Source organism: Malania oleifera, chromosome 10, assembly GCF_029873635.1.
Source record: "Malania oleifera isolate guangnan ecotype guangnan chromosome 10, ASM2987363v1, whole genome shotgun sequence".
Taxonomy (NCBI): Eukaryota; Viridiplantae; Streptophyta; class Magnoliopsida; order Santalales; family Ximeniaceae; genus Malania; species Malania oleifera.
The window spans coordinates 29484102-29547592 of record NC_080426.1 but is presented as its reverse complement, the minus strand read 5'-3'; the positions used below and the strand labels follow the sequence as shown (position 1 = coordinate 29547592).

Here is a 63491-nt window from a genome sequence, read left to right as displayed (position 1 = left end):
TCCCTGAATAGTCATGGGAAAGTCCCTGAGTATTCTCCTACGTCTCACCATTGATCCAGTCGGCGTAGCTACAGCCAACCCAACATCCAATAACTGTGCCTCACACCCCGTTAACTTAGCACACACTAATGAAATAAAAGAATGGGTGGCACCTGTATCAAATAAAACAACAGCTTTATATAAAAAAACAGTAAAGGTACCTGTAACTACGTCTTCAGCTACCTCGGTGTCACCTGGCGTCAACGCATAAAATCTCACCGGTGCAGTGTTCCTCTACTAGCCTCCATGGGGTGCCTGATAACCATCCTGAAACAGTCTAGGAGCTGGTGCCTGGACGGGCAATCCCTGACACGACCAAAACCTGTGCCTGAGTCTCCCACAACGATAACAGACATCCTCTCCCATTCTACATTCACCTGGATGTCTCCGACCACATCTAGGACAGGTAGGAATAGCTCTTCCATCCTGAGAACCACCACTCCCCATCATCCGTCCCTAACTACCTCCATATCGATCTCCTCTCCATGGCCCTTGGCTAGAACTCTCTTGAAAATCCTAAGGCGCGAGCCTTTTCCTCTGGCTCTGAGCTATGACACCTCTCTGCATACTACTCTCGATAATAGCAGCTCTATCCACTACCTCCGCAAATGTTTGAGCCCGAAAAATTATGCCTTAGACCTTCTTCAAATTTTCTTGCTTTCTTTTCCTCATCTAGTGCCAAGTGTGGGGCGAAATGGGACAACTCAATAAATCGTGCAGATATTACGACACTGTCATCTGCCCCTACGCTAAATGCAGGAATTCTACTGCCTTCGCACTCTGAACGATAGCAAGGAAATATCGCTCGAAAACAGCTCCTTAATCCGACTCCACGTCACTAGCACTGGATCAGGTCTCTATTCCTCAATCAATCGCGCTGACCTCCACCGGTGCTTCGCCTCTCCCGTCAGTTTAAATGATGCAAATAACATCTTCTGCTTGTCTGTACATGCTAGCACTGCCAAAATCTCCTCAACATCCTGAACCTAGTTTTCAGCTACAATCGGGTCAGGTCCTCCAGCAAAAGAGGGAGGCTTCGTCTACGTAAACTGTTCGATTGTGCAGCCACGCTCTCCCCACTCCTAGCTACCTCAACCATCACCTGCTGGGTGACACTGCACAACACTGCATCTGTATCTCCACCTCCTATACTAGAGGGTCCTGGTCTATCACCTCCAGCATTCGTACCACTGCTCCCTGGATCCATCTGGTAAATACAAAAAATACTATTTCAGGATCTTATTTCTCATATAGATCTAATTTATTTCATTCAACTAAAACCTTAGATTCTCTATTAACTATCACCCTTGTTCCTGACCCAAAATCCAATCTTGCAACCTAAACACACGACTCATTGATAGTTTACTATGACTTCTCTGAAATCGTCACCCCAGGAAAAACACAGAAACCACTATGAAAATCCTGTATCCAGACTATAGAACAAAACCTCAAATCCTTCTCCTATATTCTGGTATTGTTTCCGCTGCATTCTAGAGTCTACAAAACCTAACAACCTAGGCTCTGATACCAAACTGTAACAACCTGCTATCATTATTTATTTTATTATTATCATTTTTTTCATATAGAAAATCTATCTGTAATACCACTGAAAACATCTCAGGCCGAAAGGAACCATGGAAACTTTGAACATCATACATTCCTAAACAACGGTACACAAGAAACTATATACATCGATATACAATACTAGAAAACTATAAATCCCAACATACATATAGTCACTTTGTTTATTTCCCGGTAGTCGATGCACAACCTCATCGAGCCATCCTTCTTCCTCACAAATAAAACCGGTGCTCCCCAGGGCGACACACTGGGTCGAATGAACCCCTTATCTAACAGTTCATGCAACTGCTTTTTCAATTCTTTCAGCTCTACCGGTGCCATTCTACATGGCGCCTTCGAAATCAGCGCTGTCCTCAGAACCAGATCAATAACAAACTCTACCTCACGATTAAGAGGTAGTCCCAGAAAATCCTCGGAGAATACATCAGGAAAATCCCTCACCATTGGGATATCCTTCATCCTCAGCTCCCTTCCTGATACTGCCTTCACATAGGCTAAATATCCCTAACAACCTTCTGATAACAATACATGTGCCTGAATAGCAGATAGTAACTGAGGTGGGGTGCACACACGTGATCCCACGGATCTGTACTCCTATCCTTCTAAAGGTCTGAATACTACCACTCTCTGAAGGCAATCAATGCTGGCATAGTGGGCAGCTAGCCAATCCATACCCAAGATTACCTCAAATCCATGCATGTCTAAAACCACCAGATTATCCAACAAAGACCTCCCCTGAATATCCATTGGACAGTCCCTGTGTACCTTTCTACATACCCCTATAGCCCCAGTTGGCGTAGTAATAGACAAACTAATTTCTAACTATTGAGGCTCAAATCCACACAATTTAACATAATCCTAGGAAATAAATGAATGCGTCGCTCTAGAATCAAACAAAACGGTAGCTTTAAATGACAGTATTGAAATAATACCCGTCACCACATCTCTTACTGCCTCAGCATCTCCCGGCGTCAGTATATAAACTCACGCCGGCGCAGCATTCCTTTGTTGTCCACCTCTAGGTGCCTGGTAGCCTCCTCTGTATGGTCGAGGAGCAGCCGCTACCGCTGGTGGTTCCTGGTAGTTTCTCGCGATATGCCCAAGCTGGTGGCACTGATAGCAAACCACCTCTCTTACTCGGCACTCTCCTGGGTGCCTCCTCAAACATCTGGGACATGGAGGGGGCATCTGTCTGCCATGTACTGCTCGCTCTCCTCCTCCGTGTCGTTGTCGTCCTCCGGTATCAAATCTCCTCCACGGCCCTCGACTGGGCTCTGCTTGAAAATCAAAAGGCGAGGGCCTCTTCCTCTAGCTCTGGGCTGCTGCGCCTCTCTGTATGTTGCTCTCAATCACCGCAGCTTGGTCTACTATCTCCGAGAAGGTCTGAGCTTGGAAACCTACCACCTACTCATACAGGTTCTGCCTCAAGCCCTCCTCAAACTTCCTCGCCTTCCTCTCCTCATTTGGCACCATATATGGGGCGAAGTGGGACAGCTGAACAAACCTTGTTGCGTACTACTGCACCGTCATAGACCCCTGTATCAGATACATAAACTCCGACTCCTTTGCACTCCTGACTGTAGCGAGAAAGTACTGCTCGAAGAAAATCTCCCTGAAGCGACTCCACGTCATCTCTACAGGGTCAGGCCTCTGCTCCTCCAGTACTCTCACTGACCTCCACCAGTGCTTTGCCTCCCCGGTCAATTAAAGGTAGTAAATAATACTTTCTACTTGTCTGTACATGATAGGACTGCCAGTATGTCCTCTATGTCCTGAACCCAGTTCTCTGCTACTAGTGGGTCTACTCCTCCAACAAAAGATGGGGGTCGCATATGTGTGAACTGCTCGATCGTGCAATTTCGCTCCCCCGAGCTTCTGGCCATCTCAGCCATCACTTGTTGAGTGACGCTACGTAACACTGCGTCAGGGTCTGCACCACCCATACTGGAAGGTTCTGCTCCATCACCTCCCGCATTCGTGTTACTGTTCCCCGGATCCATCCTACAAAGGAAATAGCTAATCTCAGCATACAATCACTATCACACAACCCATACACTACAATAACTCATAAATTATTCTTCTATCCACACCTTAATCCCCATTTAAGATTCAGTCCTACCACTTAGAAACAAGACCCAGCGGTAGTATCCATGATTTTCCTGAAATCGTCACCCTAGGAAAAACACAGAAACAACTCCGGTACTCCTGTCTCTAGGCTGCAAGATAGAATCCTAAATTCTCACCTCATCCTCTAACAACCACTAACTCACATTTCAATCTACCCATCTCCTATTTCCCTCAAAATCCACTCCTATACTTTGGTATTGTATTTAGTTGTCTACTAAAGTCTACAGAACCTAGCAACCTAGACTCTGATACCAAACTGTGACGCCCCGATTTTCATACAATTTTTTTTAAATAATAAATAAATAATCGGCCACGTCAACAATCCTACTATCATTCATACGACCCGACCCGCATTGGGTACCAGGTAAAAAATATTTTATTAAACAACCTAATAGCGAAAGACAATATATACACATTAGTCAGAACACAATACCCAGAGTATCAACGTACATAAATACACAACACTATCTCATACCCAAAAATAATACAACCCTAGGAAACCACACCTCCTTAGTCAAAACTTACCCTGTATCTCAGGGTCCCAGCTCCCTATGATCACGAAGCTCTACCACCTGGCCTATCTCTGTTTCCTGAAAAATTTAGATAATTTGGGTAAAACACATCTCAGTAAGAAGAAATGGATTATTTACAGTGTGTGACCAAATGAGTACAATTATAATACACTTTACTTTTCAAATCACCATTTTATTTGAGAAAATACACTAATATTCACATACACATAATCATATAGATATACAACACAAGCTTTTATAAGCTTTAAAATCATTTATCAAATTCAATGATTTCCAACACATACTTACACGCGAAGTTCCTGAGAATAGGGAAGATTACCTGCCCATACAGGTAGCTTTCCTCTGCCCTAGCACGTTATGCAGCCGGGTATGGCCACATCTGATACCCATCAGGGCACTCACCTTACTCAGTAAGCCCTCAGACGGAGAGTTTCACTTCGCTTTAATTATTTATGTTATTAACTCACACTGTTCCATTTCTCAATTTTATCATTCTTTATTTCTCAATTTCCATTCTTTCTTTCATTTCTCATTTTAGCTAATTTTATCATTCTTTCACTTTTCATTTCCACTTTACTTTCCGGCTCATGAGTATCCTCGGTATCAAATACCAACATCGCGTCTGTAACTCATGGCCACCCTGAGGATCTTTCTATACACGCCATGCTTCCCCCCTTGGTCAAGGTTGTGTGGCACGAAGGCTGGATCTAACCGCGGTTGGCCGACCCGGTTAGATCACATATCACGTCTGTAGTACGACTGGCCGGCCTAATACCCTGATCTGGACTCAGGGGGCCCAACAACCCTACACAATGGCACAGTCGACTGTCACGCCACACGCTCTAAGAGTCCGTATGGTTGCACTAACATCACTCGCAACGGTACCGTGCTGAATATTATAACCATCCAACAGGGTTTACTACCATATACCCGCAATTATTATGCGATATTGGCATTTCATCAATTATATTCCAGTATATCACAATTCAGTTCAATATAAATATTCTCATCATTTTCTATGTACATTTCATCATCTCATAATATCATATATCATATTTCTTGTATTTTTCACATTTTCCAAAAATACTCATTTCTCATGTAAATAATTTCCACTCACAAATAAATACCACATTTCATTATTTTCCAATATCAATAATTCACAAAATCTCATTTTTCAGGCAAAACATTTCTACTCATATAATAATACCATATTACATTATTTTTCACTAATCACATAAGTAATTCTCATCTCAATATTTTCTTAGAAATTACTTATCATTATATTTTACACTCCAAAATACCACAATTTAACATCACTCAAATGCCACACAGTTTATCTGATATTTATATCATAATAATTTTCAGACAAAATATCATATGCTCATTTTCATATATTAATTCAAATAATAATTCTAAAAACACTGGTATAATTTATTCCTCTTACCTAGCTTACTGAGAGTCTCGCTAGAATCCAAAATTTCATGCCCTTAGCGCCCGAAATTAACTCATGCAATTTGCATTTTTCCCAAATTAATTAATCTATTTCTCCAAAATAATACCCATCTAGCCTTTCTTAGGCCCCATATACCTCGAATTAATATTTAAACTATTATTTAAAAAGCCCACTTAATTTTCTAAATTTTGCTGCGGGTCCTAAAATTACACCCACGGCGCTCACTCGAACCCTAAATTCCAGAAATCCTACTTCAACCCAAAATGCTCAATATTTTAGCATTTCTAAATTAATGTTAATTAATTAAAAATAAGCCCCTTAATAACCCTAGCATCCCAAATTTGGGGTTTTGGCCCGACACCCCCACGAGAATTTCGTCCCACTAGACTTGTAGAGAATCATCCCTAGATTCTCGTGGTGGTGTCCGTTCGTCAATTGGGCTTATATTTTGTAAGAAATTAAAGAAAAAGGAGGAAATGACTTACTCTAGGGAATATGCTTACGCTGATCCTACCACCGATCCGCTCTGGTAGAAATGACGGCAGCGGCGAATGGAGTCCAGTGGTATCTTCGGATTTTCGATCAGGCAAAAATCCTCCACGTAATCGAGGAGAGAGGGAGAGAGAATGTGAGGAGAGAGAGAGAGTTCGGAGAGTTGCAGAGAAGAAAAGAAAAGAAAAGAAAAGAAGAAGAAGAAGACGCAGAAGAATAATAATAATAATAATAATAATAATAATAATAATAATAATAATAATAATAATAATATATATATGTATATATAAGTTTGAATCTCCTGAAGCTTCAACAAGCTTCAGGAGGATAAATATAATAATAATAATAATAATAATAATAATAATAATATTTAATTAATATTAATAATAATATTTTTTAATAAAAAAATTAATTTTAATTAATTAAATTTTTTTTCCTTTTTTTTTAAATTCAATTAATTAATTAATTAATTAATATATTTTTTTAATTTATTTTTTTAATTTTAATTTATTTTTTTAATTTTAATTTTAATTTTAATTTTTTATTTTTGGAATCATTCTATTAATCTTTTATATCTCTTTTTGGGATTTTTACAATTTTTCCGTGTACTACATTTCTTAAAATTATGGTAAAACCAAATATTGACTAAAAGGTCTTACGTTGAATTTGGGATGAAATCCAAGGCAGCCTCACCAATGATCCACACTGGCAGACTTGTAGAGAACTTTTCCAGGAGTGTCGTGGTGGCCTCAGATCATCGAACCGATAAGAATCCAGCTCGAAAACTTAGAAAGAAGGTGAGAGAGACGAATAGGAGAGAGAGAGAGGATTTTGTGCGTGATTTTCTAGCTGAAAAATGAAGTTTATGCTATTTATACACTGACCTTCGTCGACAATGTCAAGAAGGATATTCGTCGACGAATGCTTATTCTCGTCGACGAAATTCAGAGCTGAAATATATCATTTCGGTGTCTTCTTGTCAATGAGACACGTCCCTGTCGACAATCCCCTCATGTGTGCTCGTCAACGAATCCCCTGTGTTCGTCGACGAGACTCTGTTTAATTTTTCCAGTTTTTAATTCCTTTTTCTCTCATTCTCTTATTATTAAATTATGAAAATTATCCGGATCTCTATAATTCGAGTCTTTACAATATATATATATTGATAACTCAGGAACTCCAATCACTATCGCACCATATTGGACATTAAAGTGAGGTACCAAATCTAGACGAGGTGAAAGTCACCCGCTCATTGACGCACCCTTGGTAATTCTGTTTAAAATTTTAATGGAATTGATACAAAAATATCAAGAAATCCAAAATTCATGTTTAGGTATCAACAAAAGTGAGAAATAAAATAAAAAATATATCAAACTCAGGAATAAAGACATTAATATTTTTTAAATTTCAATTATATAAAAAATAAAAATTTAATTTTAAACATATTTAACTATAAAAAGAAAAGACCCTGAAAAAATCTCCTCCCTATTTTCCTCTTCTTTCGTAAATCCTTGAAGCGGACCCTAAACGACGCCGTCGCCCTGCACCCTGAACCGGAGAGGAACGCTTCTCTTTTCTTCCCTTGGTCCGGCAATCCGGTGGTGGTTACTCTGCGTGCGGCGGCACCCCCTTCTCTCTCTCTCTCTCGACCGAAGCAGATTCTCCTCTCTATAAATATATAATCTCAGCGATGGCTCTTCTTCAACTCTCTTGTGCTCCTTCACCTCCTTCTCTTCTTCCTTGGCCTCTCAAAAGCCCGTCACGCAGTTCCCTCTTATTCACACTCCCTGCCCCTATCCGTCTTTTCCGTTCTCGCTTATCCTCTCGCCGTCCGTTTCTCGCTGCTGCGAAAGCTGCAGTCTCCGCTGTCGATTCTCCGGAGACTGCCGGTGGAGTGGATGGCCATGGCGGGGACTCTTCGAAGAAGTTACTGCTTGAAGTTAAAGGTCTCACGGCTGTGATTGCAGAGTCCAGAAAGCAGATTCTCAACGGCGTAGACCTCGTCGTCTACGAAGGAGAGGTTAGTATCCTTATCTTCTTCTCCTTCTTAATCCTGAAAGTTCATTTTATTGCTTTAATTCTGCTTAAAACATTGGCGTTTCGTTTCAGTTGATTTTGATTACATCTATGGCAATGTTCAATTGAGATAAGATTGACTTCAGAACGGCGAATAGAACATTTGATTATCTAATGATTAAAAATTATGAATTACAAATGAAATTATTGGGTATCATTGAGTTTCATCTGCCGAAAGTACCTTCACGAGCATACTATGATATTAATTTGTGCAGAGTTTTTAAATACATCCATGCTTTTCGTGGAAAACTATATAATAGTGGTGCTGGTGATTAAGAAGGGTAAAAGTAGACCTAAAATAACTTAAACCAAAATGGTGTGAATGGATTTGACCTAAACAATAGGATGGCTATAAGTTTGGATAATTAAGAATCAAATATCCAAGCCTTAACCTAATGAGTCTAAAAAGAAAGAAAGAAATGGCAAAGAACGAAAAAAATTTCAAAAAAGTAAAGGTTGCGCAAATGAGAATGTGAGATGAATGAGCAGCACAACTCTTAAAGATAAACTAAGGAATGAAAACATCCATTACAAGATAGTTGTACCATAGGTAAAGATAAGAATAGGGGAAGGGTGGCAAAAATAGTTTGTGCATTTGCAACGTAAACCTAGTAACACTCTAGGGAGGAGGGGTGGCTTTGTTGTTGTTGGAGGCAGTCGCAGGGTAAGAGTAAACCTATAATAACTTAGACAGAGATGGTAAGTGTTTGACCTGTACATATTTCCTCAGATGTTGGGGAGTGCCTATGAATAACTTTAGGTAATCATATTCTATCCAAAGATTTAGAATTAGAGATTTATTCTTGTTCAGAAAATTTGAATATCTTATGGGATTTTTAGTTAGTAAATTAGGGTTGTTTTGAATATATATATATATATATATAAATTTTTTTATTTTTACATTTAAGGGTTTGGTTTTAATTTTTAATTTATTTGGGATATTATATAATTTTTTGATTGCTTTATTTATTGGGGTTTTAAATTTTTTTAAATATAATATAGGCTTATAGACGTAAGGGATTATTGTTTCGGATTAATAGAATTTCAGAAGCTCTTATGTGTAACAATCAAGGCTCTTTGGATTGAGAAAAGAATTGATAACCAAAACAATATTGGCTTTGTCTTTAATTGGATAGTCGACATAAGGAGCTATTTTGATTGATATGGGTTTTCTAATCGAAAGCATATCAAATTTGCCAAATCAAGACTCCTTGGATTGAGAAAGCAATATCTGCAAAAGATTGAAAGGGACATGGGTATTTTGGAGAACCACTTGTCATCACATGGTTTGAAATGAAATATATTTTGAAATAGAAACATGTCTCTCATAATTGGAGACAATTAGTAAACAATTGTATAACATAGATTTCATATGGACGAAAGGGCAACTTGGTGCACAAAGCTCCCGCGTATGCGGGGTCTAGGGAAGGGGCGGACCAGAATGGGTTTATAGTACACAACCTTAACTTGCACTTTTTGCAAGAGGCTATTTCCACACCTCGAACACATGACCTCCAGGTCATACGGGGACAATCTTACTGTTGCGCCTAAACTCCCCTTCATATGGACGAGAGTATCAAAATTATCATTGTGTTTGGAAAAGGATTTTGAGACAGGGAATAAAGCGTCCAATTCATTGGCAAAATTCAAATACTCTTGTCATTTGTTTGAGATTTATCACATGGCTTGAAGAATTTCTCAAATTCAAAGTTGTAGGTTGCTATTTCATCCAAGTGTTGATGAGATGACTCAAATTTCTGATGATAAATACTTCACATATAGTGGTTTTGATGCATATTGTTGCGTATTAAAGTATCATGATTGTATTACTGATTTGCATATTCCTAATGAAACACGTTTCAAACTAATGGAAATAAGTCGCGATTCCTCTTATCAAGATGAGCCTGTAGACTTGTCTTAGCGACCCTTGACACTATCTATGCTTCTTTTGAGGTAGTGCTGGACCTTCCACCAGAATTAATTGTTGAGATGCCTATTATAGGGACTAGAATGCTTCTTAATGACTCAAAACCAGAATTTATTACTTTTGACACACTGAATACCATAATTGTTTGTTCTAGAATCTTTTATAGATTCCTTAGTTACTGAGCTTATTGTGAGAATTTCCCATAGATGATTTTGTCCTACATCCATTGAATATGTATCTTCATCTCTTGTTTCTTTCCTCTCCACATATTCCTTAACCAAATTTGATGTGACATTTTTTGTAATTGTTGAATACAAACTAAACACATATTACTCTTCATTAGATTTGAATTAAATTGAGACTTTGTTTGTAGGACGTGTCTCTTTATTGAATGATGTTAGAGCATTATGGCCTTACATTTGAATTCACTAGATGAGCTAGTGATGCTAGTGATTCTCTAGTTCAATCAGTATGGTCAAATGCGAACCATGATACGAATGACGTGGAGCTTTTTAGTGATGAATCTTTGGTCAGAGGACACCACCTGTTTGCCATTTTTTGATCGTGGATTCGATACAATTCACGCTAGTTCTACATTTTGATTGTGTGGTTGAAGTTGTTCTAGACTATCAAGTTGTTGGCAAAATATCAAGTTCAAGTTTTGTCTAACCAAGGGATTTTGATGTAGGGCCACCTATATGGATAATTCTTGTTGATGATATTTTACCCGAAAATTTATAAATTAGAGACTTGCTTTTGTTTGGGAAATTTGATTAACTTAGGGCTTTTTTAGATATTTTAAGTTATTTTGGGGTTCATTTTGATATTTCAACTGTTTTGGGGCTATTATATTTTTTTTCTTGGTTTATCTTTAAGGTTTTTTAGTTGCCTATAAATATAAAATAGGCTTATGGAAGTAAGGGATTATTGATTTTGATTAAATGAATTGCTTGGGTGCTTATGCATCTCTCTTACTTCTAGATCTTCCTTCTCCTTCTCCTTTTTCTTCTTCTTCTCTCATCCTTTTCTTTCTTCTAATTCATTCATCTCTCTTTGTTTTCTCTCTCTATTATCTTTTTTATGTTGATTGTGTTAAATGGCGAAATAAAGAATTCATGTGGCTAACTAAACATACTAGGGCTTAAGGCTTGGTTGCTTGTTTCCTAACATTTTATTTAAATGCGACAAACTTCGAGGGTTAGGGTGTTTCATTACTCAAATTAGATGGTAGGAACTTAATAATTTATTTTAAGCTTATCATTTTTTAACATTTTAGTTCTAATATGGTTCAATTTTTGTTTCTTCTAGGTTCATGCAATCATGGGGAAGAATGGCTCTGGAAAGAGCACATTTTCAAAGGTTGGTGACCACCTGGAACTGTGAGTTTTATTATTAAATCCACAATGATGCACATAGTGCTCTTTCTGAAAAGTAAGTTAATTTTTTCATGCCCTGCTTTGGCATGATGCTTCATACTGTGAATCCACTATTGGTGGAAACTTACATACATGCTCAACTTGGCTTAACAACCTTGGTACCAACTGCTGTTGATTGTCTATAATTGTTTCAATATGATTCTTCATATTTTGGATCCACTATTGGTGCATATGTACAAATTATGGTCAACCTGGCTCAACAGCCTTAATCCAAACTACTTGGGGTTGATTATGTGAATATTTTGTTGACCATTCTGCTCTATTGGGCCATATATGCAACACTACATACATTATTTATTTATTTTATTTTCTATCAATATTTTCAGCCCTTCTTTTGGGGTAGTCACTTCTTCATTCTGCCGCAACAGTCTTGATGTTTTCTAGTTTTCATTTTGCTCATGTAACTTTACACAACAACCTGGACCAATTAGCTGTTTCTGAGCAAGTTATTTCACTAGGAATTTTTCTTATGTTATAGGTTCTTGTTGGCCATCCAGATTATGAGGTTACAGGAGGTAGTGTCATATTTAAAGGGGAGAACTTGCTTAACATGGATCCTGAGGAAAGGTCTCTTGCTGGGCTTTTTATGAGCTTCCAGTCCCCTGTTGAGATCCCGGGTGTGAGTAATGCTGACTTTCTAAATATGGCATATAATGCTCGAAGAAGAAAACTTGGTCTGCCGGAACTTGGACCAATTGAGGTATGCCTCTTTTTTTTTTTTGGGGAGGGGGGGAGGGGATGGAAAAGGAACTTCATTCAATAGAAAAGAGAAAGACAAGTAGAATACAGAACCTCCTAGAAAGGAGAATGGAGAAGGGGAAATTAGGCAGGATAGGTGGTTATTAATAGACTCTTTCTTTTATCTTTAGGAAAAAAAAAATTATTTCTAGATACTTCTGTCAAGTTATTGATTATGTCTTCTTTTTGAATATTCCTGAGCTATATTGAATATTTCTTAAGTTATGCATATTCTTTGGGGGAGCCTTTTAAGGCTGAACCCATTTTGCTTATAGATGTTTGTCATCATCAAAAAGGGGGAGATTGTTGACTTTTTGAGTGCGATCCCTGTTTTGAGTGCGATCCCTGTTACTTATGAATGTGCATGCTTCATAGTGATGCTAAGTAGGAGGAACACAAATTATACGCTATGAATCACCTACATTTTTTTGATTGAATTTATATTTAAATTTTTAGGTATTTGAAAATGATTTCAAACTCAGTTTCATGATCTAAGGGATGCAAAATGAAAGCTTTGGGATATGGCTGTGATCTTTTACTCATTTATATTTTGATTAAAAAGATGATTCTGCATTTAATTTCCTTATTTTTAATTCCAAAATAACACTTATTTAGTTTTTACATCTTATCTTTTTGAAGGGAAAAACAAATTTACACTCTCATGCTCATCTGAATTTTTTTTCACAAAAATATCTGTCAGGCTTCCCATTAGATCATGTTCTGCACTCACTTGTCTCTTTCACCCTAAGCCTTGTTATTCAATTGTGCACTTATCAGTCCCTTTAGCCTCTTTCAAATATTCTTAACCATCCGTTTATCTCATGGCATGGCAGTGCATATGCATTTTTGTCTTGCACATTCCAGAAGCTATTTACCATTGGTTGGACTCCCTTTTATGTTCCAAATTTGCTCCTGTAGTGGGACTGGTCTTGCCATTCTTAATAAAATTAACCCTTTTCCTTCTCCCCATGTTAAAAATAAAAACTGCTAGTTTTATGTGAGTATCTGCATGCTCTTTTCCTTTTAATGAATGTATTGCTGCTACTTTGCTTTCTGTGCAAAGCAGGGGAACGGGATGGGTCCTTGGTGAAGCCAATAATATCATTCTGTGTTTGCAGTTCTTTGGTTACCTAGCTCCTAAGCTTGAGGTTGTGAATATGAAGACAGATTTTTTGAATAGAAATGTTAATGAAGGATTTAGCGGTGGTGAAAAGAAGCGAAATGAGATATTACAGCTTGCGGTATGGATTTCATTTTTATATTTTTTTTACACCATTTAAGATCAGTATTTTTAGTGCCCTGTTGACACTGGAATATTGTTTTTTTGTTGGACTTAGTATGTTGCTGGTATATGCATAATTACATGTCTTGAAGGCATGGTCTTAAATTTCCATGAAATTGTTGAAATTTCCGTCGAAACTTCTGGTTTCCGTGACCCTCGAAATTGAAATGGCAGTTGATTTCGGTCTTGCATAATTTCCGTCAAAATCTCAACGAATTTATCGAAATCTCGAAATTTTAGCAAAACTTCTTGAAATTTGAACTATGCAATGAAGTTTCCTCAAAATACAAATGAGAGATTTAAGAGTGAAGTGAAATTTCTTTCTTAAATTATTTTATTTATTTATTTTAGGATTGTTGTGTTACTTTTAATAGATTTTTTAAGGAATGTTTTGTGTTACTTCTAGAATATTAGGATACTGAACTCCACAAATTGAATTTACACTATTCATTCTTCTATGTATAGTATAGAAACTTGCAGCTATTAGGAATTTTTTGTCTAACTTTCAGAAGGTAAAGTTATTTTTGTCCACAATGATTTACACTATTCATACGTATATGTATAGTATAGATTTGTTGAAATTTTGATGGAAATTTTGCAAAATGGAAATTAATTACCATTTCAATTGCAAAAGTGGAAGTGAATTTTTTTTTTTTTTTTAAATCAGCAAAAGAAAGGTTTCATTAATAGGGGACTAAGGAGGTGCCACTCATGTACAAACAAAAAAAGAGAGAGAACAATATAAATGGATCAACAGTGTCACAGTGTGTATCCAAGAGCTCAAAAATTAAATGTGTGTATCCATAATGTATTGCTGATTAGCATTTCTCTACTCCATGAATCCTGAAAATAGTGAAAAATTTTGAACATTTATGGGAATTTAAGACCATAATAAAAAGATTTTGTTAGAAGATATTTAAACGCTCATTCTTTAATTGGGGATATGGGTTTTGTCTTCTTTGGCCAACCCCACCTAGTGGGACTTTAAGGTTTGGTTTGTTGTTGTTGTTGTTGTTGTTGGTTGTTTTCCTGAGAAGCTGAAAAATGGAGCGGGAGTCTTCTCGCAGACGCTTGTGCAATGTTTTCTCACACATATCTTATTGGTGTTTTGGGATATTTTGGAATGGAGGAAGGAGATGATCATTGAGCTGTTCCCATTACACTAAGTAGGTTTTTTGGCGCGCATACTTGATTTCTTCCTCGGGAAAATTTTGATATTTGTTTCAGTTTGAATTGATTCTGAGGTTTCAAACCGCCTGATGATTGCAAAGTTTGTTTTTGGTGACATATGCATATTTTTGCCACTCCACTGTTAGAACTGATAAAGACAATCTACTAAAAAGGAAAAACGTGCCACTGCTTGTGGAAGTCTTTAAAGAATCTTGTGCATGCTGTCATGTTATGTATCTTTGTTTAAACTTTCTTGCTGCTGCTTCTGTTCATTGCAGGTTCTAGGGGCAGAGTTGGCATTGTTAGATGAAATTGATTCTGGGTTGGATGTTGATGCCCTTCAAGATGTAGCAAAAGCAGTTATTGGGCTATTGACTCCAACAAATTCTGTTCTATTAATTACTCATTATCTTCGACTTTTGGAATTTATAAAGCCCACATATATTCATATCATGGTAAGTTGAATTGAAAAGAAGAAATATATTACAAATTTACAATTGCATGTGTTCATATCTTCTGTGGATAGAAATCATTTTGTTCCATTTGGCATGGCTTTAGGAATGTTTATTAGTTTTGTGCAATTAAGATTTTTTTTTTTTCTAGAATATGAAATCATATGATTTTGCATTTACTATCCTTGTATCTATGGCTTTTAATAGTGGTAGGTTGCGATTCTTGGGAATGGATTTTAGCTAGTGCCTCTAATTGCTGTGAAACCATTCCATTTCCATTGGTGGGATGAAGACTTCTAAATTTCCCCTATTCTTTTCTTGTCAAAGAAAGGATGAATGGTATTGAATTAGTTTTTTTTTTTTCAATTCATCTAAGTAATATTTTATGAGTGAACCCCCTTAGAGCATGTCATTTGTCAATTCTCAAGACCCCCCCCCCCCCTCACCCAAGCATGCCCCCAAGACATTTTGTCTTGAAATCATGTCCATGGTCATTCCCTTGAAATGTAGTAATTTGTGTTGTCATAAACCTGAAATCTCGCCGCCGCCCCCCCACCCCACCCCACCCCACCCCTCAAAAAAAAAAAAAAACCCTATATGCTCATGCATAAAAAAAAGATTGAGGAAGCATTTTGAAAGCATGTGAGTTATTTAGGGTCTGTTTGTTATCGTTGTTGTTTATAGTTTTCTGTTTCTATTTCTCCATAGTGAAAAAATAGATTATAAAAACTTTTTTGTTTCTATTGTTAGTTTTTTGTTTTTGTTGCTAGTTTTCAGTTGTTTGCCAAAAAATTGAAAATTAGATTTTATGGTTTTAAATTGTTTTGACAACCTATTGCCATAAATTTTAATATCCAGAAATAATTTTTTTGGATTAAATTATTCATTTTATACACTTTTGAATTAAAATCAAAATTAAATGATCATATAAATTTAAATATAATTAACAGTAAAATATACATAAATTTTAAAAAATAATAATAAAACCAATTACACAATACTTTGACTATTTTTTAATTGTCATGTCTAATAAAATTTTTATTGTAAAGTAAATTTTGAAAGTAGGACAATTAAGTAAAATAATTATAATAAATAATATTTTTATTATAGTAATTTTTAAATGTGTATTATTTGTAATTTTATTATTTTAATCATATTTTTATAATATTTTGATTTAAAGATGAAAATGAGCATTTTTTTAATTAAGTTTTTAATTTGTATTAGTTTTATAACTGTTAACCAAACAGGTTGTTGGTTTCTAGTTTTTAGCTTCTGTTTTTGGTTTTTGGTTTTCGTTTTTGATTTTCATTCCTCTAATTTTTGACAGTGGTACCAAACAGCCACTTAATTTTCTTGCTTCATTGTCATGCTGATGTATTTTATTCATATTTCATGGTCTTTAGGAGGATGGAAGGATTATAAAGACAGGAGACATATCCATAGCTAAAGCTCTTGAGAAGGAAGGTTATAAAGCAATTTCTACTGCATAATTATGGGATGGAAGGTATTGATTCTCTTTCTCTCTCAGCATGCACACACATCTACATGAGGCACACCTTGTAAGGTTCATATGTTTTTTTTTTGAGTGAAAAAATTACCTTTCTATTCATAACCACTAATTCTATTCTTGCAAATTGCATGATTTCTTGTACCATCATATATCACTTAGAATTTTTATAATAATATTATATTATTCATTTATGATATGTATTAATGTAGTAGTGAATCCCAAACTACAATAAATTTATGATGGTCGGAATAAGCACTTCAGACACAATTGCTTGTTGCATGCATTAAAATTTGAAGATTCCCATACATATCAAGGTCTTAAATTTCGATTTCAACTAAAATTTCAAAGCTCCAAAAATACCGAAATTTTGATGGAAATTTTGATTTCAATTTCAAATTGGAAAAACAATGGAAATTATTAGTAAAACATGGAATTCTTTTATGAAACATTAAAAATGGTTAATAAACATAAAAATGTAAGTTTTAGGACTAATAGATTATAAATTAAATACATCTATATTGTGTATGAGGTGCAATAATGGTCACATAATATGCATATTAAACATATTTGTAATATTATATATGCATTAAGCATATTCGGTTAGTATAAGTGAAATTTATAAATCAGTTAAATATTATTTATTATGCAAATAAAGATAATTTAGACATGATTGATTAAATAAGATGTTGTAAGTTTAATTTTTTTATGTAATTTCAAAAGCCCTAGTAATAATATTTTAATTCTATAAAAATAAAATAAAATTAAGAGAAAAATTTTACTTTGGGTTTAAATTCACATTTGAATTCCAAAGTATGTAGTTAAAAATTTCAACAAGTTTGGCTAAAATTTCAAGATTTTGATATCAGATGATTCTTTTAAATTTTGATGGAAATTAAGACTGCAATCTGCTGCAATTTTGATTTTGAGGGTGATTGAATGCTTTACTTTTATGGAAATTTCAAATTTTTCGTGAAAATTTAAGACAATGTTTGTATGATGTTCTTCCCCCATGTTTGAGTAGGCATGCCTCATTCAGGCTATTATTTGATGCTCCTAGTGCAACTCATAATGGTTCCTTTTGAACTTATCATGCGATGTTCACATCACGTGGCTCGACTTGCAAGTGGCAGTCTAGGAGTCTTTGTATCTTTTCTTTTATTTTGATTTCTTTTTTGGAATGGAAAATGGTGATCTTCAAGAAAGTGACTTCTTCAAGAAGGGTCCAATTAGTAGTTTTGGATGACGAAAGTCACAACAAAGATGAAGCAACAAAATTCATTATCTGCCAGCCCATCATTGGCTATTTTTCAGTTACTTAGGTCCTGCTATTCTTTAGGAGTGGTGGAGATAATGTTAGAGGAACTGTTTTGCTGTCCTCCCATCATTGAGAAGCTCTTCATTCCAAACCTCTAACTAAACTTTTCATCGGATGAATCCAAGGAAGCAAGTTAGGGTACAGGCTTTTGCTTTGGAGGAAAATTCTCTTTTTTGGGAGTGGTTGATGTTGGGTGGCAGAGAGGATATTCTTAACAAAGTCCACCTTTTAGATTCTGTTTATGGTTCTTTTTAGTTTGGGAATTTTTCTGGTTATGTAGCCTTAGGCAACTTTCTTCTTGTGACACTGATTATTACTTTAAATTAGAGACATCATTTATTAGCGTGCCCTTAATAAAGAACCTAGAGTGGTGATTATACTCAAAAAAGGGTTAAAGGATGGAATCAGAAAGCATATTATTTTGCAAATTCGAAAAAGTCCTACCACTCTATTTGAAGCTTACCACATGGCTTTGGAAACTGAGAGATTTCTCTAGCTACCCACCTGTAATTCCACTTCCAATTTTAAAGAGTTTCATCAGTCTAGATCAATTTCTCCATTGTCACGAGGTAGTCCTAGACCCTCCCAAGATGTTCAAGAGAAAACTGAAATTGTTGAGGATAAACAATCAAATATCATAAGCCCATGCAAATTATCGCCTAACTGAATATCATGACTACATAAATGATTTGCATATTATTAGTGCATAATTTGATTATTCTCTGAACATGAGTCGTGAATCTTCTCAAAATAAGGCCTTAGACTTGTCTTTAGTGACCCTAATATTGGTGCCTCTGGGCCAGAGAATCTTGGTTGTTGAGTCTTGCAATGAACTTCAAGAGGAGTTGCCAACTACTAGGAAAGATACGTTATCGATGACCTTGCTCTTCAACTTCAAATTTCCATTTCTAACCCAAATAATGAGGAACAATTGGGTGCTCCAGTATTTGTTGGAAATTCTTTAATTCATGGATTCAGTTGTTGAAGATCCCCTTAAAATTATTTCTCTTCCATCTAGCAAACTTGTGTCTCCATCCCTCACATCTTCTCCCTCCACATCTTCCTTGCCAAGTCTAGTGAAACATTGTCCATCGTCCTAGATTATGGACCGAATACTTATTTGCTTGAGCTGCCAATATATATGGATATTAAATTGATTTCTTGTTTGGAGGATTAACATTTATTTGAAGACATTGCAGCCTTCTATGCTACTTGCAGTTGAAAGATCTTCTAGATACTCTCCAATGGTGATTGACGATGCAATGCAGATCGTGCCTCCTCTTCTTTTGTGTACGTGTTCAACCTTGTTTTTACTTATGGAGTTAAAGCTACTACACCATTTCAGAACTTGAGGATTTTGATGGGGAATCAAACTACCAATGGAGAGCTATAGATGTTATATTGTAGCCAAGATTTTTATTTTGGTTTGTAAAGATTTCTGATTATTTTAGAACTTTGTTAATTTAGGTTTATTTGTTAATTTTAAGTACTTTAAGGTTATTTTGTAATTTCTTTTTTTTTTTTTGGGGGGGGGGGGTATGTTAATTGGTATTTTAGTTAGTAGTGGGCATTAATATTGGGCTTGTAAGTTATTTGGACAGTTGCGTATTTGAATCTGTCGTACAAATACTGGTGTTTTTATTTGGGAGGCATCCCTTGATGCCTTTTTCCTCTTCCCTTCTCTTCTCTTTTCTGTTTCACCTAGTCTCTCTTGTCCTACTCTCTTCCTGTCCTCTCTCAATTCTCTTCCCCTGTTCTGCTTCCTGATCTGAACTCTCTTCTCTATTCTGATCCTCTGTTCTGTCCCTGTCCTCCCTCTCTTTTGTTCTCCTTTCTTCCTTCTTCTTCTCTCTTTTTCTGTAATTCTATTGTTGTCATCATTGGGTCTAGCGGGGAAAATTTTATCAGTACTTTATTTATTTTATGTTTTATTTTTTGATTATATTTAATAATTTTAAAACTTAGTTTATAGTTATACGAATAACTTGGTGGTCTAGGACTCTAAATGTTTTAGATTTTTATTACTTAGCAGATAAAATAATAGAAGTTGTTTAATTTATTGTATTATTTGTATGTCTTATGTGCTTAATAACTTAACTGAGTGTATAATATTTTTTTTATTTAATACTTGATCACACATAAGATTATTGAAAAAGTGAAAAAATATATATAATTTTTCTGTCTGTAGCGGTATAAAGCAAGTGAAAATTTATTGTGAACTAAACAATGTCAGTAAGATTGTGTGTGCTTGAAAAATATTCATGGTTGTTACACCCATTTCCTCTTATGTAACATCCGCTACTCTTGCTTCCCAATACACCTGTTCCCATGATGCTATACTACCTGTTACCACTATTTAAAATGAATGATGAAATAGATAAAACAGATTAAACAATGCAAATGCTGGGGCATCTGAAAGGAACAATCCAGAAAGTGGAGCTGGGCCTCAACCAAGTAGCCACAAGGAAATGAAAGTAAGACTCTAAAACCCACTAAAAAAGCCCAACAAAAAGAGCCACGCACAGTAGCATCCAACCATAAGGATATAAATTAGCCTGCTTCTGAAAATAGTAATGAGCCCAATACCTCTTCACGGGATTTCAACAGTCTGTAGCTGAAGAGGAAGTTCAATTGTTCAAAATGTAGCTGTCAAAAAGAGAGAAATTATTCGCTTCTTTGGCTAGTAACACTCAACTGGAAGTTGAAGTTTTCCTGGGAGCAAAAACAATTGAAGAGGAAAATGGGTGCAAAGGAGAGACGAGAAACAGAGATTCGAGAATTATCAGAAAGATCACAATAAAACATCTAAGAGTTCAAGAAGTTAAAGGTGTTAACAGGGACACCGTATAATGTTATTAAATTCTTTACTGAAATGGCTGAGGTGATGGGCCTTATCATGCTCCACTGGGAGCCATGATAATTCTAGTCTGGAAGGCTGGAGCTGTCAAGGGTTGGGCCATACCTTGACAGTTTGGCAGGTTAAGGCCTTGATTTGGGACAATGAACCACTGAACCAGACATGCTCTTTCTAAAACGAAAATGTGCTGGAGAGAAACGGAACAGGCTGCTAAGAGATAAGGAGATCAAAGTGGGATCTGTGGTGGATTCCAACCATTCTGGAGGGGGTTTATGCCTTGGCTGGAGACTTGTCCTTCAGGTAGATTTATTAATGAAGCAAAGGAATTTAATAGCAGCTCTAGTAATTCAAGGTAGGGAACCGTGGCTGCTAATCTTTGTGTATGGTCCTCCTTCAAAGATCAGGCAGGATTCTTGGAAAATCTAATAACTGTAGTTGATCATTGCCCTAGGTGTATTTTATGTTTTGGCGATTTTTAACTTCATTTTGTCACATTTGGGGAAGGGGGAGAAATGCTGGCACCATTCTTCTTCCAAGAAAAAGCTGCATTTCATTTATGGAGGACCGAGGCATGATTGACCTTGGGTTCAGTAGAAATCCATTTACTTGGCAAAAAAAAAAAGAAGAGGCATGGCGAACATCAAAGAAAGACTAGATAGGGGCGTTACAAATATTGCATGGAGAAGTTACTTTCCAAGAGCCTTGGTAAAACATCTCCCAGAAACTGAGTCAGATCACTACCTGATTTTGCTGGACACTCAGGGGGATCAAATCAATTTTCCTGAACCCTTCAAATAGTAGATGTGGACCAGAGACAGTTCCAGTTATTTGGTCTTTAAAAGAGCTTGGGAAAGACCAGTTAATCAGATCAAATGCTTACATTCTCAACAGGAAAATTAAAAATACCAAAGTTGCTCTAAAAGCCTGGAATGAAGAGAAATTTGGGAACTTCTTTGCAAAGATCAAATTCCTGAAAGAGTGAATTGATGCCATTCAACAGCAAAACCCCTCTAAAGTAAACCTCTATAATTCTATGTGGAAGCTAATTTAATAGAGTTAAGGGAATCTTCTAAGAGAGGAGCTACTGTGGAGGCAAAAATCCAGAATCAAATAGCTTATGGATGGCGGTTCTAATTTTAAATTTTTCACCAATCTACTATCAAAAAGAGGAGGAGGAACTCCATTGTCTCCCTAATGGCTGAAGAAGGGTAGTGGGCTGGTGAAAGAGAAAAGACCAGAGATGAATTCATCAGGTATTTCTCCAAAGGTTTTGCAAGCTCAAATCCCAACATCCATGAAAATCTTGAACATCTTATTGTTCCCTGTATCAATCAATAAGAGAATTCAATGTTATAAACTTATATGCCATTCCCCAGGTGGAAGAAATATGGGATGCACTGGTATCAATGCACCCAATAAAAGCACCTGAAGCCTGATCAAATGCCAACTATCTTCTTTATAACTTATTGGGAAGTTGTGGGAAAAGATGTGATAAATGTGGTTCAAAGCTTTTTCAGGCATGGCTGGATTCTAAAGGAGATGAATTACACCAACTTAGTTCTCATTCCTAAAAACCAAAGGGCAAATTTGGTTACTAACTTTAGACTGATTAGCCATTGTAATGTTGCCTACAAAATCATCTCCAAAATCCTTGCTGCTTGGTAGAAAGGCTTCCTAAAGAATTTGGTTTCCCTGACTCAAGCAGCTTTCATAAAAGGGAAGGCCGTATCTGATAGCTTAATTTTAGTTCGAGAAAATCTGCGCACATTTAAGAAGATGAAAAGAAAAGGTGCCTTCATTGGACTTAAAATTGACTTGAGCAAGGCTCATGATAGAATGGAAGAGCCTCATACACAAGGCCCTCTAAGGTTTTCGGTTCAGCTAGCGGTTTGTGAATTTAATCAAGGAGTGTATTAGCTCGACATCTTACTCATTTCTGATTATTGGAGGACCTCAGGGCTATTTTAGGCTGCAAAGTGGATTGAGACAAGGAGACACCTTATCAGCTTTCCTCTTCATTTTGGGGCTGAAAAACTCTCTCATTTGTTATTTAGAAAAGAAGAATGGAGAGCTATGCAGGGTATTAAAGTTGCTGGACAATGCCCTCTGACGCCTCTTACGCTGATGCTCTTTAGAGATGTATGAGGACTGGTCAGGTCAGACAATTAACAAGGATAAATCAGGTATAATATTTAGCTCCAACAATAATAGAATTTTGGCATCAAATTTAAAATCTAAATTGGGGCTAAATTTTTTGGATACTAAGGCTGAGTATCTGGGATTACCTCTGATTTTGGGATACCCAAAAATAATCAAATTTTAGCAGTATATTTTAGAAGTTAACTGAAAAGTTGAATGGCTGGAGAATGAAAGTGCTCTCCTTTGCAGGTAGGATCTCTCACTTGAAATATGTGGTATTTGCTTTCCCTGCTTATTCAATGACAGTCTCTGTTATTAGGATAGACAACAAACTTACAATAAATTGTTCTACATTTATTTAGGAAACAAATCTGTCAAACCTACCATAAATTGTTGTATAGTTATTTAGGATACAGATCTGTAAATATCTTTCCTGAATTAGGGGTCAATGCTTAATGTTAGGAGATGCTGTAATTAGGATGCTTAATGTTAGGAGATGCTGTAATTAGGAGATATTGTAATTAAGGGATATATTTTAATTAGGGGAAATGACTTCTATATGAGAAAAGGACCACTCGATTGAGGGTCAATGAGCAAATCTGACATGGTATTAGAGCCACTCTCTGATCAACCTTGTCTTTGGTCCAATTTTCGTGGTTCTAGGCTCTGGTTTGCTGGTTTCTTGGGTGCGGGTTCTGGTTTGCTGTTTTTTGTTGAATTTTGAGAGATTCTAGTTATGGCTAACAACTCCAACTCAGAAGTCTTTCAAACTCGGTTTACAAGGAAGAATTATGCTGCCTGGGAGTTTCAGTTTCAACTTTTTGTCATGGGAAAGGAGTTGTGGGGTCATGTTGATGGGAGTGATCCAGCACCTACTGATGCTACAAAGTTGGTTCAATGGGAGGGGAAAGATGCTCGCGTGATGACTTGGATTCTTGGGTCTGTTGATCCACTGCTTATACTCAATTTAAGGCCTTACAAGACGGCTAAATCGATGTGGGAGTACTTGGAAAAGGTCTAACATCAAGATCATTCCACCCGGTGATTTCAGATGGAAACTGATCTAGCTGCCTATTCCCAAGGTACACTCTGTTCAGGAATATTTATGCAGTTTTCATAATCTTTGGGCTGAGTTTTCCGACATTGTGTATGCCAACGTGTCGGCCGAGTCTCTCTATGCTGCTCCAGCAGTCCATGAAGCTAGCAAAAGAGACCAGTTTTTAATGAAGCTAAGGCCAGAATTTGAGTCTATTCGCTCCAGCCTGATGCACAGGGATCCTTCACCATCTCTTGACATGTGTTTGGAGCACTTCTTTGAGAGGAACAACGTCTTCTTACTCAATCTTTGTTTCCGCAAGAGAATGCTGTTGCATACGCTGCTCAAGGCAAGGGGAGGGGTTGAGACATGCGTACAGTTCAGTGCTACTGTTGCAAAGATTATGGGCATATTGCTGCCCATTGTGCTAAAAAGTTCTGCAGCTACTGTAAACAGAAGGGGCACATAACCGACCCGTGAATGCTTATCATGCTACTGCTACTGGCCACACTTCGGATGGGGTAACCAACACTCAAAATCTTGCTCCAGTGTCACCTTCCACTGCTGCTACACCTGCCCTTGCACCAGAAATGGTGCAGAAAATAATTGTATTGGCATTTTCAGCTTTAGGGCTGCCAGTTAAGGGTACTATACCCTCTCAATATTGGCTTGTTGATTCTGCTGCATCCAATCACATGACCAGTTCTCCTGATATGCTTAGCAATGTTCATAAGTACACTGGTTCTTCTAATGTTCAAGTTGCTAATGGCCATCTTTTACCGATTACTGGGGTTGGTGATATTGCACCATCACTTACTAATATTTTTGTATCACCTGGGCTTTCTACGAGTCTTATCTCGGTTGGACAATTAGTGGATGATAATTATAATGTTCAGTTTTCTCGTGATGGTTGTCATGTGCAGGATCCGGTGTCGGGGAGGACAATAGCGGAGGGGCCTAAAGTTGGGAGACTGTTTCCATTATATTTTTCCATTCCTAGTATCATTTCTTTGGCTTGTACTACTGTTTCCAATAATTGTGAAGTATGGCACAAACGTTTATGCCATCCAAACAATGTTGTTTTATCTCATTTGCTGAATTCTGGTTCGTTGGGAAAAAAAGATTCTTCTTTGCCTCATGCTTTGTCTTTTGATTGTTCTACGTGTAGATCGGAAAAAGTAAGATTCTTCCCTTCCCTTCTTCTGGGAGTTGGGCAAAGAATTGCTTTGACCTAGTTCATAGTGATTTATGGGGCATTACTCCTGTCATTCTCATGCTCATTATAAATATTTTGTGACATTCATAGATGACTATAGTTGGTATACTTGGGTATATTTGCGCTATAAGTCTGAAGTTTTTGCTGTTTTCAAATCGTTTCTAGCATATGTTGAGAATCAATTTACCACTAGCATTAAGACTTTACAATCTGATTCTGGTGGAGAATAAATGTCTCATGAATTTCTTGAGTTTCTTTGTCGCAAAGGAATTATTTCTCACTGCTCGTGTCCTTATACGGCTCAACAAAATGGCATGGCTGAGAGCAAAAATCGACATTTGTTAGATGTTGCTAGGACCTTGTTACTTGCATCTTTTGTTCCTCCTAAATTTTGGGTTGAAGTTTTACCTACAGCAGTATATTTGATTAATAAGTTGCCTTCTAAAGTGCTAAATTTTGACTCTCCATACTATCGTCTACATAAACAGCACCCTAGCTTTCTTAACTTACACACTTTTGGCTGTCTGTTTTGTGCATCTACCTCCGCATCAACGTCACAAACTCTCTGCGCAATTTGTGAAATGTGCCTTTATGGGATATAACTTATCTCAAAAAGGATTTGGGTGCTATGATGCTTCTTCCAATAAATTTCATATATCTCGTAATGTTGTTTTCTTTGAGCATCAATGTTTCTTTCCTAGTTCTCCTACATCATCTCCTGCAGTTTCTGTTCTTCCACACTTTGATGATATGCTTCAAGCCTGGTTTTGTGTATGAACGCTGTCGGCCAACTCTACCCCTTCCTGAGTCTGATCTGCCACCTAATCCTGATCCTGTTTTGCATCCTCCTCGACGATCTGGCCATGCTTCTCGTCCACCGGATAGGTATGGTTTCCCTCATACCTGCTTCATGGCTACCTTATCAACTGTGTCGATTCCTAATTCCTACTCACAAGCTGATAAACATAAGTATTGGAGAAAGGCTATGCAGGAAGAACTTCAAGCTCTTTAAGAAAATCGGACTTAGGACATAGTCCCTTGTCCTTCTCATATCAAGCTAATTGGGTGTAAGTGGGTTTTTTCTATGAAACTTTGGCCTGATGGGTCTGTGGACTGTTATAAGGCTCATTTGGTTGCCCTTGGTAACCACCAGGAGTATGGGGTTGACTATGAGAAGACCTTTGCTCCTATCGCTAAAATGACCACTGTGCGTATTATTATTGCCATTGCAGCCTTGTACTACTATTGCCATTGCAGCCTCTCAGGGATGGTCCCTTTGCCAGATGGATGTGAAGAAATCATTTCTTCACGGTGATTTACAGGAAGATGTTTACATGACACCTCCTCTTGGCCTTTGCTTATTGTCAACATCGAATGTGTGTAAGCTGAAGCGCTCTCTGTATGGTTTGAAACAAGCTCCCCAGGCCTGGTTTGACAAGTTTTGGGCTACCTTATTTCGGTTTTCTTTCATCCAAAGCCAGTATGATTCCTTGTTGTTTCTTCGTATGACTTCTGTTGGTGTCGTTCTTCTTTTGGTTTATGTCGACGACATTGTCATCACTGGGATTGATTCTGCTCTCATTGATCAGCTCAAGCAGCATCTTCATGATTCCTTCCATATGAAGGATCTTGGTCCTCTCCGGTATTTCCTCGGTTTGGAAGTTCAGTCTGATTCATCTGGGGTTTTCCTGCATTAGCATAAATACATGGAGGACTTGATTTCTTTGTCTAGTTTGCAGGACTCCTCTTCAGTGGATACCCCTTTGGAAGTGAATGTCAAGTATCGACGTGAGGAGGGGGATCTCCTTCCTAATCCCATGGTGTTTCGATGGTTAGTTTGTAGTCTCAATTATCTCACTATTACATGACTTGACATCTCCTTTGTTGTCTTGCAAGTCAGTCAATTTATGCAGTCTCCTCGTCACCCTCATCTTGCAGTGGTCCACCGAATTATTCGATATATCCGGGGTTCCTCTCATCGTGGCTTGTTCTTCTCTGCTGGTACTCCTCTTCGCCTTGTGGCTTTTAGCGATGCTGACTGGGCAAGATGTCCTGATACTCGCTGGTCTGTCACCGGGTGGTGTATGTTTCTTGGTGATTCCCTTCTCTTTTGGAAGAATAAGAAATAGGATCGTGTTTCCAAATCTTCGATCGAGTCAAAGTACCGTGCCATGTCGGCAGCCTGCTTGGAGATTGTGTGGCTCCGTGGCTTACTTGCTGAAATAGGTTTTCCTCAGTCTACTCCCACTCCTCTTCATACTGATAATATGAGTGCTATTCAGATCACTACAAATCCCATCTATCACAAGCATACCAAACATATCGAGGTGGACTGCCGTTCTATTCGGGAAGCTGTTGATCCTCGGGTTATCTCTCTTCCACATGTCTTAAGCGACCTTCAGATAGTGGACGTCTTCACCAAAGCTATGACACAACCACGTCATCAGTTTCTTGTCGGCAAATTGATGCTTCTTGATCGACTAACATCAATTTGAGGGGGAATGTTAGTAGGATAGACAACAAACTTACCATAAATTGTTCTACATTTATTTATGAAACAAATATGTCAAACCTACCATAAATTGTTGTATAGTTATTTAGGAAACAGATCTGTAAATATCTTTCCTGAATTAGGGGTCAATGCTTAATGTTAGTAGAAGCTGTAATTAGGATGCTTAATGTTAGGAGATGCTGTAATTAGGAGATATTGTAATTAAGGGATATATTGTAATTAGGGAAAATGACTTCTATATAAGAAAAGGACCACTCGATTGAGGGTCAACAAGCAAATCTGACAGTCTCAAGGTTCCTTAAAGAGGCGTGTGCTTATTCATTGACAGTCTCAAGGTTCCCTAAAGAGAGTGTGTTAAAAGGGGGATCTTATGGCTAAAAATTTTTGGTGGGAAAGTGCAAGTCAAGGGAGGAGTAGTATCAAGATGAAATGTTGGAATATGCTCTGCTCCCTTAGCAGGTTAGAGGTTTTGTTATGGGAAGAATGGAGGATAGTAATAATGTGTGCCTCTCTAAGACGAGGTGGAAAATGGCAGTGGGAGGGAACTCTAGATGGACATAAACTCTTAATCAGAAATACTGCAGAAGGACAGACTTTCTAAAAGTTGGAGGAGTACCCTTAGGTTCATACATTTAAAAAACAATTCTTGGAGGAAGATGTAATCAATAAAGGATTCTGCACAGCGGGAGATTGGGAAAGTATTAATATCTGGGCGGATCCTTAGGTTCCCTCGATTCCAGGGTTAAAACCTGGCCAAGACCTGATATAGGCCAATTTCTAGTTTATGTGAAATGTCTCATTGACAGAGAGGAAAGATGTTGGAACCAGGACATAATTGACAGTATTATTGATGAACAGGCAGCTAAAAGAATTAAAGAATCCCTCTTTCTCTTGAATCTGGAAAGGATTAACTTGTTTGGACTCCAAATAGAAGAAGAGCTTTTTCAATCAAACCTGTCTACTGGACCGATCAGGTCCGCAGATTCACAGGAACTTCTCAAAACTCTTTTCCATCAAAAAAGCTCTGGAGCCTTAAAATCCACGAACACTTGAAATGGCGCTTTGGAGAGTGACTTCTGAAGCTTTAACTATGAGGAATAATATCATGAATAGATTCGAAATTGATGATGTCAGTTGTCCCTTGTGTGGAGAATCTCAGGAAACAGCAATCATCTTTCAATGTTGGGTTGGTTTTAATTCTGGTTAATCAAGATGGACCAGATAAATATTGTGTCTGCCTCACAGAGGACGGAATGGGCCCTACAGCCGAGGTCCTTATTTTGAGCAGATCATCCATGCTGCCATCTTTTACCTCTCATTTCAGCTGTTATGAAAAAATTTGGTTAGCCAGAAACAAAGCATTGTTCTCTGAACGACCAGTTGATCTGAACAAGGTTTTATCAGAGCTACAGTCCCAATTTGATGAACTTGGCAGTTTAAACCTATCCCCTCCCACAAAACCAAATCTGTCAAACCAAAGTCTTAGACCCCTCTTCAAAGAGGATTAGTAAAAAATAATTTTTTTTAAAGAAAATAAAAGAAGGTATGTAAGATTGAGAGAGAGAAGTTACAAACTAAGGGGACTAGAAGTCCACTCAAAAAAAAAAAAAAAAAAAGCAAAAACAAAAAGAATAAAAAAAATAAAAAAAAATAAAAATACAAATAAAAGAAAAACAATAAACAAAAAGAACAATTAACCAAGGAAACCCCTTTTCAATCCCATCCCATTGTAATTTACCAAGCGCTTCAGAATATCTAGCTCCCTCTGACCTTTCTTCGCTTTGAACTTACCCGCCAACAAAGCACACTTCCACTTCTCTAGCATCACTCATTTTCAAATCCAATTTATCTAATATCTCTTGGGCTTCTAAATCCTTCCTAGAAATCATGTCCTCTGGTGTAGGTAAAATACCATCATTGCACTGCAATTTATTATTCAGCCCATTATTATCAAAAATATAAATCCCCTCCAATCCTTGTAACAGAGCTGGATGAACATATGATAGGTCCCTAAGATCATCACAGGATTCAGAAACATATCCATATTGTTCCCTAATCTCATCCTACGGCAAACCCCCATTTCACTCTTATGTCATCACTATCATTATCTGAAAAATCTTCCCATTTCTTAGAGGAGGATAGGCGGTCTTGGTCTCTTGATCCTTTGGGGGTTTATTGGTGTAAATCTTTTTGTGATTTTTTGAATAGGTCTAATTTATTTTTTCCTTTCTATTGTTCCATTTGGAAGGCCAAGTTCCCTTTAAGATTAAGGCTTTTATCTGGTTGGTTGCACTTTGATAGAATTAACTTGCTGCACATTAGGAGACCTTTCAAGACTATATCTCCAGACATATGTGTTCTCTGTTTTAATTGTTCAGAATCATCATCGCATTTGTTCATTCACTGTGACCATGTTTGGAATAAGTTATTTAGTATTTTAGGCGAATGTTGGGTGAGTTCTAAGACGGTGGAGGATTTTTTGGCAATGTCTTATGCTGGATTTGGCAGGAAAAAGAAAAGGCCGTGCTTTGGAAATGTGTGTGCATGTGTTTTTTTTGGGCAGTCTATTGGGGGTAGTGGATGGAGCGTAATGTGTGCATTTTTCTAGGGAAGAAGTCGTTTCAGTTGCTGGTTGGGAAAAGATACATTATTTGGCTTCTCTTTGGTTTGTGGAACAAGGGAATTTTAAGGGGTTGAGCTTTTCTGATATTCAATGCCATTGGCATTATGTGTTGGAGTGTTAGTTCGTGCTGGTTTTTTTCTCTTTTGGTCTTTAGTCCTTAAGTTGTTCCTTTGTGTTTTTTTATCTGGATTTTTCAGACTTTGTTAATGATATGTCTTATTCTCCTAGCTGTATATTCTTATTCTATTAATGAATTCTTTTTTTATTATTAAAAAAAATCATTTCCTTTGCTAACTTAATTACTTCCTATGTCCTTCATCTTAGCAAGTGCATCTTCCACTATACTAAATTCACCTGCAGAATATCTCCTTAAAATCTTCAGCCTAACTTCGGTTTTATCTCATTGGAATCCTCACTCTTTGCTTTGTATAATTTCCTCATCTGCACCCATCAAGGCAGCCTTCCGATGAGCGTACACCTTTGGACTCTTTCATTTTTCAGTGTTAAAACCTGAAACATCAGATTTTGTACCCAAACCAACTTCTTTTTTTCTATTACTCCTGGATATACCAGCCTCTAGCCCTTCTGCAAAACCAAAATTAACAGCCGATCTGGTGTTTTTGTTAATATCAACATTTTCTTCCCAGACTGTTTTAAAAACCGAGCTAAAGTCGTCCTGCTTACACACTAAATGTTTATCCACTCTAGGTTTGTCTTGTAAAAATGGAGCGAGGACTTGGACTTTGTTACCAACAGTCTGAATGCCCCTGTCCCCCTTTTCTGGCTTCTGTGAGTTTTGTCCAGGGGTCTAGTAAAAATGAACTTTGATGCAGCCTTCATGAAAAGTCCCTTTGGCGTTTGTTGCTGTTGTAGCCAGAAATGACTCAGGGCAGCTGATTGGAGCTTGGGAAAATTTTTACCCAGCTGTAGACTAAGCAATTGGTGAAGCTATAGCTGCCAGATTTTCCCTCAGCAAGGCAATTTAGGAAGGCTTTATTGAAGTAACGGTTGGCGAGATAACAAAGAATAGCAGTGCTATCAAGTGGAGTTATAGGCAGATCATCAAGGAATAATGAAATCCCTTTCAATGCTTCTCAAGCTGAAGTAGCGGTTGAAGGAGATGCAAAATAAATCATTGGCGAGATAAAATAGACTAGCGGTGCTGTCAGGTGGAGTTATAGGCAGATCATCAAGGAATAATGAAATCCCTTTCAATGCTTCTCAAGAGTTTTTGCTCTCACTCAAGGCAAACAACCTAGCGCACTCTGTTGCTGCCTGGGCAGTATCAAGGCACATCAACAAGAAATTAATGCTTCCCAATTCAAGACTTCCTCCTCAGATTCAGAAGGCCCCCTTTGCAGATCTCCCTGGGCTCTTGTTCTGAGTCCTTTTCTGTCTTTTGGTTTTGTTTTGTTGCAGCAGACTCAGCTTAGAAAAATAAAGAGGAGTTTGATGGAGCCAAGGAGCACCATGACTGGGTAACTTTTTAGATGTTTACATTGTAGCTATAGCTTTAAAAATTAAGATTTTTAGTTTAGTTTGGAAATTTTGGGTTATTTTAGAAATTTAGTTAATTTTATTTTATAGTAGGAGGAATATTGGAGAAAAGGTTAAACTTGATGGTCAAGAAATCAATAACACTAGTAGATTTCAATACCTTGGATCTATTATGCAAGTTGAAGGAGAAATTGAAAAAGATAGATACCATTAAAATTAAAAGAGAAGTTCTATAGGATGAGTGTAAAGCTATGCTATATGGATTAGAATATTGGGCAACTAGGAAACAACATATCCACAAAGTAAAAGTTGCGGAGATGAGAATGTTAAGGTGGATGAGTGGTATAACATTAAAAGATAAATTAAGGAATGAATATATTCACAATAAGTTAGACGTAGCTCCTGTAGAAGATAAGATAAGGGAGGGATAACTTAAATGGTTTGGACATTTGCAACATAGGCCAAATAGTGCACCAGTGAGGACAAGTGAGCTAGTTACTATGAGGGACAGTAGAAGGGGTAAGTATAAACCTAAAATAACTTGGAATGAGATAGTAAAGATTTAATGGCCCTAAATTTGTTGAAGGAAATTGCCAATGTTCGTGTAAACATGTATCCAACCCCACTTAGTGGGGCTTAAGGCTTGGTTTGTTGTTGTTGTTGTTGTAGTAGTAGTTTGTTTTGATTTATTTTTTTATATTTTAAGTATTTTGGGGTTTTTTAGTTATTTGTTTAGTTGTAATGCTGGCTGTGTAAGTACTCTCTTTGTGTATTGTATTACAAATGTATCATATTTTGAATTTGTTGAATGATTGGGTAAAATGGAAGACCTAACATCAATGATGGGTCTCCCCTTCTATTTAGAATGTATGTCAATCACATACCTATGACCATAATACTCTTACTAACTTGCACTTACTAACATCACTCTAGCACGTAGTAATAATACTAAACAGTTTTTTAAAAGACTCAATCGAGGCTCGCCTCAAGGCAAGGCATGCCTAAAATGCCTTGAGACTCAATATAAAATGCCAAATTCCAAAAAGGCTAATGCGTTACGTCTGAGGCTTAAGCATTTTACCAAAGGCTTGCCTTTTGCGCTTTTTTAGTTGAGGCTTACGCATTTTGGATTTGTGATTCTCAAGTTAGAATTGGGTAGAAACTTTTAACATCATGTTTATATAAAAGGGATGTCATAATATGAGTTGATTTCTAAAACTCTTGAACCTCAACCTTTCCAAAATAACTAAGAGTTGTATCTTAGATCATGAAAATAGTTTGAACTTTATAATAGTATAGCTATCTCATCATGATTTACACCTTTTAGGAGTATCAATACCATCACATGAATTGTAAATGCATGAAGTGATGTATTGAAAAATCCGTGGTTCCTAATGGAATGGGTAACAAAGCCACTTTGTCCCCTGTTGCTACTAAGTCCCCACCCCCAAAACTGGTGCTTCTTGTTGCACCAGGAGCCATTGCTCTAGGTGCTAAAGCATAGGTGTTTTGTATCCATTGAGCAAAGACGGGTTGTAATTGTATAACTCATGTACTCAAATTAGCAATTTTTGAATGCCCATAAGTAGTTTGCAAAGTATATATAATTTTTATTTTTCATACTATATTTGTGATTTCTTTATTTTTTATTTATTTTTATAGTACATATAATTTATTTACATATTTTTATCTTAAAAACAAATTCCCAAAAGGCTTATGCCACAACACCTCAAGGCTTATGCCTTGCCTCTAAATGATTAAAACACCTCGCCTTATGCCTTCGCCTTTTAAAACATTGATACTAAATGATCAAAATAACTATTAACACTCTCGCTCAAGCTAGAGTATATATATCATATGCTCGTTACAAATAAATTTCACACGAGCACCTCCAAGGCTTTAGTGAATAAATTAGCAAGTTGAGAATCAAACTTCACATAATTGGTAGTAGTGAGCTCCTGTACATGTGTCTCCTAAACAAAGTGGCAGTCAACTTCAATATGTTTTGTCTGCTTATGGAAGACTAGGTTGGAGGTAATATAAATAATAGCTCGATTATCACACATAAGCTCCATAGGTTGAGAATATGGAAAACCTAATTCTTACAACATGTTCTTCAACTAAACATGTTCCAAGAAACCAAATTACCACCAACAAAAATAAAGTACCAAGTTATGGATCTTTTGTTAGAAAGTGACTTGGACTAATCTACATTTGTATATCCTTGAATATGAGTGTGACCTCAATCCTGATATAAGAGACCTCTCCTTTGTGCACCTTTGAGATATCTCAAGATGTGAATTACTACATGCCAGTGACTTGTTCTTAAAGAATCAAGAAACTAACTTACAACACTTATTGCAAAAGATATGTCTGGTCTAGTGACTGTGAGTCTGTGAGATAATTCAACTTTCTAACAAGTCTCTAATATAGTCCTAGGTTAGGTAACAAATCACCCATATATGTTTGGCACTAACTTGCTGTTTGGATCCATGGGTGTATCAATAGGTTTAGATCCAAATAGCCTGATCTCATCCAAAAGATCAAGAGCATACTTTTTTTATGTGATAAGAAGATTGTTCATGTACGAGATCTCGACACTTCTATATGCAAGAAGTAATTCAACAGTCCCAAATCCTTGGTTTGAAAATTAATTTGTAGGAAAAGCTTTCGATCCTAGATGCCTTGATCATATCTCCAGTAATCACAGTATCTCATCCACATGCACAATAACCAAAATCCTACCAAATGGAGTATAAAGATAAAATAATGAGTGATCTATTGCACATCTCGTAGGCCAAACTCAAGGACTACAATACTGAATCGACCAAGTCATGCTCTGGGAGACTGTTTTAAATCATATAATGATTTTTTGAGCTGACACACTAAGCTTGACTCCCTATGAGAAACAAACCTAGGTAGTTGCTCCATTTAGATCTCCTAAAGATCATTGTGTAGGAAAACATTCTTCGCATCTAATTGATGCACAGGCCAATGAAAAGTAGTGGCTAATGAGATGAACAAATGTACTAAAGCAAGCTTGGCAACTAGAGAGAATGTGTTTGAATAATCCAAACCATACACTTGAGTATATCCCTTAGCAAAAAGGTGGGCCTCAATCGAGCCACAGAATCCCTTGAATTGATCTTCACAATATAAATCCAACGACCACAAACCACAAACTTATCAGGAGGAAAAGGTACCAACTCCCAAGTATCACCATCTTGTAGTGCATGCATCTTTACAATCATTGCATTCCTCCACCCAGAATGAGATGGGGCTTCAGAAACATACTTTGGAAGAGCAATTGAAAACAAGATACTAACAAAATAGTAATATAAGACTGTCCAAAAATCATAACAAACAAATTAGAGAATTGGATGTTGGGTACAAGTGCATTTACCTTTTTGAGCAACAATTGGAGGATCAATATCATGGGAAATAGGATCATTTGGCAAGGGAACTATTGGTGTAGAAGTGGAAACTAGATGAGGCTCTCCTCCTTTGAGTCACTGTTTGTATACCTGCAAATTATGATGATCCAAGCAAAGAGGAGGAGTCAAACTAGATGAAGATGTAGGAGGATTAGGCACAGGTATTAGGTTAGGATCTAGAAGGCAAGGTAGAGGAAGGGCGTACTCAAGATCAACAAAACTCAAGGAATCAAAGCAGTATGGTACAAAATAACAACAACAAACCAAACATTAAGTCTTATAGTTATATGGGACATTTTTTGCCAATTTACATGATCATGGACGATTTCCTCCGACAAATTCAAGGCTATTAAATCCTTACTATCTCATTCCAATTTCCAAGGTATCGAAATCTAGTAGTCTTGACCATCTAGTTTAATCTTTTCTCCAATATTCCTCCTATTATGGCTGAAATTACATTTCATATATTTTGTTTTATTTTTACTTATCCTAAAACCTTTAGATTCTAAAGCTTCTCTCCATAATTCTAACTTACATTCTACTCCACTTCTAGTTTCATCAATCAAGGCAATATCATTTGCAAACAACATACACCAGGGAACCTCATTTTGGATACTCCTAGAGATGAAGATCCATCTCTAGAGCAAAAAGATAAAGACTTAAATCAGGTTCTTGATATACACCTATTGTGATTGGAAATTCCCTAGCCTCTCTGCTTGCATATCCTTAATGACATCAGTATACCTATTACATATGCCTTTTTTTTTAAACCCACCATAGAACTTCCCTAGGTATCCTATCATATGTTTTATTTGAGTCATATATGTAATTCCCTCGTCTTTTTACTGAATTTTTTCATTAATCTTCTTAAAAGATATATTGATTTTGTAGTAGATCTCCCAGACATAAAACCAAATTGATTTTCTAAGACCTTTGTTTCTAACCTTAATCTTTGTTCAACTACTCTTTCCCACAGTTTCGTTGTATGACTCATAAGTTTAATTCCATGATAATTATTACAATTTTGAATATCTCCTTTTTTGTATATTGGTATTAAAGTGTTTTTCCTCCATTCTTCAACTATTTTCTTAGTCTTTATAATTATGTTAAATATATTATTTAATCATATACCTCCATCATCACCTAAGAATTGCAAACATCAATTGGGATGTTATCTAGTCCTATAGCTTTTCCATTTTTCATTTTTTCAATGCAAACTTAACATCATTAAATAGCTTACTAAAGTAAATTCGCTACCTTCTTTTATGTCTTCTTCCTTAACTAAGACAATATCATCCTCATTTTTTATACATATTACATAAGTATTTGCTTTTCCTTTTTCTAGCTCTAGCAAGTTTAAATATGTCTCTTTCCCCTTCTTTCCTATCTAATCTAGCATATATATTATTAAATTATCTATGTTTAGCTTCACTAATGACCTTTTTGGCATCTCTTCTTGCCTCTTTATACGTTTAAAGATTTCTATGTTTCTACATATGTTTTATACTAAATTTTTTGTCTTTACAACTTTTTGGGCATCCTGATCCCACCACCAAACTTTCTCTTGATTCACCTAATATCTCTTTTGCTATATTTTTAATAAATCTAGCTATCCTACTCCAAAGAATGTTTGTGTCTACACCATCCTTCCTTGCTTAATCACCATCTTTGATCATTTCAAATTGTATTATATTTTCTCTCTTTAGGTCCCACCACTTAGTTCACTTGCATTGATTTATATTATCATTTCTCTTCCATTTTTTAATTCATATATCTAACACAAACTCTATGTTGTATAGCTGAACTTTCATCTTGGATAACTTTACAATCCTTACATGATAAACGATCTAGCCTCCTAGTTAAGAAAAGATTTGTTTGAATTTTATTTTGTCTGCTCTTGAAGGTTGTTAAGTGTTCTCACTTTTTCTCTTTTCTTAAAACAAGTATTCATTGAAATAAAGTCATATGACATGACAAAGTCTAAGATCATATCCCTAGATTCATTTTTATCTCCATATCCATGTCCTTTATGTATCTTCTCATAACCTTTATTGTCCTTTCCAATGTGTCCATTCAAATCAGCTCCTATAAATATTTTCTCAATTCTTACACCCCTTATATAATGCCTACCTATATCTTCCAAAAATTGTCTCTTAAGGTTTTCTTCTAAGCTTTTATTTGAGGAGCACAAGTGCTTATTTGAGGAGCATAAATACTAATAACATTGATTATCTATTGGGCGAAGACCATCTTGATTTTTATGATTCTAACTCATATTCTTTTGACATCTACAACAACACTTATCTTTTAAGTCTCTGTCTACAATGATTCCCACCCCATTCTTATGTTTTTTTTTTCTAGTGTACCAAATTTTGAATCCTAAATTTTCAATTTCTCTAGCTTTCTCCCCTACTCACTCAGTTTCTTGAAGGCATATTACATGAATTTTTCTTCTAATCATTATGTTTACTAACTCCATACTTTTACCTGTTACTATCCCTATATTCCAAGTTGCTAATCTAATCATAGTCTCTTGAACTAACTTTTTTACCCACCCATGTCCAAAATAATGCGGGAACCTTTGCATATTTGAGACCATACTTGAGTCGCTTCGGGGTGATGACCTAGCCCACCATTGCCTACTTTTCGCTACACCTGGGGTGGCATAAGTGAAATGCGTCGCTCGTAGGCTGCGCTGCAGTGAATAATTGGTAGGGACTCATATCATAGTGATTTGACAAGTTTTACGCTAGCTGTTAGCTACCTAATGCAACCCTTCTTCTTAATTCAGACTTCGGACCAACTATGTGTGAAACAAATTAGGTCATTGAGTGCATTACAAGTGGAGTTAAGTAGAGTAGTATGGTGTAAACTTTAAAAAGTTGACACCAGCAGAGACAAAGAATCGATGTAAAGTAGGGCTATAACATCGTTATTCCTTTTGAGTGTAGGAATACGCTAGAAAAATACATTTGATAGCACGAGGATCCAACTTATCCATTCCTGGAGTTAATTGATGGACAAAGGACACTAAACCAAATATATGAGAACAAAGGAGCCTTGGGAAGATAATTGAATATGGGATTTTACCACCAAGGACAAAGGATGACATTTTATTGATGAGAGAGCAAGCAATGAACATAACATCATTCAAAAAAATTTTTAGGGACATTCATTTGATACAATAAGGTACAATAGACATCGAGAATATGTTTATTTTTCCATTTTACAACTCCATTTTATTGTGGAATGTGGGCACAAAATGACTAATGAATCATGCTAGAATTAGTCATATAGGTACTAAATTGAGTACTGATCACCACGAGTTATCTTGATTGGCGTATCGTACTGAGTCTTTATTTGAGAACAACGGGCTCAAAAGATATGAAACTATGAAGAATGATCTTTCATTAAATACAACCAAGACATCCTAAATTAGTTATTGAAAAATGTAACAAAGTGCCAAGACCTCAATTTTGACGTGACACGACTAGGACCCCAAACATCATAATGGACTAGCATGACAGGACTAACCGCTCGTTTGTTGACATGGGAAGCAAAGGGAACACGATGATGTTTTCCCAATTGACAAGACTCACACTCAAGACTAGCCATAGAACTCAACGTAGGAAATAGCTTTCCAACTTATCGAGGATAGATGATCAAGGCGACAATGGATTTGAGGTGGTGTTGCAGTGATTGTGCAGGCAGGCAATGGGAAGACACAGCAACTTAAAGTAGTAAAGTCCACGAGCCTCACACCTTAGACCAATTTTCTTTCTCTTTCTTAGGAATGTAAGAAATAGAAGAAAAAGAGATGTGGGGAGTAGGATTTACTATTCCTATTCATATAACTGTAGTAGTGGGCCCATCAGCAAGGGTATTTTGACGTATATTTTTGGGATATTGGAGAACAGAAAAGAAGTTGGTTATACTTTTCACATGGTCAGTAGTAGCAGAGTCAATAATCTGAGAACTAGTGGGAGAGATACTAGATGACATACAGATTGTAGGATTACCCTTCTGAGAACAAGATGCGATGTGATGAGATGCTTGTTGAGATGCCTAATATTGTAGGAACCTTGAATACTCTTCCTCCAAGACAGTTATAGTACATCGTTCACCTGAACAAGGGACTGACGAGAGACACACTTTTGGGATTTGAGGATGTCATCCGAACACACACAACCTTGATACAGCTGCAAATCAGAAACACACAGTGAACAAAATGCTCTTGGAATTCCAAAAGTGAACTTCTGGACCTACTGAAACAACCAAAAATGAGTCAACCATTGATTCAACCATGAACGAGTCACCAACAACCGGAGATAGCACTGTTACAGCCCTAAAAAATTAGCTTATGCAAACTGCCACTGCTACAATGCACCAATCAGTCACTTAAACAATTCCAAAGAACAACTAAGGAATTGCCAAAAGTGATTGAATAAGGTTGAATCTTTGAACAAAAAACATGACCAACATGTTGATATTATGATCTATGAAAGAAATCAAACCATTCTGGAAAAACTCAGAGCCAAAAACTTGCTCAAAGTGCTCTCACGTGCCAGTGCGTGGAGTTGAAGCTGCTGGCTTCCAGCCGGCACTGTTGGGCTCTCCCTTGATATGAAGTTTTTGCAGATCCCAGATCGGCAGGTTCTGTGTCTATGTGCTTATTTTTGCAAAATATTAAGGATTTCTTTGAGTTTCTGACAGGACAGCAGTGTCTGGGATTTCCTGGCAACTGCAGTGTTTTCTGGCAGCTCCTGGGCTTTGCTTCTGGTCTTTGGTGGTGCGAATAATCCCTCTACTGCTGCAGGTTTGATGTTTAGGGTTTGGATTAGGTTTGAGGTTGAGGGTTTGGTGTTGGTATGCACTTAGGGTGTAAGTCGGATCTTGCTTTGGTATCATTTTGAATAATTGGGTAAAAAGGAAGACCTAACATCAATGATAGGTCTTTCCCTCTATTTATAATACATGTCAAGTACATGCCAATGACCATAATACCCTTAGTAACTTACTAACATAACTCTAGCACATACTATTACACTAAATGACCAAATAACTGTTAACAGAATTCAGGACGGTGTCCTCTTAACCTTCTCCACCCCCCCTCCTTGCAGCCCTTGCTCTCTTCTCTTCTCCTCCCTCCTTTTTTCTTTCCTTCTCTTACCTTTTTCTCTGTTCTGCTTCTACTTCCTGTTTTTTGCCTGCAACGCTTTCTCTACTCCTCCCTTATTCTATTCTTCTCTCTATCTCTCCCTCAGTTATTATTTCTTATTCTACTTATTCTATTCTTGCTGTGGTTAATAGATATTCTAAAATGGCCCTGATGGATTTCACATGGTTAAGTTATTTTTTTCCTGTGAGGTTGTTAAGCTTCATGGGTTGCCCACTTCAATAATGTTTATTAGGGCTGCGAAATCCATTGGATTTCTCAGGAAAGCTATTTGGAATCTAGTTGGCACCCTATTTGAAATTTTCAGCTACTTTCCATCCTCATACTGACTTAGATGCAATAGCCAGTAGGAATCCCAAAAAGTGGTAGGTTTATGAGATGGCTCATAGCTGTTAACTAGCATTATGCCCAAGAACTTCAAGAAACTGCATGCCCAAGCCTTTGGTCCTTTTTGTTAAGAGTATAATACAATGCAAAAGGGAGAGGAGAGAGAGAGATAGAGATTGCAAAGAGGGAGAGAGGGCTGCACACATAGTAGTCAGAGGCGTGAGGCGAGTTGAGGCGCAAAGGGTCTTTGAAGCCGAGGCGCGAGGCGAAGGCGCACGCCTCAGGAAGGTGAGGCGCACAATTATTAAAATGGTGTAAAATATCTATTTGGGGTAATTTATATATGAACATATGAATATCTAGTGATATTAGAATTTAAAATGCCAAAACATTCAATAACAAAATTAAAAATTTAATAAAATTGCCAAGACGAAGCCCAAAAGCATCAACAATTCAACATAGTTCAACATCAAAAGAAAAGAGTACAATAAATTTCAAAATATAAAATCTAAAAATCCTCCTTAATCATCACTCATCACTCATCATCAACTAAGTCGACGAAGATATCATCATCTTCCTCTTCATCATCAGAACTGTTTTCTCCAACATCTTTTTCCTCTTCCGTCTCCTCTGCACAATCCATTTGGATTTCATCCTCATCTACAAGTTCCAACGTTGTGGTCCGACCCCTAGCACTGGTTGCACTACTAGATGAAGCCCTTCCTCTTCCTCTTCCTCTAGACGATGATGGCATATTTGTACTTATTCTTGATCTAGTGTGATGTGGGGGGTTATTTAGTCCAGCAGCTCTAGCAACAGAATCCCAAGTCAAATTATCATCTTCAAACACAAGTTCATCATCCTCATCAGAATCACCATCCATCCTACCAATCAACCATTCATTACTATCATCAATGTCCTTTAGGAGGATGGGATCAATGGTGTCACATTTGTCGTATCGACGCCTCAATTTCACAAATACCAAATCATTCAAGCGTTGCTGGGATAGCCTATTTCTCCTTTTGCTATGAAGCTGCAAAAAGTTTAAAGTAATATGGTTAATAATGATTCTAAAAAGCAGTAGATTGGTAGTTCTTGTTCTGTAATAATTAATCCATGATATACTAATGACTTACATGTTGGAATATGCTCCAATTTCTTTCGCAGCCGGTAGCACTACACGTGAGGCTAAGAATTTTCACAGCAAACTTTTGCAAGTTTGGAGTTGTTGATCCATATGCCATCCACCATTGCGCTGTTATGAAATAAATTTTAAATGAATACCTACTAGGTAAATAGCAAAAATAATTTTCAAAAAGAAAAAGGTAGTACAAATGCCACTTTACCCGGTGCTTTTGTCTTCCTTTGTCTCACTGCCAAACTAATTCCAAAGACACCACTAGCGGCATTGTATTTTTCCAACTCATTTGAAACTTTATCTTGCATTTCAATAGTTGGTAGTAACCTTGCAATACATTTGTACAAACTCGTCATAATTTCTTCATCTTGCAAAATGTTGGGGTTTGAATAGAAAAATTATGGATTCAAGTAGTGTGTAGCTGCATGCAACGGTTGATGGAGTTGGCATCCCCACCTCGTATCAATAATTTCAAATGCCTCCTTGAATTTATCCTCTCTCTCACCAAAAGCCTTAGCTATGGCTTCCTTAGCCCTATCCATTGCTTTATAAATGTATCCCATTGCAGGCTTCTTTTCCCCATCAACCAAACGGAGTACACGAACAAGTGGACCTGTTGACTTTAGAGCATAGACGATGGTACTCCAAAAAGTAGGCATCAATACAATAGTAGTTGCTCTTTTGCCAGCCGCCTCCTTTGCCCATTTAGTAGTATTCCAATCTTCAGAAGTAAACATCTTCCTCAAGTTGTTCTTTTGAAGATGGATTGAACGGAGGGTGATGAAGGCAGTTGCAAATCTTGTAACTGCAGGTCTTAGTAACTCCTTTTCTCCAGTGAACTGTCTAATCAAGTTGACAACGCCAACACGGTTATAGATATAGCCATTCAAAAAAATTGCCCTTTTCAAAGTTGCATGAATTGAAGGCATCTTCCCAATATCCTCCAAAATTAAATCAATGCAATGAGCAGCACACGGTGTCCAATATAAATGTGGCCTCTTTGCTTCCAACAATCTCCCTATTCAAAAATCAAGGAATGAAGCCATTAAAATATTAAAATAAACAATATATAGACTATAGAAAGTAGTTCTAAAAATAAGTTCTTACCTGTTGCAACATAGTTTGACGCATTGTCAGTTACCACTTGAATCACAATTGATTCTCCAATTTCCTCTACCATCTCATCAAGTAATCTATACATTCTATCTTCATTCTTGACAATATTAGAAGCATCAATAGACTTGATGAATACTGATCCCCTTGGAGAGTTCACTAAAAAGTTTATTATGTCCTTATTAGCAACCAAATCTCTCCAACCATCAGACATAATTGAGCAGCCATATATTGTCCATTCCTCCGTATGGACCTTCAACAACTCTTACATTCGACTAACTTCCTCCTTTAGGTAAGGAACTCTCACTTCATGATAGCTAAGTAGCTTTATTCTAGGACCATATTGTCCAATCGATTGAAGTGCCACCGCAAAGCTGCTCAGACGCACAACATTAAATGGTATTCCAGCATCATACATCCACCTAGCAAAATCTCCCATTGCCTTTTTTCTTAGTTCTTTCTTGCACGCCTCATTTATTGATGTTTGCTTCATCTTCCCTTCTTTCCTAGCTTGAACCGCTTTCTTTGGATCAGGAGTAAAAAACAAGTCTATAGGCCCCTTCTGTTTTGGTTTCTTCAAGTTGGATTGGTATGATCTTTTACTTCCATCACTAGTAAGCACTCTCTTGCCACGAATGCCAATTTCTTGAACTTTATTTTCTTCATCTTCACCGTAATGATCTATATCATCAAAGTCGGGCAATAATTCATTTTCCTCCTTTTCCATATCTTTCTTCAACATATACTCTTTAATTTCCTCACGTACATGAGCAGGGCACTTAGAGCATTCTTTCACATTTCGAAATCCTCCAACAATGTGTTGTTTTGCCCGAAATATTCCTCCCCTTGTGACTTTATTACAAAAATTGCAAGTCAAATTATTTCTATTTTTCTGATCCTCCAAATGTGCATACTTCTATGCGGGATCTTTCTTTGCCGAGGCCTCACATCCAGAACTAGAATCCATTTAAGATTTTAGACTTGGTATTCCGTATCCTAATTGAAAAAACAATGCATCATATATTTCAGGCAAATTAGGCAATAACTCATTTTGTATTAGTAGCTAATAGCCTAATCTAGACAATAACCCATTTAAAATTTAAGACTTACATAATGCATTTCCAAACAAATTAAAAAACAATTGCTAAATTTCAATAAAAAGAATAAATATTATGTATTAGTTATAATTTATAAACTTACATTAATTAAACTAAATATTATAAATTAAAAAACAGTAGCTAAATTTCTGTAAAAAGAATAAATATTATGTATGAGTTATAATTTATAAACTTACATTAATTAAACTAAATATTATAAATTAAAAAACAGTAGCTAAATTTCTGTAAAAAGAATAAATATTATGTATTAGTTATAATTTATAAACTTACATTGATTAAACTAAATATTATAAATTAAAAAACAGCAGTCAGCAGCATGCAGCAAGCAGGCAGCAGGAAGAAGAAGAAGAAGAAGAAGAAGAGGAGCAGCAGGCAGCAGGACGCAAGCAGTAGCAGCAGCAGAAGAAGAAGAAGAAGAGAAGCAGCAGGCAGCAGGATGCAAGCAGAAGATGAAGAAGAAGAAGAAGAAGAAGACTTACAAAGGTTCGAAGCTTAAAGACGATCTCGCAGGCTCGCAGCTGGTTCGAAATGTTGAAGGCGACGTGACGAACTCACGTCGTGCTCGAAGGCAGTCAGACGAACTCACGACTGCTTCGAAGGCAGGCAGACAAACTCGCGAGGGCTCTGGCTGGTTCGAAACAAAGTCGCGCAGGTCGTGCTTCTTCAAAATGTCAAAGATGTTCTCACGATCCTGGTTCGAAGCTCGAAGATGAAGTCGCGAAGGCTTCTGGCTGGTTCAAAGGCTCGCAAACGAACTCACGAAGGGCTTCGAAGGGTCGAAAGGGGCTAGGGCTCTGTTCGTTTGAGTCGAATGAGGGATACGGGTCTGGCTTGGGCTATTTCTCTCCTTTAAATGGCTTAAAAATTCACAAGGCGCGCCTCACTGCGCCTCGTGCTCCACTGCGCCTCGTCTCGCCTAAGGCCGCCTCTTGCAGGTCACCTCGCCCCACCTGGTATGAGGCGGAAGCCTCTTCGCCTCACTGCGCCTTGCGCCTAGGAGGCGCGCTTTTAACTACTATGGCTGCGCACAGGCAAGCCATAATTCAATACGTAATACAAAACTCAAAATACAAAGAGATTAAGTACACAATGAAAGTAAACCTAAACCTAATATATGTGCATAGACTAAAATACCCCTAGTCAAATATACATATTATCTAACATCCCCCCTCAAAACTCACGATGGCGCACCAAGTAGCATCGAGAGTTTGCCGCGTAGAAACTGGAACCGACTAGTAGTGTGGGACTTTGTGAAGAAGTCAGCCAACTATATGGTAGAGGGAATGAATGGGAGAGAGATGGTACCAAGGCAAAGAGGATGACGTATGAGATGACAATCAATTTCAATATGCTTAGTGCGTTCATGAAAAACAGAGTTATGAGCAATCTGAATAGCACTGGTGTTGTCACAATACATAGGAGTGGGTTCAGCAAGGAAGACACCAATGTCAGCAAGTAACCAATGCAAGCAAACTATTTCAGCAGTAGTTGAAGCCATGGCACGATACTTAGCCTCAGTTGAAGAATAAGAAACTACAAATTGCTTCTTGCTTTTCCAGGAAATGAGAGAGTCACCAAGAAAAACACAGAAACCAGTTTTGGACTTGCGATTTGTTGGATCTCCAGCCCAATCAGCATCAGAATAAGCACGAAGTTCCAAAGTAGATGTAGAAGGAAATAATATACTTTGATACAATGTCTCTCTGATATAACGTAAGATACGGAGAATAGCAGCCCAATGGATCGTAGTGGGAGAGGAGACAAACTGACTCACAATATGAACTGCATATGTAATATCAGGTCGAGTAATGGAGAGATAAACCAAACTGCCAACAATAGTACGGTATAAAGTTCGATCCGCCATTGGAACCCCGTTAGAAGAGGTATAATGAATATTGAGTTCAAGAGGAGTTTCTATAGTTCGAGTATCAGTAAGACGAGCCTTGTGAATGATATCAGCTGCATATTTAGACTGAGAGAGGAGATAACCTTTAGGAGAATAGGCTACCTCAATGCCAAGGAAGTATCTTAGGGGTCCCAAATCTTTCATTTCAAAGTGGTGGTGCAACTTTGATTTCAATCCCAAAAGCTAGCTCATGGGGTAAGGCTATATCCCTCACACTTAATAACTAACCACCAAACCCCTTGAAAATTAAGGTGTAGTCCCAAGAGGGGGGGTGAATATTAAGCTAGCTCATGGGGTAAGGCTATATCCCTCACACTTTATAAAATTCTTTTAAGTCTTTTTACAAATCCACCTCCTTTTGTATACTTAACAAACACACAAGAATGTTTTGATTTTAAATGCTCAATTAAACCAACCACAATCCACACTCAATATCAACACAAGCCGAATACCTTTAACAATAACAATCTATCAACCAATCAATCAAACACACCATACTTAACTAATTATATGAGCTGCAACACTTCCTTGATTCAGCGTTTGTAAAACTCAGTTTAGAGTTTAAATAAAGCCCTGTATATATGAATATTATACGCTTCTTTTTAACCAAGGTTTCCACAAACGATTGATCAGCGTACTCCCTTTAAGGTTTCCGCAAACGATCAATCAATGTACTTCCTTAAATTAAAAGTTTTTCTCAATCTCAATTGTCTCAGCTACCTACACGTAGATACACAATCATACAATTTATATAGGCAGAAAAATTAAAGAGTAAAGGTTGAGAGTGAGACTGAGTTTTTTACGAGGCTTAGCTTATACCCAGTCTACGTCCTCGCCTTAGGTAAGACCACCTAAGGATTCCACTATAACGTTCCTTTGCGGGCGGAACAAACTATTACAATCCCTCCTTTAGGGTGAAGCCCCCTCTCCAAGCGATACCTCACACTCGGTACAACAATCCAATGACCCTGAATCGTCAAAGAAAACAAGGAAACAAGAAAGATTTCTTTTGTACAAGAGATGCTCTCAGATAGAGCTAGTTAGTACAATTTATAGCACTAATATACTTCAAAGTAAATATCAAAGAGAATGAGATTTGAAGCTCAAGAATGTATCACCGGAATTCTTCTCTTGATATGAATCAGTAACTCAGAAGTTTGAGCTCAAAGAAGAGTGATCAGAGACTCGGTATATCTCGGAAAATCTCAGTAAGAATATGTGAGCAAGAGAGCTTTGAGAGAGAGTGAACAATGGAGCTTTGAAAACTGATTTTCAATTTCTTGGTTATATTTTGATTTGAGAAACCATGTATTTATAGGCTCAAAAAGTGTTAAATTCGTGTTGCCCAAATTACTTGGAGTGTTTCCCAAGTTTATACGAAATTTGGGGCACAAGCAACATAAATTTGAATTTAAAAACTTTAAAAATTATAGCCGTTAACGAGGGTTAGTCGCCTGAACCCTTCGGGGTCAGTCGTCTGAACCCTTCTGAACACAGTGTAAATTTTCTGTTTAAAATAGGGTCAGGCGCCTAAGGATTCAGGGGTAAGTTGCTTGATCCAACACTGCCTGTTCAAAAATAGTTTAGGAAAATCTTCAGTCGCTTGAGGTCTAAAGCTCAGTCATCTGAATAGTTATAAATACTATTTTTTCAGTTTAGTTTCAAAACTCTTAGCCATCTTGCTTTGTTACTTCTAAAAAGTATTTTCCGGGGTTTTCAAAATAAGGCCTCTAAGTCCATATCAACCCGTAATGAGCTTCAAAGCATTTCAAAATGATATTTATAATGAAGTACTTACATAAGTCATCCTAAAGACTTAAAAACTCTCTAAGATTGAAGTCTTCATATATATCTTTGCTTTGAATCCTCTTAGACTTGAGCTTCAATATTCTTTAAGCTTCCACATATTTTGAACATCTTGGTCCTTTTGAGCTTTCTTTTGATCACTTTGTTGATGGAGTATGGCTTTATGGTACTTGTGATCTAGAACTTTCATTTCTTTGATTCTATTGAACTTTGTCATACAAGGTTTCTTGAAATATCATCACTTAAACAACAACTTTTTAAATTAATCTTTATTTGTTACCGTCAAAACAATATTCGAAAGTCATGTTAGGCCAACAATCTCCCCCTTTTTGATGACAAATAAGGAGCAAAGATGAGAGAACTTTAATAAGGTTCCTCCTTACAATAAGCATGCCTTTTAACAATTATGAAAAATGATGATTTCAAATATAAGTAAGTTTCAAAATTCAGTAAGTCACAATCAAGTATATTATATTTTAATGCATTATAGCTCATGTCAACATATATGCTTATGGTTTCATTCTTCTTATGTTCTCATTTTTCTCATTATGCTCATTTTTGCTTTTACTCCTCTATGCTATATCTCATGTCAAGATTATGTGTTTTACATATTTGCCACGCTTTCATGTTCTCATGGTTGCTCTCTAAGATACTCTCTTCTCATGTTTGCTCTCTAAAATATCTCTCCCCAATCAAAAAGAAATGAGGAGCATAGTCACAAAGAGTCTTAGGTTAGCACATAAAGAGCATAGTCATATAGTCATTAAAAATTACAAAAAGCCATAAGCAAGGGAGTTACAAGCCAAACTAAAAGAAAAGAACAAGCAAACAAAGCAACACAAAGACTAAGCCAATACATAGATAAGACTTTAACACAAAATAGATCAAGCCTTAGCATCATCATCATCATTATAATCGTTAGCTTCAGCTTCATCTTCATCACCCTCCTCACTTCCTTCCTCAGATTTATCATCAGATGAAGCATCATTCCGAGGGGTAGAACTGGTATCCGTGGGATCAACACTACGAGGTGAGCTAGCCCTATGCTGCTCTATGCGAGTAAGGCGCTGGTCAAGTGAAGAGCAGGTGGTGTGGAGTGAGGATACGTTCTCCTGAAGTGATTGGAGGCCTGAACGCATATCTCTGCTGAATGTAGTGAATTCATGATGGAAGGGGATAAACCAAGAAGGAGTGTTAGCTGAAAGTCATTGTTGCTGATCTTGAGGTGGAGGAGGTACAACTGCTGGCCTTTGTGGTCGTCCTCCTTTCAAAAACCAGCACTGCTTATGCTTTTCATATCCCATTTGTTTCAGGGTTGTGGAATTTAAAAGGTTGTACCATGTACGTTTTATGAACAACTCAGTAGGGGTAGTAACGTTGAGGTGAGCAAAGAGAAGGTTAAGAACACCACCATACGGAAGAGTGACTCGACTAGCTTCTAATTTTGCCCACATCCACTTTAGAATTAAGCTAGATAGGTCTAGTTTCTTCCCTTTCAGCAGACACCATAAAACAAAACAATCTATGTAGGAGAGGTGATCATATGAACCAGCTTTTGATAGTATGTTGTTTGTGATGATTTTTTGAAGTATTTGAACTTGAAAATTCAGTTGTTTGTATATAGGAGGATGGCCAAAGTAAACAGGTTCCTCTACCATAATTAGTGGCAAGAATTCCTCGGGAGTAAAACCTTGCTCTAGAATCTATGTTTGAGCAAATGCTGGATACTCAAATTCTCCTAGGCTAATATGCAAAATAGAAGCAAAAATTTGTGAAGATAAAACTATCTTCTTTCCCCTAACCTTGGTGGTTAGTACATTTTCTCCATGTATCATATTTGCATAGAAGATTTTTACTAGGTTTGGATACAGGCCTTTGGATTGATAGGCTACAAAATTCTTCCAACTAATATTCCGAAACATTGGTAGGATTTCCAGAAATTCTGAATCAAAGGAGGTATCTATGACCTTACCAAAATTGGTTCCGTAGAACGAAGATGAGATCGGTATCGATGCCTCGATTGATGAGTTACAAGCCATTGTTCAACGTTATTATCAACTCTCCCTGAGGAAGCAACTCAGTTTGCCGTGGTTTTTGTGCGAGGCATCTTTGATTTTAGAGGATCAAACGAACCAGCCAAGTGAAACCCTAGAAACCGTGGAAAAAGTGTAGGAGAGTGATTGGGAGGCTTTGATTTGAGGGATTTGGAGCTAAGAGTCAAGGGAGACCAAGAGTTGGAGCTTCGGGTGAATGATGGAACAGAGGTCAGTAGCCTGGAGTCTGGAAAGTTTAGGGTTTTCGTGCTTAAAATATATTAAACTCGCGAGGTCAGGTGCCTGAAGATTTGGCTCAGTTGCCTGACAATTCATGAAATTAATTTTTCAGCGTGCAGTAGCACATCAGTCGCCTGAGGTCTGATGGCTCAGGCACCTACTTTTCCAATTTACACCGCTCAGTCGCCTGAGCTTCCAAGCTTAGTCGCCTGACTCCCTTAATCTTTTAAAAATTCTCTTTTTACTCATTATTAACTCTTCTTAAACAACTTCCCTACTATGTAACTAACCTAGTTCTCTTCTTATGGATATAAATCTCTCTTCGGGAAGGGGTTTTGTGAAAATGTCCGCCCATTGGTCGTTGGTATTTATAAATTCAAGTACTGTGTCTTCTTTTTGTATATGATCTCTTAGAAAATGGTGTCTTATGTCGATGTGTTTAGTTCTTAAGTGTGATATTGGATTTTTAGAGATATTTATTGCACTTGTATTATCACACTCAATTTGTATGGCTGAATATTTTAGATTATAGTCCTTTAATTGTTGTTTCATATACAAGGTTTGAGCACAACAATTCTCAGTTGCTACATACTTGGCTTCAGCGGTGGATAAAGCTACGGAGTTTTGTTTCTTAGAAAACCACGATACTAGGGATCGTCCTAGAAGGTGACAATCTTACAACCTGCGTAATCGGCATCTGAATAACTAATCATTTCGAATCCGGTGTTCTTAGGATACCAAAGTCCTAAATCATTTGTACCTATCAAGTACCTTAGGATTCTTTTCACAGCTATTTGATGTGATTCTTTGGGTGCTGATTGAAATCGTGCACACATACATACGCTAAACATTATGTCTGGCCTACTAGCTGTTAGGTATAAAAACTTCCTATCATACTGCTATAATATTTCATATCTATTGGTTTTCCTTTTTCATTTTATCGAGACTTTTGGAAGTACTCATGGGGGTACCTATGGGCTTACTACTTTCCATGTCAAATTTCTTAAGCATATCTTTTATATATTTGGATTGATTTATAAAAGTTCCATTCTTTGCTTGTTTGATTTGTAATCCTAGGAAGTAGTTCAATTCTCCCATCATGCTCATTTCAAATTCCTCTTGCATACATTTAGCAAATTCCTTATATAGATCATCATTAGTTGCACCAAATATGATATCATCTACATAAATTTGGATTATAAGCATGTTATCCTTCTTAGTTTTGATAAATAAAGTACTATCAACCTTTCCTCTGGAAAACCCCTTTTCTAGTAAGAATCCACTAAGTCTTTCATACCAAACCCAAGGGGCTTGTTTCAAACCATATAAAGTCTTAGTTAACTTGTACACATATTTAGGTTTTTGAATGTCCTCAAAGCCCAGTGGTTGTGCTACATATACCTCTTCATTTATAAAACCATTTAAAAAGGCACTCTTTACATCCATTTGATACGATTTGAATTCCTTATGAGATGCATAAGCTAAAAGCATTCTTATTGTTTCAATTCTAGCTACGGGAGCAAATGTCTCATCATAATCTATTCCTTCTTCTTGATAGTATCCTTGAGTTACAAGTCTAGCTTTATTTCTTACTACAATCCCATTGTCATCCTTTTTATTTCTAATACCCACTTAGTTCCAATGATTGATTGGTTATCCGGTTTGAGAACTAATTTTCATACTTTATTTCTTTCAAATTGAATTAATGCTGCTTGCATGGCTATTATCCATGAGTCATCACTTAGAGCTTCTTCAACATTCTTTGGTTCATCTTGAGATAAGAAAGCATAATGATTACATAGAGTTTTCAAAGAAGATCTTGTAGTTATACCTCGTGATGGTTCTCCTATTATTTGATCTTTCGGATGATTTCTTACATATTTCCATTCTTTGGGTAATTCAGTATTTTCTACAACATTATTATTTGAATTTACTTCATTTTCTTTTTCTTTTGCTTCTACTATTTCTAAGTCTTCTAATTTTTGAGTAGTTTGAACTTCTTCACCTTTTATTGATTTATTGAATGAATTTTCTTCATCAAATGTTACATGAATTGATTCTAAAATTGTAATTATTTTATTGTATATTCTAAAAGTTTTGCTCTTTAATGTATATCCTAAGAATATACCTTCATCAGCTTTTGCATCAAATTTTCCTAAATCATCTTTATCATTTAATACAAAACATTTGCATCCAAAAACATGAAAATAAGAAATATTAGGCTTTCTACCTTTCCAAAGTTCATAGGGAGTTTTATTTAAACTTGATCTTATTGAAACTCTATTTATCTCATAGCATGCGGTATTTACCGCTTCAGCCCAAAAGTATTTTGGTAGATTATGTTCATTTAACATCGTTCTTGCCATTTCTTGAAGAGTTCTATTCTTTCTTTCAACAACTCCATTTTGTCGTGGATTTCTAGGTGCTGAAAAATTATGATTAATTCCATATTCATTGCAAAAATTTTCAACTTCTTTGTTGTTGAATTCTTTTCCTTGATCACTCCTTATATTTGAAACACTATATCCTTTTTTCATTTTGAAGTTTTTTGCATAAATTTATTAACATGTTAAAAGCTTCATCCTTGGAGAGGCCAAAAATAATACCTAGGTAAATCTGGAGTAGTCATCAACTATGACAAAAACATATTGCTTACCTCCTATGCTTTGAGTTCTAGTAGGACCAAACAAATTTAAATGAATAAGTTCTAAGGGTCTACTAGTAGAAATATGTTTCTTCTTTTCAAAGCTTCTCTTAATTTGCTTTCCAAGTTGGCAAACATCACAAATTTTATCTTTTATGAATTTTGTATTTGGTAAACCTTTGACTAACTTCTTTCTAGATAAGTTTGATAATAGATCCATGCTTGGATGTCCTAATCTTCCATGCCAAAGCCAACTGGCTTCATTCATGGCAGCTAAGCATGTTACATCTTGGGAGATTAAGTTTTCAAGGTTTTACAATATACATTATTGACTCTATAAGCTGTAAATAACACTTCATGTTTTCTTGGGTTTTGAACTATGCACTTATCTTGCTTAAAGATTATGTCAAACCCGTTATCACTAAATTGACTTATGCTTAAAAGGTTATGCTTTAATCCATCTACTAACAACACATCATCAATTGTAAGGGAGGGTTCTTTACCTATTTTACCAATCCCGACGATTTTACCTTTAGCGTTGTCACCGAAGGTCACATACCCTCCATCTTTTTGAACTAGGGTGGGGAACTTTGTTCTATCCCCAGTCATATGTCTTGAACACTTGCTGTCCAAGTACCATATTTTCTTTGATGGAGTGGTCCTAAAGCATACCTACAAGGAAGAATTTACGGTATTACTTATGGAACCTAAACCTTCTTAATTCTTTTTAAGTCATATCTATTTTTAGTGTTCACTTTCCATTCATTTTTTATTTTAACATACTTTTTTTAAGTGAACAATTAAACTTTATGTGTCCCTTATTCCTACACAAGTAGCAAGTAGTGTTTTCATGTATATTTGTAGAGGATGTACTTGCGTAGTATTTTGCTTCTTTTACAAAGTATCCCATAATAAGTTCTTCTTCCTTTTGTTTTCAATTCCATTGTGACCAATTCCTTCTTTATTACTAATCATCCTTTGTTGTCCAACTATCTTTTCAAAATTCTTTTTTCCTATAGTAAAATTGTAAATGATCTTATCTTTATCTTTAATTTTACTTTTAAGTTCACTTATTTCTAAGTCTTTCTTGCTTTTATCATTTACTTCTAGTTTGACCAATTCTTGAGACATGTTGTTTATTTTCTTCATTAGGTCATCAATATGCGATTCTTTTTCTTTTTTAGCTGATTTAGAGGATTCTAGCTGATTTTTAAGATTCTCATTTTGTTCTTTCAAAGCTATATTCCTTTTAGTTACTTTAATGAATCCATTATGTAAGGCAAATAATTCAGTTTGAATTTCTTTGTATGAGGGCCTACTATCACATGAATCCTTACAAGACTCTCAACTAGATTCTTCTGATGAACTAAGAGTTTACCTCAGCATTGTGCGCCATGAAGCACATGTTGACAACTTCTTGTTCGCTTGATTCATTCTTCGATTCATTAGAGCTTGTATCATCCCATGTGACTTTCATTGCCTTCTTTTTCTTTTTCTTGTTTTTCTTCAACTGTGGACAATCAGGTTTAATGTGTCCGACCTTTTTGCAATTATAACACGTAGCAGGTTCATTCTTAGTTTCTTTCACGTTTGTTTCTCCTTTGTTTGTTTTTGATCCTTTAAATTTCCAAGGGAATTTCCTATTCTTTCTAAAAGAATTTCCAAGTCTTTTAGTAATAAAGGCTAGTTCTTCATCATCTAATTCATTATCTTTGTCTTCATCACTAGAACCTTCTTTTCCAGCTTTAAGGGCTATTGATTTTTTATTTTTATTATTGTTCTCTTTCATTTATCGCCATCTCATATGTGAGCAGGGATCCGATTAACTCATCAAGGTAGGTATTTTTTAGGTTTCTTCTTTCTGTGATTGCTGTGGCCTTAGGTTCCCATATCGGAGGAAGTCCTCTAAGGATTTTTCGAATCATTTCATATGTTGAATAATTTTTCCTTAAAGCATTTAAGGAATTTATTATGTGAGTAAACCTAGTATACATGCTAGTGATAGTTTCATCTGAGTTCATCTTAAAGGCCTCATACTCGCTAATGTCAATTCTACTATCTCTAACCGTTCCTTCATAGGTTACCTCTAACTTATCCCATATTTTTTTAGCTGACTTACATGCCATGACCCTATTGAATTCATTAACGTCTAAAGCACAATATAGTGCATCCATGACACTTGGGTTTACTTGCATCATTTTATAGTCATTATCAGTCAAGTCTCGTTCTTCTTTAGGCACTTCTTTACCATCTACTAATTTAGTAGGAATGAAGTCACCATGTGTGACAAATTTCCATGCTCTCCAATCCATAGTTTGAATTAATATTCTCATTCTTTGTTTCCAAAATGTGTAGTTTACATTGCAGAAAATAGGGGGTCTAGTTGAGGATTATCCTTCGGCAAAAGGGGATACACGTAGGTGTGCCATTTAGACCTTTATATAGCTTCTAATTAAGATTTGCTATAACTTAGTTTTGATACCAATTGAAAATTAAGGTGTAGTTCCAAGAGGGGGGGGTGAATTGGGTTTATAAAATTCTTTTTAAGTCTTTTTACAAATTCACAACCTTTTGTATACTTAGCAAACACACAAGAATGTTTTGATTTTAAATGCTCAATTAAACCAACCACAATCCACACTCAATATCAACACAAGTCAAATACCTTTAACAATAACAATCTATCAACCAATCAATCAAACACACGATACTTAACTAATTATATGAGCTGCAGCACTTCCTTGATTCAGCGTTTGCAAAACTCAGCTTAGAGTTTAAATAAAGCCCTGTATATATGAATATTATGCGCTTCCTTTTAACTAAGGTTTCTGCAAACGATTGATTAGCGTACTCCCTTTAAGGTTTCCGCAAACGATCAATCAACGTACTTCCTTAAATTAATAGTTTTTCTCAATCTCAATGGTCTCAGCTACCTGCACTTAGATATACAATCATACAATTTATATAGGCGGAAAATTAAAGAGTAAAGGTTGAGAGTGAGACCGAGTTTTTTATGAGGTTCGGCTTATACCCAAACTACGTCCTCGCCTTAGGCAAGACCACCTAAGGATTCCACTATAACGTTCCTTTGCGGGCGAAACAAACCATTACAATCCCTTCTTTAGGATGGAGCCGCCCTCTCCAAGCGATACCCCACACTCGGTACAACGATCCAATGACCCTGAATCGTCAAAGAAAACAGGAAACAAGAAAGATTTCTTTTGTACAAGATATGCTCTCAGATAGAGTTAGTTAGTACAATTTATAGCACTAATATACTTCAAAGTAAATATCAAAGAGAATGAGATTTGAAGCTCAAGAATGTATCACCGGAATTCTTCTCTTGATATGAATCAGTAACTCAGAAGTTTGAGCTTAGAAAAGAGTGATTAGAGACTCGGTATATCTCAGAAAATCTCAGTAGGAATATGTGAGCAAGAGAGCTTTGAGAGAGTGAGCAATGGAGCTTTGAAAACTAATTTTCAATTTCTTGGTTATATTTTGATTTGAGAAACCATGTATTTATAAGCTCAAAAAGTGTTAAATTCGTGTTGCCCAAGTCACTTGGTGTGTTTCCCAAGTTTATACGAAATTTGGGGCACAAGCAATATAAATTTGAATTTAAAGACTTCAAAAATAATAGTCGTTAACGAGGGTCAGTCGCCTAATCCTTCTGAACACAGTGTAAGTTTTTTGTTTAAAACAGGGTTAGGCGCCTAAGGATTTAGGGGTCAGTCGCTTGATCCTACACTGCCTGTTCAAAAATAGTTCAGGAAAATCTTTAGTCGCCTGAGGTATAAAGCTCAGTCGCCTAAATAGTTATAAATACTGTTTTTTCAGGTTAGTTTCAAAACTCTTAGCTATCTTGCTTTGTTACTTTTAAAAAGCATTTTTTGGGGTTTTCAAAATAAGGTCTCTAAGTCCATATCAACCCCTAATGAGCTTCAAAGCATTTCGAAATGATATTTATAATGAAGTACTTACATAAGTCATCCTAAAGACTTAGAAACTCTTTAAGCTTGAAGTCTTCATATATACCTTTGCTTTGAATTCTCTTAGACTTACGCTTCAATATTCTTTAAGCTTCCACATGTTTTGAACATCTTGGTCCTTTTGAGCTTTTTTTTTTTGACTTTATGGTACTTGTGATCTTGAACTTTCATTTCTTTGATCCTTTTGAATTTTGTTATACAAGATTTCTTGAAATATCATCACTTAAACAATAACTTGTTAAATTAACCTTTATTTGTTATCATCTAAAGAAAATTTGAAAGTCATGTTAGGCTAACACTCCTTTCACAACCGATGTGGGACAACTTCAACAATCTCCCCCTCATACATCGGGCTCCAAACTCCTCACGAATCGGACTCCAAATTGGCAGCACCACATGCCCGGAATCCCGGGGAAAAATCATGGGCTCTGATACCAGTGTTGAGTGCAAATAACCTTTACTGATGCAGTAGAGCAAAAAACCAAGAGGCTGCCAAAAAACAGGTGCCGGCGGAGACGGTCTGCAATTTCTGGTGAGGCAGAGGAGGGTGCAATTTTGGAGGTTGCTATTCCAGAGAGGGTGCGACGAACAACGACGATGAGGAGGGTGTGATTGCAAAGCTCAATGCTGGTTCCAGAGAGGGTGCGACGGAGACGAACGACGACGGCGAGGAGGGTATGATTGCAGAACTCAGTGCGGCGGAGACGAACGACGACGACTTCAGTGCAGGAAGGAAGAAAGCTGAGCGACGACGAACGAACGAACGAACGAATGCAGACCCTGAACGACGACCTCGCAGCGAATATCCACAAAGGGGATCGGCTGCTCTGATACCATGTTAAGACTATAATACAATGCAAAAGGGAGAGGAGAGAGGGATAGAGATTGCAAAGAGGGAGAGAGGGCTGCACACAGGCAAGCCAGAATTCAATACGTAATATAGAACTCAAAGTACAAAGAGATTAAATACACGATAAAAATAAACCTAAACCTAATATATGTGCATAGACTAAAATACCCCTAGTCAAATATACATATTATCTAACACTTTTCAAATCATTTGTCAACTTGGCCTTGAATGCTTATATGCTTGGGAAACTATCAAATATGAATACCAGTCTAGTTTTTATCTTTGAAATATACTTTATCGAGGCAAGCCTCCATTTTTATCTTTAGGGCACTGTTGATTCACAGCATCTTTTATGATTCCCTTAATGTGTTGTCAATACATCTAATTTCCACATTTGTTTGGGCACTAGAATCTGACATGGCAAGCATATTTACGTTCCTAGAAAGGAAGGATTCCCACAAAAATGGGAATCCCATTCCCACCCCCCCTCATGGATAACTTTCATGGGAATCACATGAGGATCAACTTTTAGGACTAGATTGCCCTTTACTGTTTTGGTCCAATGAACATCAACGGCCCCATAATGTAGTATATTCCACTATTATTATATTTAAAACAATAAATTATTGATAAAAATGAAAGTAATATTACTATTATGTTATAATAATATAATATAATGGTTAAATTTTGGAGACCATATTTCCTCTAGTGTTTTTTTTTTTTTTTTAATGCAAATTTGATCATCAAGTGTTGAATTTTTAATTTATGATTGTTAAAAATTTTAATTCATGGAGTTAATTAGGCACAATGCTTCATAGGTTTTAGTGTTGAAAATATAATTATTCTTTGTATATTGTTTATACACCTCAAGTACAATAATCATGTTCTTGAAAACCATTTTAGGATTCTTTTTTGAACAAATACTGACACAAGAATCCTGTGTACATTCTTGAGAATATTACAATGCGAACCAAACAAAATGTTTCCAGGCATCCAATTCCCAGTGTAATGAAACTGTGAATGTCATTGGGAATATTTTCTATGCTGCAAACTAAATGCCCCTTTTATATATTTTTTCTAGTGCAGCAATTACTTCATTTGGACAGATTCCAATTCTTCCATCGCCTCACCACTGTGCAGGTTGTGTTCATAGGATCTTCGGGTGAGATCATAGCTTCTTCACATTGTACCTTTCAGACGGTTTCGCACAAGGTGGGAGGATCAAACCTTGCGAACTCCGTTCATTTGCAACATGGGATGGAGTCAACAGCAATTTTATAAGCTCATTAAGATGGGGGGGCAATCCTTGATCCAATGGTAAGCATGTTACAGAAGGCCGCTGGTTCAAGTGATGAAAACCACCTCTCCAAATGTGCCAGTCAGGTTGTATTCACCGTGCCCTCCTCAGACCCCTTGATGTGGCAAGAGTGTCTTGTGCACCAAGGGTTGCATCTATTATGATATGTATGGATGGACATTTTTCCCTCTTTTTTCTAATACCTTAATTTGTTAATATCTTGCATTTTAATTCTAATCTTGATTAGTAAACTAAACATTGCATAAATTATTATATGTATGGATGGACATTTTTCCCTGAGTAATGAATTCAGCCATCCATAGAGTGGTTAGTTTTATTTTTGTAATGTTAAGGGAGGCTTATATAATTGATTGTTCAAGCGGTATCATGATTTATATAATTGTGTATCTTACCATTGTTGTATATATTTAAACTTGTATTATTAATGTTGTCGCAGTGCGTTTCCCTAGTTTTCTATGCCCCATGTTTGTGTTTGTCAGGTTTCTTATTCCCATCCCTTGCTCATGCATTTTAGCCTTTTGAAAGAGATGTTTCCGCATGGTTGGGGGATTATTTTTTGTTCAGTACATTGGAAGTCCTTTTTTTAGCTGTTTAGAATAAAGTCTGTGCAAGTGTGATTCCATAATTAAAACAGTGGTTTTAGTCGAGACTGGTGTGTGAATTCAAGAAAAGTTAAGAGAGTAGGGGAAGAAGCAAAATCTGAAACGTAGCATTTGATGTTTAGTTTATGTATATATATAAATGGAAAAAAAAAAAAAAAAACACCTAAAATAAGAATATAATTTTATATGGGGGCAAACTGGATAAGAGCTTCCAAAAAGCTTCATGGGCTGCAAACAAAGGCATAAAAAGCCCCAAAAAAGGCCTGGGCCATTTGAATCGGCTTAGACATTGGCCCATCAATTGTTCCATGGTTAGTCCCATATATGAGTCACGGTTGTGGATCAAGGGCTAATCATTTTTTAGTTAGCCCAACTGTAATGTGTTTTTTCTTATTTATAATTGGATCGAGCTAGGGGTAATAATTAATATCTGTACTATTAACTAAAAGAATGTTGTAGTAGTAAATTGTACTCTTTTTTATCATATAGTTACTATTCGAAAATATGGATTGGGAGTTGAATTTGGACTCGTGTAAGTTTATAAAAATATTTAATACAATTTTATGGTGCAAATCTACACAAATTGAAACACAAAACTTGAATGATTTATGCTCCCAAACATAAGTCTAGGACTAGATGGTTTTGGATCAGAATTTTACAAATCTTGTTGGGATTTTGTTAAATAGGATTTGCTGGAAGTTGCTAAGGAATTTTTTAGTGTAGTGCATCTACTCAAATTTTTTACGTTTTCATATTTTGTTTTTATCCCTAGGTGAAGGATCCAAGAAGTTTTGAAAAGTTTAGACCAATTAGTATGTGCTCTGTCGCATACAAATTTTTTCAAAAATTATTGTAGGTTGATTGACGCATTGTGTGAATAGAATTATCTCTTCGAAGCAAGGAGCTTTTCTTCCTAGTAGAAGTATTTTTGAAAATATTACTTCGACACAAGAAATGGTCCATTCAATCAACAGAAAGAGTAAAGAGAGAAATATAGTTTTAAAAGTGGATATAAGGCTTATGATTAGGTTGACTGAAGATTTTTTATTTGGATCTTGGAGGGTTTTGGCTTCTCTAATCATGTTTGTAACTTAATAGCACAATGTGTTAAGACCCCATGGTTTTCGATCATGATGAATGGTATGTATAGGGGGTTTTTCAAGTCTCAAAGGGGGCCCTCGGCAAGGTGATCTTTTGATGGAAGAAATTCTTTCTAGATTATTAAAAAAAATAAAAATTTGAGGAAGGCAGGATTTGAAATTTTTATCTTCCGAGGGGAGCCCCTTTAATCTCTCATTTATTATGTGCGGATGATTTGTTTGTTTTTGCTAACGGAGAAAGGAGATCCTTGAAAATGCTTTCAAAGATGTTACATTTGTATGAAAGTTGGTCTAGTCAATTAATCTACAAGGAGAAGTCACCTCTCTTCTTGTCCAACAAGATCAACAATTTCAGAAGAAGGGGACTATTACAATTGACGGGTTTTGCGGAAGGAAATTTCCCAACGATGTACCTTCGTTTACCTTTGATTTCGGGTCGCCTTAATGCTAGAATGCTTGATCTATTGGTTTCAAAAATTTGAAATAAGGTGTTGAGTTGGAAGATGAGATTGCTGTCTCAGGGAGGTCAACTCATCCTCATTTGTCATGTTTTATCATGCATGGCGACACGTATGCTAGTGGTTCTCTCAATTCCTTTGGTGGTGATTAGAAATATTAATTTCATTCTCTCTTCTTTTCTTTGGGGGGGAGAGTAATGGTAGGACGAAAATGAAATGGTGTGTTTGGTCAAATGTTTGTGAACCCCTAGATGAAGGGGGTGTTGGAGTAAGGGACCTTAATGACGTTCAAAGATCTTTTCACATGAAGTTTGCTTAGAGATTGATGTCATTGGATTATCTTTGGACCCATTTCTTTAAGGCTAAATTCGTTAAACTAGGTCACATGGCTTCAATCAATTATACTCCTATGGGCTTTCGGTTTTGGAAGACAATCTTAAAGGTCTTGCCAGAGGTCTATGAGAATGTTTATGTGAAGATTAGAGATGGAAAAACTTCTTTTCAGTTTGTTAAGTGGTTGAGCAGTGGTCCCCTTACGAAATGTTCTTACATGGTCCAACATCCTAAGCTTAAGATTCAAGACTGCTAAAAGTGTGAGAATTGGGATACTGATATGCTGAAAGATTTGGTAGGGGTCCCCAAAATGGATGAGATTTTGTTGTCGTCCATAAAGCACAAATCGGGGCCTAATGTGTTTATTTAGAAGTCTTTCATAAATGGAAAATTTTCAACTACCTTGGCTTAGGAGGTGATAAGAATTAAAGGGAGTAGTATCCGTGGATAGAGTGGGTCTGACATAAACTACTATTTAATAAAGTATCGATATGTATGTAGAAAGTCATGTTCCAATATCTTCCTGTAGATGAGAGAGTGCGAAAATTGGGAGTTGATATGGTCTCATGTTGCAACTGCTACGTGGATAAAAAAGAGGAATTTCTCAATCATGTTCTAAGTATGAGATCCATCGTCAGTATGGTTTGGAAGAGAGCAGCGTCTGTCTTGGGAATTCTAAAATTTGAAGATGAACCTTGGAGGGTGAAAATTAGTAGATGGTTTAGATGTGTAAAAAAATCTACCCAAAAAGGTACGATCATCGGTTTGATACCTACTATAATTTCTTGGAGACTATGACTCAAACGTTGTAAAACCCGCATGGAAGATAAATATGAGTCGGGGAATGCAGTTTGGTTGTCTGTGAGGTTTTGGCTCGCAAAAATTGCAAAAGGCGTGAAGGGTTCTCTGTCTTCTATTGATAAGAATTTATTAGAAGAGTTCTAAGTGAAAACAATAACACTGAAAGTTAGAACTCCTTGAAAAGAAGTCCTGGAAAAGCCTCTTGTAGGTTGGTTGAAGCTAAATATAGATAGGTCTTGTAGAGAAAATTCGGGTTCTTGTGGCGATGGGGGTATCATCCGCGACTGTTAAGGTGATATTAAAGCCGCTTTCTCGAAAAAATTTGAGTCAGGTACTAATAATGGAGTGGAGTTGCAGGCTCTTACTAGTGGTGTTCGAATGTGTAAAAAGTTGGGATATCAGAATATTTGTATTGAAAGCGACTCGGAATTGGTGGTGGGATGGATTACATCTGGAATTTACTCTTACTGGTACTTATGGGAATTGTTAGAGAAGGAGCGTGCCGCTTCAAGGCTTTCAATTCTCTATAAAGTACCAATTTAAAGAAGATAATCAAGTGGCAGATTACTTGGCTCGTCAAGGTGAGGGAGGCAACATGAGGAAATATTTTGTACGTGATGTGATGCCGAATAAAATGAGAGGTCTAATTCGTATAGATAAGATAAGTATTCCAAGCTTTCGTCTTTAATTGTCATCATTTGGTTCTCATATGTTTTCCTCGGGTGTTGTTTTGTAAGTAATTGACATCAGTTTGCAGGTTATTTGTTTTTGTTTGTGTTTTTTTGTTTTGATTACATATGGACATGTTTAGTTTGGTTTAGTTAGTTATTGGTATGAGTTTTGATAGGCTTGTTTTGGTTTTGCTGCCTGGTTTGGTTTTGATTGTTTATTTGTAAATCCATTATGACATGTTTGTAATCACGGTATTCCTCTACCATAAGTGAGAGTCCTCAATAAATTTAGAGTTTTTGTTAAAAAAGAAATAAAAATAAAAATAACATAAGACTACAACAAATATAAGCAAATCAAGTGGTTCCCTTCCATCTCTAAAACCCAAATGTTAAATTATAATAATCTTAAATTTTAAAATT

The 63491-nt window shown here is 36.6% G+C and overlaps 1 protein-coding gene across 1 annotated transcript; it reads left to right on the top strand.

Annotated features, from left to right (window-relative positions):
* The first annotated feature begins 7706 nt into the window (after positions 1-7706).
* LOC131166307 (ABC transporter I family member 6, chloroplastic) lies at positions 7707-59422 on the top strand. Its single transcript, XM_058124742.1, has 7 exons — positions 7707-8245; positions 11537-11587; positions 12143-12364; positions 13521-13643; positions 15133-15309; positions 16710-16810; positions 58929-59422. The coding sequence occupies exons 1-6, from the start codon at positions 7916-7918 to the stop codon at positions 16794-16796; spliced, it is 990 nt and encodes a 329-aa protein (XP_057980725.1). The 5' UTR covers positions 7707-7915; the 3' UTR covers positions 16797-16810; positions 58929-59422.
* The last annotated feature ends 4069 nt before the right edge of the window (positions 59423-63491 follow it).

Excerpts from the sequence above, each read along its gene's own strand:
- LOC131166307 (XM_058124742.1), top strand. The coding sequence starts at position 7,916 with ATGGCTCTTCTTCAACTCTCTTGTGCTCCTTCACCTCCTTCTCTTCTT. Across the intron at positions 8,246-11,536 it reads TCGTCGTCTACGAAGGAGAG|GTTCATGCAATCATGGGGAA; the intron begins GTTAGTATCCTT and ends TGTTTCTTCTAG. Across the intron at positions 13,644-15,132 it reads ATGAGATATTACAGCTTGCG|GTTCTAGGGGCAGAGTTGGC; the intron begins GTATGGATTTCA and ends TGTTCATTGCAG.